Here is a 60,185-nt window from a genome sequence, read left to right as displayed (position 1 = left end):
TAGAGAAGAGGAAGAGTTGTTGTAGTAGAGTGTTGTTGTCATGCCGTCATTTTACGCCGGACTGCTTCACAAACGAGGGTCAATTCAACACAAAAGATGAACATGACGGCACATGCTAGTGGATGAGTTGAATCAACTCCACAGCAACTACATACATTTATCCACTAACCATTCAGAAATGTCTAAAAGTTGTAACTTCTTCCTGAGTCTCTCCATCAGTGTCGACTCCGGTTTGAACAATGTAAGGCTGAACACCGTTACTGACAATCCTCATTTTGGCTGCGTGAGATTCTCCAGCTTTGTTGTTGTTGAGCTGTTAAAGCTCCGCCCTCTTCTGGAAGTGGGCGGGAGCAGCAGCTCATTTGCATTTAAAGGGACACACACAAAAGCGGCATGCTTTTGTTCACACCCAAATAGTGGCAATTTGACAAGCTTTAATAAATGATCTGTGGGGGATTTTGAGCTGAAACTTCACAGACACATTCTGGAGACACCAGATGCTTATATTACATCTTGAAAAAGGGGCATAATAGGTGACACATGCAAAGGGCCTGTTTTCTGTCAAATATCTTAAGATGAGGTCACCAGGTGGTCCGAAAACAGAAACAAGCAATAAAAAGAAAAAAGAAATGGCAGCAGGTTACGCTGACCTGCCAACGCATCTCTGAATTATTAATTTGATCTCATGACGTACACTTCCAATGCATTTCAGAGCTCAATTACAGTTTCCATGCGAAGTACTGATTCATTTCGTTTAGAGACAGATGGAGAGAGTGGGAGAAAGAGTGTGAAAGGATATGTATGAAAGGTTATTGAGGGTGTAAAGAAGAAAGACTGTAGGAAGAAGAAAGCATGTGTGGGCAACAGGCGGAGAGATGAAAGAGTTTCTCACTGATTCTCAGGCCTCATAAGAAGTGTGTTACATGAGAGGACGACAGCCAGAAAATACTAATCAGACAGAACGAGCGAGAGCGAGAGGGGGGGGGGGGGGGGGGTCCAGTGCCACCGTACGCTATGATACCGACCATGATTTACATACTTGGTCATAATCCAATTATATGTCATGTAAACATGTTAATTTGATTGTCACAACCCAATTAAATCTACAGTATGTTTCTAGGGTAAACAGCAGATATATGCCTGTATTAATCTGAATTTTCGCTCATGCAAACTAGTTTAGGTTATGCTTTTTTTAATGGCTAATAATGATGCCACTATCTAGACAGCGGGCAGCCAGTGACCTATATAGTGCTTAATGACGACAAATAAGACATACTCAAATTCTCTGAATATAAATGAAGAGATATTTTTTACCATTTTATACTAAATGTTGTACTGACACAAAGCACTTCTGTAAATCAGGGAAAGTTTTCAGCCGATAATCGCAAAACAGCAAAATATCTGCTTGGCATATCAAGATATCAGTATGTCAAAAGACAAAAAGTTTGTATGGTGCACAGGTGGTGAAAAGTCAAGAAACATATTTTTGGAGTAAAGAGACTTTTTCCTAACAAATAGAGTTCAAAAGATTGTAAAAATGTTTCTGAAAGAAGTCTCTAATGGTTATCTATTTTATTAAATATATTCTAAAATGTAATTTATTCCTGTGATCAACGCATACTCCAGTCTTCAGTGTCATGTGATCCTTCAGAAAACATTCTGATTATTATCAATGTTGAAAACAGTTTTTACTAGAAACCAATACTTTATTTCAGTATTATTTGATGAATAAAAAAAGTTAAAAAAAAAAAAAAAACATTCATTTGAAATATAAATCTTTTGTAACATTACAAATGTCTTCACTGAAATCAAAAACTCTTTTGAACAGTAGAGTGAATCAATATACAGACAAGTGAAAGCACCATAAGAGTCTTATGGCATACATTTAGCAATTCATTGCATGCTTGTCTGTTGTTGTTTTTTTAAAGCTGAAGTGTGTAATTTCTGCGTCAAAAGCACCACCAAAAGAAAACTGCAATGACTTTTCAAACAATCTCCCCAAACAACTCCTTCCGTCTTACAGTCAAACAAAACCTGAATGTGCCACAGTCACAATTTTAACACTTTTCAGGGAAATCTACCAAAAATGGTTTACTTCACCAAATTATTTTAGCAGTGGAAAAAATGTCACACTTAAGCTTTAAAGACATTAATGAAATTTAATGACTTGATTAAAATTACAGTACCAAATTACAAACAATGCAACAGCATACATCTCCAATATCACCAACAGATGACAGCGTGGAAAAAATACGCATGCCACAGTCACTCTAAAAATGCTGGGTTAAAAACAACCCAAGTTGGGTTGAAAATGGACGAACCCAGCGGTTGGGTTAAATGTTTGTCCAACGTGCTGGACAGTTTTATTTAACTCAACTATTGTTTAAAAATGACTATATGTCTGGCTTAAAATAAACCCAAAATAGGTTGGAAATTAAAAATCAGACACATAATTACTAGAGGCAACAAAAATAATCAAAGGTGAACATTTATTAATAAGCAATTTAATAAATGTCTATTGTTTAATTATTATTCATCAAACATATTAATAAATGTTATTTTTTTAACAGATTTTGGGTTCATTTTAAGCAAGCAATATGGTGATTTTTATACAATAGTTGAGTTAAATAAAACTACCCAGCAGGTTGGGTCAAACATTTAGCCCAGCCGCTGGGTTAAAATGACCCATTCGCTGAGATAAAACGACCCAATTGCTTGGTTAAAAAAGACCAAATCACTGGATTAAAACAACCCAATCACTGGGTTAAAACGACCCATTCGCTGGGATAAAAACGACCCATTCGCTGGGATAAAAACGACCCATTCGCTGGGATAAAAACGACCCATTCGCTGGGATAAAAACGACCCATTCGCTGGGATAAAAACGACCCATTCGCTGGGATAAAAACGACCCATTCGCTGGGATAAAAACGACCCATTCGCTGGGATAAAAACGACCCATTCGCTGGGATAAAAACGACCCATTCGCTGGGATAAAAACGACCCATTCGCTGGGATAAAAACGACCCATTCGCTGGGATAAAAACGACCCAATCGCTGGGATAAAAACGACCCATTCACTGGGATAAAATGACCCAATTGCTTGGTTAAAAAAGACCCAATTGCTGGGTTAAAACGACCCATTCGCTTGGTTAAAGCAACCAATTTGCTGGGCTAAAATGACCCAATTGCTTGGTTAAAAAAGATCCAAATCACTGGGTTAAAATGACTCATTTGCTGGGTTAAAAAAGACCCAATCGCTGGGTTAAAAATTACCCAATCACTGGGTTAAACCGACCCATTTGCTGGGCTAATACGACCCAATTGCTTGGTTAAAAAAGACCCAATCATGGGTTAAAATGACTCATTCACTGGGTTAAAAAAAGACCCAATTGCTGGGTTAAAAACGACCCAATTGCTTGGTTAAAATGACCCAATCACTAGGTTAAAAAGACCCATTCACTGGGTTAAAACAACTCAATCGCTTTGTACATTTTTAACCCAACATGGGTTGTTTTTAACCCAGCATTGAGTGTATGCAAAGCTCTTTTACAGTCCTAACTGACCTCAAAGAGCTCAAATATAAGAATGTCATGGTAAAAACAGAACAAATAGTGAGAGATTTTTTTAAACGGAAGATGACATCTCTTTCTTCAAGCTGTCTGAAACCCTCTCTGCAACATCATGCTGATGAAGACGAACATCACACCTGACCCTCAGACAGACAACTCAAGCCATGACTCATAATTTCATCCTTCTCAGTCTCTTATTTGCTTTCCCGCTCTTTCTCTCTCCATGCTAAAGGACGTGCCATTTGTATCCCGAACGGTCACGGCACCTGCAGCTTTTGTGTCTGACACTATAATTCATCATCTTTAAAGACTCAAACGTCTTTCTCAGGACAGCGTCTGCTCTCACCGCCAAAGCCAGACAGAGACGGAGCGAGACCCAACAGATTTAACAGCACTAATGATATATTGGCCAGGCTGATTAATCAGGCAATTTCTGAGGTTATCACATCAGCTGTTAACAGTGCCGGCTTGCCCGATTAAGTGTTAGTTACTCTTGTGCCAAACGCAAAATCTACCAGCAGACCTGTCAATGAATAATAAACACGTTCTGTTTGATGTTTTGTGTGAATTTTAGGTGAATATTGTGCACCAAAACATGTTGTATAAGTCATTCTCATTTCTCATTGAACACTTTGTTTGTTGCACCATAAATAATAAAAAGAAGATTGCTAGTATCTCGGCATGCAATCCCTTTTGGATACGCTGCAAATGAGTTTGGAAGGATTTCACTGTATCTTGGAAATCATCTTATATGTGGAATGAGAAGTGCGCAAGATCCTATTCTTTTTTGAAAAGAAGTCATTATGTTTTGCACATTGGCATTATATGCCAAAATTGATGGATGAAGGCTGATATAATGCCACTTGAAAACAACTTGATTATGAGAGCAAAAGTACTGTACACAGAATTAATTTACACCATTACAAATACTTGACAAGATTGTTGGTAAATCACAACTATACAAGTGGGAAAAAACATAATATTACATATTAATTTGGCAAACATTTGGTGCACGATAACAATTTTCACTCAGAAATTGCTAGTAAATTTCACAAACAATTGCAAAGAAATGGCAAGTAAAGACTGAGGTAGTATTTTCTTTTAAAACATACTCTGTAATCTTTGTTTTATGTGCAACTTCAAAAAATCTTTAATTTTCTTACAGTGCAGATATTGTCAGATAATCTCAAGAGAGATAAACATTGGCTAATTAATTGGTCTGGTTAATATATAAAAGTAAATTTGAGGGGAAAATGTGTTAAATAAGAGATTTCTTGATGTCAGCAGTTATGAATACATCTCAGTTTCTCATCATTAAGTTTGATTGTGTATATGTCTGCATTAAATCAATATCAGCCATTAAAACCCCATCAAACAGCACACAAAAACTCATATCATAAAAACTTATCAAGGGTTTTATATCCAAACAGGGACATTTATTAGACACCTCAACCTTTAAATGCAATAAAACAGCATTGAAGCACCTCAAATCATTCACAGAGTGATGACCTCAACGTCCTAGAATGATCAACTGGTTGATTCAAACACTTTCAGTGAAGAACTTACTAAATGATTATATTCTAGAAAGATAAACACCCCAAATCCTGAATATTCCAGCAAACGAAGCTTCATTTGACCATTTAAAAGCTCGCCTGCCCGGTGTCCTTTAGCACAAGCAATCTCAGGCCACATCTCAGAAATCAACACTGATCCAGCAGCATGTGTTTGAATGTGACATTTCCCCCAGACTGACTGCAATGTTTCTGCATGCAGCAATGCAACAGCATGTCAATGCATCAGGACATCAGCTCCACACAAAACCCAGCAGACACGCATGAAACAAGAGAAACTCTTACCGGAGGCTCAGGTGGCTGTGTGGATGGAGGAATGCGGGGCTGTTGGTGCTGCTGCTGCTGCTGCTGGTGTGTTACTGCAGTCCGCATGCACTCAGCAGCATCATCATCATCATCATCTTCATCATGAGGCTCTGCTTGGGTTGTACCGGGCTGTACCGCTGGCGGTGCTGAAGTGGACAGCTCCTCGACTCGGTCTTGCATTCGTGTTTTGGGGGGGAATGAAAAGGACAGCAGAGAACAGAGTGTGTCTAACTAATAGAGTCAGACATCAGCCCCGCCGGTAGGAGCACGAGGATTGTTCCAAATCACGCTCTACCATACTTCTCCTACTAGAAGTGCAGTAGGTCGGAAAGCGCTGCTGTTACCTGTTACACTGCAGTATATATTCCTCCAGGGGGCGCGTGTTGGCTCATATAGAGGAATCCTCGCGCTGCAGTCAAATTTCATTCAAAATTATTGGAGACATTGGTATGATAAACAGTGTAACCGTTTAAATATATTAATTTGAAAACATATTACCTGCGTGTATATTGAAATTCGTCTAGTTTTGTCTTTTAGTCGATGAAATATTTGTTTATATATATATAATACAAACAAAAACAGTAATATTGTGAAATATTATTCCAATTTAAAACAGCTGTTTTCTATGTCAATATACAGTAAAGTGTAATTTATTCCTGTGACCAAAGCTAAATTTTCAGCATTATTACTCCAGTCTTCAGTGTCACATGATCCTTCAGAAATCAATCTAATGTGATGATTTGCTGCTCAAGAAACATTTATGATTATTATCAATGTTGACAGTTATTTACATTTTTATTTCATGATGCTATGATGAATAGAAAGTTCAAAAGAACAGCATTTGTCTGAAATCTAAATCTTTTGTAACATTAAACACTACCGTTCAAAAGTTTGGGGTCAGTAAGAATTTTAATTTTATTTTTGGGGGATAGAAATAAAATTAATCAATACTTTCATTCATCAAGGATGAGTTAAACTGATCAAAAGTTACAGTAAAGACAATTATAATGTTAGAAAATATTCTATTTTAAATAAATGCTGTTCTTTTGAACTTTCTATTCATCGAAGAATTTTGAAAAAAATTGTACACAACTGTTTTCAACATTGATAATAATAATGAATGTTTCTTGAGCATCAGATCATCATATTAGATTGATTTCTGAAGGATCATGTGACACTGAAGACTGGAGTAATGATGCTGAAAATTCAGCTTTGATCACAGGAATAAATTACACTTTACTGTATATTGACATAGAAAACAGATATTTGATATATATATATATATATATATATATATATATATATATATATATATATATATATATATATATATATATATATATATATAAAGATAAAAAGATAAACAGGTAGGGAGATAAGAGAAAGAGAAGATAAGGATACTGAAGCAAATATTTCTCTTTTTTTTCTTTACAGATTTGGAAATTGCATCTACACAATTCTTTATCTGCTCAATATTCTTAATGAATAAAGACATGATTATTTCCCGTAGCCTAACTAATTATTATTAATCATTATAATTGAGACGCTGACCAATTAGACAGCGTATGATCCGCTAAGCCCCGCCCATTCTCACCACCTATTTCATGTGAAGCGCCATTCCATCTGCTCGCTCTATGAAGTATGCAGTGCGTTAGTGTTCCATCACAGACGCAGCGCGCATGCTCAGGGCTCGCGTGCTGAAATTACTGACAGGTGTGACGAGTTTTTCAGGTCGAGTCTCAAGAGACAAACAAACCCTAAACAACTGCTTTGATCCCAATTTAATAAGCGAGTCTATGCAAATCAAACGTTTCTGATCTATGGCCAGTTTTAAAGAGACACACAAGACCTAAAAGGCGCACAATTTGATTTCATGTCTGTGCATTCATCATTTCACACTTATACAAAAAGTAAGCACAAATTAATATGCTACTTTTTCATACTTTTTTTTTGTACCTAATTAAATTGTATGATTTATATAGATTTTTTGGAGCTCATAGAAATAAAAATGTAATTTCAACAGCAATTGCAATGATTTTTGTAAGTATAACTTTAATTAGATCTTACATAAATGTCAACACTTATTGTTTTTGGACTTTTTGGATGTTATTAGTTAACTGATAAAGCAAAAATAGATGCTACATTGACTGCTGTATAGCTGTGAAATGGACAAGACAATTATATTGTATTTTCATTAATACCTTCATTATTCTTATTTTAAAATAACCTTTTTCTCTTCTCTTCATCTTAACATGCTAAATAAAACAAGATAGATGCCTTTCAGATGATGCAAATTAAATCAGATTTCTATACACAGGGTGTTTCTCAATCCAGAACCGGTTTGAGTTTCAGGGATAGGCATGGATAATAAAGCTATATGACTAATAATTCTGTAATTCAGGTCATTAGGACACCAACCTCCCTCTATTCATGCAAAGAACCAGTTAATCCGAGTCATGTCTAGGCATGTGTAGTTTGAGAATCATTAAGCAAGATTTCCGTGTATGAATCAAGAGTAAACCACTTTTACCAAATCTTGTGCAGGATTTTCATCTCTATAAATACTTGTACAAGGTTAAAACAGATGCATTACAGAAACACAGCGTTTGCATATCAATGCAAAACCAAATCAAATTCCCCCTCCCACTCTGCAATTAATCACAGATCCGTCCATCTATCTGAAAGCTTGTGGTTAATTAGCATGAAGTTAAAGTTAGAAGGTTAAAACATCACACACTTACCAAGTGATCCATGACCAAATAATACTTCAACGCATCATTTTGCATAAGACTTTATATTTTCTCAGCAATTTGCATAAAACATTTATGCACTTATTTACAACCACACAGAATTAAAGCAAAACACATTAAAGCACAGTGCATGTGCACAAATCATAAACCAGTGTGATGAACAATTGTCCAAGAAACTGCGTCATGATACTCCTTGAAGTACTCATAATAAAGCAATACATATAAAAGGTCATAAAAGACCCCAAACATACAAAAGAAGCACAATGTGATAGGCCACACTTTAAAAACATGTTTCAATTCTGAAAATTGGGTCTTGATTAAATATCATCAATGCAACATACAGAGCAATACCAGCAAATAGTCTATTTCTGTGCACTTATTTGCAGATAAAATATACAATAAGATGTGTCTTATTCAAACAAACACTGAGAACCCGTGAAGTAAATCGGAACCAATATTAGTTTTCCAGCTTCAATCCTTTTCACATTGACACAAGTGTGAATTTACTCAAAAACTGAGGTTTCAAAGTGCATATGAATCGATATGCATATAATTCACTTGTAAATAAGAATCTATATTGTTTAGTTCCTTATCATAATGATGCTATTCATTTCTATTATTAGATTAAATAGGGATAAAATCAACACAGAGCTCTGAATCTACCAGTATGCTTCTGTAAAACATGACTGAGGAAGATCTGCCTTCCTGTTTACAGATTTGTCTAATGAAGCTGAGAGAAAACCTGATGGCCAAGAACTGAAAAAAGTGCAAATATTACAGTATTTCATAAGTGCAAAATGATAAAACATTTGGTGCATGAAAAACAGAGAAAGCTGCTTTAATAAATAAGATATTTCATAAGGGGCCAGATTTAATCGAGCCCCCAATCTGAAAACCTGCAGTTTTAAACCAAAGAAATTGTAGTGCTTTTTTTTTTAAGGCTAAATTACACTAAAACAATCAAGCACTTGAGATGTGGGTTTGTTGATGTGTCTTCTGTGACATTGCATTGGTGTAAAAATGTGTTCAAAATACAGCCTTCCAGAGAAAGATCATGGATGAGAGATGACCTGTGAAACCAAACATTTCACACATTAGAAGCAAAAAGACTAACCAGAGGCACTACATTATGATAAAAGATTACAAAAACAAAATTTGCATTAATTGTACACAATAAACATGTATTAAAGGGGCAGTTCACACAAAAAAAATTTTAAATTATCCCATGATTTATTCACCCTCAAGCCATCCTAGGTGTATATGACTATCTTCTTTCAAGAAAAAAACAACCCTATAGATTGTTTTTCAACCACCTTATTATGACCTATATTTACACTTTAAAGGTGCCCTAGAACTTTTTTTAAAAAGATGTAATATAAGTCTAAGGTGTCCCCTGAATGTGTCTGTGAAGTTTTAGCTCAAAATACCCTAGATTTGTTTGTATTCATTTTTTTAACTGCCTATTTTGGGGCATCATTATAAATGAGCCGATTCCGGGTGTGTGGCCCTTTAATTCTCGTGCTCCACGCCCACGGAGCTCACGCTTGCCTTGAATAGCATAAACAAAGTTCACACAGCTAATATAACCCTCAAAATGGATCTTTACAAAGTGTTTGTCATGCAGCATGTCTAATCGCGTAAGTACAGTGTTTATTTTAATGTTTACATTTGATTCTGAATGAGTTTGATAGTAGCCTATGTGTGGCTAAAGCTAACATTACACACTGTTGGAGAGATTTATAAAGAATGAAGTTGTGTTTATAAATTATACAGACTGCAAGTGTTTAAAAATGAAAATGCGACGGCTCTTGTCTCCGTGAATACAGTGCACATGCATTCCCTGGGATCAAACCCACGATCGCATGATCACATGATTGCATATTGTTATATATTGCAATGCTCTGCCATTTGAGCTACGTGAAACACGAAATATGACGCAGATAAAAGAACAATGCATTAAAATGAAAGTGTCCTGTTGTCGAAAGGAGCACAACTTTAGCAAACGCTCCTATGGGTCGTATTTCAGGGATGTGACAAATGACCTATATAGGTGTATTGGTTGGAGATCATGTTGCTTTTTTCAGACAAACACAATCAGAGTTATATTAAAAAAATATCCTGGCTCTTCCAAGCTTTATAATGGGAGTGAATGGGGCTCGAGATTTTGAAGCCCAAAAAAGCACATCCATCCATTATAAAAGTAATCCACACGGCTCCAGGGGGTTAATAAAGGCCTTCTGAAGTGAAGCGATGGGTTTTTCTAAAAAATATCCATATTTAAAACTTTATAAACTATAATCACTGGCTTCCGGTCACAGCTAGTTCTGGTGGAACAGTGACCTCTGACCCAACGCATGACGTATTGATGAATGCAGAAGCGCAGAGTATAGAGCAAAACAAAACACAGGCCATGCATTAGTGGTCTTAAGAATTAGAAGTCTAAAACAAAAGTTTTTAAAAGAGAAATGTCAAAAAATTTCAATACAAGAGAAGAGGAGCTTGAGTTTGTTGTACAGTCCTACTTGTTTGAACCGCGAGAGGTGTCTAAGCTTAAGCTACGCCTACATCCCGCGTTGTGTGTAGGGTCAGAGGTCACTCTTCTGTCGGAACTAGACTTACATACAGAATATGTTGCTGGAAGCCATGATTATAGTTTCTAAAGATTTAAATATGGATATTTTTCTTACAAAACCCACTGCTTCACTTCAGAAGGCCTTTATTAACCTCCTGAAGCTGTGTGAAGTACGTTTATAATGGATGGATGCGCTATTTTGGGCTTCAGCCCCATTCACTACCATTATAAAGCTTGAAAGAGCCCGGATATTTTTTAATATAACTCGATTGTGTTTTTCTGAGAGAAGAAAGTCATATACACCTAGGATGGCTTGAGGGTAGACTTTTGCCGATATTCGGTAATGCGATAAATCGCGTTAATGAATATGCACGATATTGTAATCGTGGGCACTTCAGAATACCGTAAATAATAATTTATTACCAATTATTAATTTTTTATAAGGCAATTAAGAATATTTTACCCATCAATCGTGTAGAATGCACAACACCGCTGTATTCTGCGTCAAAAGGACACGCGCTCAGATGTAAACAATCCCAACGTGCACGAGAAGCACATGGCGGAACCAGTGAAGGAGACGAGCTGAATGAAAGTGCGCGTTCACTCTCTGACAGCAGAGGGCGCTGATGGAACAGCAGCGTGCAGCAGTTACCACGGAAACCGTGCAAACAAAGTAACTGCGCTAGTGAAGTTTTAAAAAAGCTTCAAACAGCCATTCATTTTTTTGTAATCTCAGTGTTGTTCATCACAGCACCAAATACTGAATACTTAAAAAAGACTTAAAAGGATATTTATTTTCAAACCTAAACATTTTTATATTTTAATCTGGACTACAACATGCCCTAATGATTAGAAATGTTCTGATTATTTGTTATTGTTCAGTAAAACTTTGAAAACATACAGCTTCATTAGTTAACGTGTTAATTCATTATCACTAAACTGACAAAAATACTTATAAAGTATTAATTATTATTAATTAATGTTAATTTCTTAGTTACTGTTTAATAACATTACTAAAATCAAAATAACTTATTTAATGGACCTGAGATAAAACTAACAATGATCAGTTGTGTTTCTAAACTAACATTGACAAAAAATAACACTTTCTGTAACAAATGTAGCTATTGCTCAATCTTAGTTAATGCATTAAATAGAGTAAAGTGTTATCTGTTGTTCTTTATAGCCTAATTCTTTTGCATTTTAATCTGTTTGAAAATTTCAGTCAGAGTTGTTTTTGTTTTATTGCAAAAAGAGTTCTTAAACCTGTTTAAGTGACAAAAATCGTTTTGCAACTTATTTTAATATCGTGATAATACGGTATACCACGATAAAAGCTTCATCAATTAATCGCAACATGAAAATTTGATACCGTCACATGCCTACTTGAGGGTGAGTAAATGATGGGATAATTTCATTTTTGGGTGAACTATCCCTTTAAGAAAGCAAATGGGGTTAGTTTTGATTTCATATCTTTTTGCCAGTTCTGATCTGGTAACTCACCTCTTCAGGACTCCACAATGTCCTAGATGTTCCTGTAGTGCTAAATCTGCAGATTAATAAACGGAGCGAATCCCACGACGTCCTGCAGCAGCACTAGCGCCCTCTGCAGGGGAGGCTCCACATCGATCTCCACATTACGCCGGCGCAGGACACCCAGACTGGACTCGGTTACGTTGTGACAGTGGTTCACTTTGAGAGACTGCAGCTTGGGGCAGTACTCCGCTAACGTCCTGAACACACAAACAAACAGTTATTAATAGGCTCCGTTTTCATTATGTACTGCGCTGCCTATGTAGACACCATAATGAGGCATCGCATTTGCTAAATAACTTTCCCAAACAATCTCTCGTCTAAACGTTGTTACTGAATTTACACAGGCCAAGACTACAGATATCACATAGGGCTGTTATCAAATCAAAAAATGCTGCGATGTAATGAAATAAATATATGCACTGCATGTTTCAGAGTGAAGCGCAGTGCTGTGTTCATTTACACGCAAGCAGCTCATGGTCTGGTGTTTCGGTTTGTAGCGAGCGTCTCGGTTCACAGTAAATGCTGCTCAATACGAACTTCATTTGCTTTGAATTTGAGTCACTTATGCATTTGGGAACAATATGTGCAATCATCTTCTCAAACTTGTAATGAGAAGCACTTATAAATCAACTGCTGTCAACAACAGAGAAGCTTTAAGAGTCCTTGTTTCCACTAAAATACAAATTATAAATTGAATAAAATTAAGAAATTAAGACAATCATACAGTTTTACTGTAAAATAAAATTATTATTTTATTATAATATTTTATTACATTATAAAATTATATTTTCTTAAATACGTAGGTTTTTTGTTGTACAGTGAAATACTGCAATAGTAATATTTCTTATTTTGTTTAATCATTTTAGCAATAATATTTAAATAATAAAAAAATAATTATATATAATACATATATATATTTTTTTCTTAAACATTAGTTTTGTTATTTTATGGCGGAATACTACAAAAGTAATATTTTTCTTTATATTATATTATATTTAATCATTTTAGCAATAATATATTAATAATATATATAATATATATATATATAATTTATATAAGTAGTTATATATATTAATTATATAAAATATAAATAAATAAACATATATTATATATTATATTATTAATAATATTATAATAATATATTATTATTATTATTATTATTATATAACCATATTTATATACAATGAAAATTATTTGGCCAAAACAAGCAGGATCTAGAGATTTTATTTTATTATATCTTTCTTAAGTACTTGAATTTATTATTTTACAGTGAAATACCACAATAGTAATAATGTTTAATATTTTTATTTAGTTTATTTAGTAATAATATAATACACAAATAGTAATAATTTTAACAGTAGTAATAATCAATTAGTTATAATATTAATTAGGCCTGTCAATAGATTAACATTTTTAATCGCAATTAAATTTGTGTGATTAATCGCACACTTATCGTGAAATTAAGCATACGCCATTTATCCGGTTTAACACGTTTTGTCATCATTTGCTATATCCAGCAAAGCAAACCATCAGATTGAGGTGTGATTCTTCTTTGAAATTTAGGTGTCTTTCAAAAAAAGGACACTTGGAGACTCCAAAAGGACACCAAATAACCAAATGATATAATGAAAAATTAATAAATAAATAATTAATTTACAACTGGATCTTTTCCCCCAAATCATGCAGCCCTATTTAGATATGAGCTTCTAAACAAACTCCTGCAACTAACCACAAACACAAACACACCTGATAGCTTCGTTTCGTACTCGCAGGCACCCAGTGAGGTCCAGCTTCTCCAGCTCTCTGCACTTCTTCGCCACTTCCTCCACCGCTATGTCCGTGATGTTGGCATTAACAGCCACCGAGAGCGACCGCAACGCCGGGCACTTCCCCGCCACATAGCACACGACCTCGTCCTTCAGCTGTCTGCAGGCGGTCACGTCCAGCGAGCGCAGGTCCGAGCAGTGATCCGCCAGGCTGCGCAGCGCCAGGCTGTCCACCCACTCGCAGTGCGCCAGGCTCAGGTGCTGCAGGCGCGGGCAGCTCAGAGACACCGCCACCAGCGCGTGACGGCTCAGATGCACACAGCTACGCATGTCCACGCGCAGCAGGTGCTGGTTCTGACCAATCACGGGCAGCAGCTCTTTGTCAGTGATCCAATCGGAGCAGTTGGTGACGCAGAGATGGTGGAGAACTTGATTGTGGCGAAGCATGGAGCAGAAGGCTTCTTTAGGAATGTGAGGCCCCGTCTGAGGAGAAGCACAGGAAGGATAGTGTGCAAGTTTGATGAAATACAGTGCAACAGATATATTCCAGCGACTGTACATATACAGTACGTTACAGGTCAAAAGTTTGGAAACATTACTATATTTAATGTTTTTAAAATCTCTTTTGTTCATCAAGCCTGCATTTATTTGATCGAAAATACAAAATGTGGCTGATACTGTGCATGCATATCAAAGGTTTTTCCCCTCACCTGCGCAGGGTCAAACTTACGGCAGTTGGCCAGATACACCTGAACGAGAGAACGAAAGCTCTTGCTGACGCGCTGCAGGCTGACCATGTGACGCAGCGGCAGGTAGCAGAACACGTGTGTAACTAACACATCCTCCCAGGGCAGGTCCAGCAGCTGACACCTGTCACAACATAAAACACACAAAAACCCAGTCATGCCATAAGACATACGGTAAGAGAATACTTTTACAGAAATCGACTAAGATATTCTTCCCGGGTTGTGACATCACAAACCCTAAAATTGACATAAACCCCGCCCCCATGTTGGGCTGCTTTAGAGAAGAGGAAGAGTTGTTGTAGTAGAGTGTTGTTGACAGCTTTGTTGTTGTTGAGCTGTTAAAGCTCCGCCCTCTTCTGGAAAGGGGGCGGGAGCAGCAGCTCATTTGCATTTAAAGGGACACACACAAGAACTGCGTGTTTTTGCTCACACACAAATAGGGGCAAATTTGACAAGCTATAATACATGATCTGTGGGGGATTTTGAGCTGAAACTTCACAGATACATTCTGGAGACACCAGAGACTTACATTACATCTTGTAAAAGGGGCATCATAGGTCACCTTTACATGCATGCAGCAGGCATACAAAACAACTGAGAAACTGACATACTGCTATCAACATTGACTAAGACAGTATTTGTACAAAAGCCCTGTTTTAAGTACGAGCAACAAGCATGCGTTTTAAAGACAATGTCATGAACATGTTAACTACAAGAGTACTACAGTGATGACACAAACCAAATCCTTCCTGTTTTTAATGTGCGTGCATGCAAACTAGTGCAGCCACTGCCTCATAGAAAATCAGTGTTTATATGGATAGCACAGATAGAAAAATAGCAATGTTCTGATGCTGTTTGCATGCATTGACTGGCTGCATCTCTGAATGCAAACGTGTGTTTGTGTACATGCAAGCCAAAGGAACGCGCACGTTTCTCTACATCCATGCACACCTGGATCTCTCTTTATGAAATATACCTGTGGTTTTGCACGCGTTCATCGGGGTTTTGATCCATGCTGATATTGCCCTCTGATCCGCGCACTTTATTTATCATGATTGATAAACAGCTGACCGGCTCATCCGGGTTCTATTGCTGCAGAGGATGATAGGGATTCAACAGGACGCCGCTGACTCACTGCTGCCATCTAACGACCCGGAAGAGCAGTGGCGCTGTCATGAATCAGAATAGACAAACATCTGTTTGTTTGAATGTATGCACGTCTAGATAGATAGACAGACAGAAAATAACAGACAGACCGATTGTTATGTATGTATAATAAATAGATCCAACAAAACAAACAGGTCTTCAAACATCCACATAAGTTAATTTAGGCTACAAAAATACTAATTTATTTATAATATAATACCAACAACTTCCAGTAAATGCATGCATTTTTAATGTTTTATTTATATGGCAGTCATATATAATTATAGAAGACAAAGAAAACCCAACCTGATTCATCAGCCGTGAGCAGGAGGGCTTCTGTTGGTGAAATACACTATTACAAGCACCTGGCCATTGAAATGAGAACACTCACATGACCATCAGGGTCAGCATACCTTTGCAAACCTGGGACAAAAAATGAACGGCTCAAAACAATAGAGTCATCCATGCAGAACCTCTGCTGAGCCAAGAGAGACAGAACGCTGAATGAAACGCAGCCGAGAGCCACAGGATAGAGCGTAAAGTCACTCTGATACACTAGTGTAGAAGAATATAGAATTTACAGCAAATATGGCTGCAAATTCAGTTTATGACTTCACTATGGAGACCCTGGAGGGAAAGGCCGTCCCACTCAGCATCTTCAGAGGAAAAGTTCTTCTCATTGTGAACGTGGCAACCTTCTGAGGGTCCACCATTGAAGAGGTAACTTTGCCTAAAGTTTTTGTTTCATTAAGTAGTACAGTTTATTAAATCATTCATTGTATTTGTAGGTTACAGTAGATGTATAGAATTTTTTTTTAACCATTTAAAACAAATGTTTTAAATTTAAAGGCACAATATGTAAGATTTTTAGATTAAAATATCCAAAAACCACGAGAACAATGTTATATATTTTGTTGACTTGTGTGCTTATCCCAGATGTTTCCAAGAATGTTTAAATCCAGAGAAATAAGCAACCCTTACCATTACCCTTGATATTTTGATATTTTGTAGAAACCAAAAAGAGCAACATTCACATGGATACATTCACCGAAAGAGAACTAATCATGTTATATTAGTCATGTTTTCTTGATTTACCGTGAATACTTACCATGCCTAATATCAATCTATCTCACTGCAGTGTGCAACAAGTGTCTCATACACTGTAAAAAAAAAAAAAAAAAAAAATCCCAGTAAAATTTACGGTAAAAAAAACTTTACCGTAAAAAATACAGTAGCAACGTAAAAAAAAATAATAAAATCTTTTAAATTTACGGTAAAATAGCATATTTCATTAACTGATATAATATTAATTTATCAACCTAATGAAGTACTGATATCTGTTTTGTACCTTTATAATACACTGACAGTCACCAAACAGTGGTGATGAGAGTCACATGATGAATTAAAGTTCATCACAAGCAACTTTTCCACAAGCTGAGGAGGACAATACTAACATATAGAAGGTGCACACAGTGTCATTCACACACACACTAAACACCATCATGGTAACATGCATGACATTTTAAAAATGCAATAAACATTAATTTACCAACATTAGATGAAACATAAAACCCTATTGTACATAACTGATTAGAAAAAAAAAAATAGAAAAACTAAGAAGAAACAGAGTTATTTCAATGAAAATATATCAAATGTGAAGTGTCACGCAGGGAATTGTTAATTATTATTTCCCTTCCAAAAACTGTGAATTTAACGGTATTTTACCGTAAAATTACATTAAATGTACCGTTAGATCTATTACAGTTATTAACCGTATATAGTACGGAAACTTTCTGTAAACCAATTGACAGTTTTTCACCGCAGCATTTTTACAGTTTTTTACTGTTAAAATCACGGTCATTTTTTACAGTGTAGCAGCCGCAGAGTGAACGCAGAGCAGCATTATAACAACTTTCAACACACTCAAATGTATCTAATATGATAAACAGTGCTGCTTTACCCCACATACTCATGACCGGAAGAAGCAGAAGCGCTCGTCTGTGGCATAATAAAAGCTCCGCTGCTCTCGAGCCGTGTGTCGCGCTCGTCTCTCATTAGCAATAGCTCCAGCGGCCTCGTTCTCTCTCTGCTTCATACTACAGTAATGTTAATAAATCTTTAATGCATTAGCTCATCCATGAATATTATTTCTGCCCAAGTCCCGTCGGATTCTTTTCCACCGGATGTAGACGTGAAGACAACAGATCCCGTGAAATCAAGCTACGCCTTTGTTTTGAATAAGCGACATCTAGTGGCAAAAATTACATATTGTGCCTTTAATGTGATGCAACTGTCAATTAAGAAACGTTTAACTTATTTGTGTTTGTAAAATAATAAATAAATATTGATTTTTGAATAATCAGAACTGAAATGAATGCTCTGTACAGTATCACAGGATGAATGCACTCATGAACATGTATGGAGGACTGAACTTCACTGTGCTTGGATTCCCCTGCAATCAGTTCGGCCTACAGACACCTGGTGAGACCTGTCAACTTACTTACTGGTTCTGGAGAATCTAGTGTTGTGTGCTTGCTTATTAATTAAAAGGGAGACTGGGGCAAGTTGTCACAACTGTATGCTGGTTTTGAACATTCTTCAAAAGATAATTCAACACCATTTTAAAGTTTGGGGTCAGTAGTATTTTTCTGACCACAGTAATATAATTCCACCCACTCTTCCACAGAAGAGAACCATGAAACCCTGAATGTTCTGCAGTATGTGAGACCTGGAGGAGGATTTCTCCCAAAGTTCCCCATCTTCAGCAGGATTGAGGTGAACGGCGCTGATGAGAACCCTCTATACGCCTTCCTGAAGGTACTGCGTTTAGCTCAATCAATCAAATATAACTCTGTAGAGCAGCATATATTGGAAATTATAATTTGCATAAACAAAATAAAGTCTATTTATTTTATAAGGGACATGATTTTCATCACCATTTCTTCCCCACAATTTCTCATTTTAAATGTTTTTTCTAACAAAACTTTCACATAAATGAGTTCAATTCCCAGTAAATGCATAAACTGATGTAATGTTTACCTTGAATGCAATGAAATTCGCTTCATATAAAAGCATCTGCCAAATGCATAAATGTAGAACTCTGCTGTAAACATAAAGTGGAACAGATAATGTTTCAGTTTAACTGTCAAAAAAAATGAAAATTTTGAACATAAATTGTTAAAGCCCTTGAATACTTTGGAGCACAGACTTAAGTTGGTCTCTTTTTAAAGGAGATTCTTGTAGAAGTGAACTGGGGGGAAAAAAAGTCAGAAAAGCAACATTTTATATTTTACAAAACAAGTTCGACTCTAAAACAAGGAAATTAAAACTGTTAATCTGTTATGTTTCAAATTTTAGGTTAGATAAAAGAGTTTGTTTGGGCGCAATACCAAACTTCTCCACTAGATGACATCCAGACTCTATTGGTGACCATATAAAGACATATTTCCATATATGGTTTGATATGGTTATTTCTATAATGTTGCTATTATATCATATTCAGAACTAGTATAGGCAGAATTGCAGTATTTGATTTGAACAAAACACATTGAAAACATGCGGAAAGAACCCGTATGTGCGTCACAGTTCGCTACCGCATCACAAATAACTTATCTAGTCTATATTTAAAACATTTCAACCTTTTTTCTCATGCATTTTATGTTTCACGCTTCAGAAATGTGACATCATTCCTGGTAAGGGAGCATAGTGAGCATCAACGGTCTTTGTGGTGCATTGTGGGATTTTTGGCCAACTCCCTGGTCAGTGCCCTGAGCTCATTGAGACGCACCCCATGACTTTGTTCTTCCAGGAAACTCTGCCGTTTGTCAACCCTGTCATTGGAGACATCAGGAAGCTCTATTGGTCTCCCATTAAGGCGAACGACATCCGATGGAACTTCGAAAAGTTTCTCATCACTGCAGATGGACTTCCTTACAAACGGTACCAAGATATGCTCACAAATTCACCGCCCAAAATAAAAGTGTGGATTAAGCGAGACATGAAGTTAGCAAAACTACATGGCCTATTATACAGTTTAGTGTTCACTATGACCAATCAGAATCAAGTATTCCACAGAACCATACAATAAACAAACAATTACAGTATCATGTGAGTCTGCTGAATTGTCTATTGCAGGTATGATCTTCACTGTCCATTTGAAGATGTGGAGCGGGACATTGCTGCGCTTCTGCAGGGAAGACATTCATCATAACACATTCATAACCAGCTCTCTGATTATGATTCAGCTCAGCAGCAACTGTCTGTCTGGAGCCATTCATAGATGTGAGATCTGTGCTCAGAAGTTATTGATTCTGTCATTGTAATGTTTTAAAGTCTGTATGAGTGAATCTCGTGGAAATGTCTCAGACATATTTCACTTCAAAATCAATTGAAAAAATAAGGATATATATCATTTTTATTTTATTATTTTGTTCATTCTGACATTGGTTTAATGACGAATTAAGAATATTTCCCCCAAATTCTCATTATTGTAATTACAAAATAATTATATTATTTTAAACTGTAAAGAAGGTTTACATTGTGGTATTATTTGTTATGGTCTTTAATTTATGCCAATTTATTAATAATAATAATAACTTGTATAACAATATTTTGAGTTTCTGTTGATTAAACCAATTGTCTTCATTGTATTAACTCAAAATTTAACTTTTTAAGTTAAACCAACAAATCTATTTTACAGTGTAAATAATAGTATATATATATATATATATATATATATATATATAGTATATATAGTATATATAGGCTACTATATATACTATATATATATATATATATATATATATATATATATATATATATATATATATATATATATATATATATATATATCCCACGTATATATTCATTTTCTTTTTTAAATTATACATATTTTGTTTTTTGGGGTGAAAAATGAGCTGGGATGGAATTGTATTGTTTCATGAGATTCATCTCTTCACAGACACTTGAATCAAAATTCTGCACAAAATTCTAAATTCCGAAGCTTCCAGAACACTGGCGTGAGAAACTCTGGTTCACCTGCTGTTATGGCTCTACAGGACGGGTTCAGGTTGTGCATCTCTTCCTCAGTGAGGCGGCACAGTGACGATCCCTCAGGAAATGCCGTCCGGCAGCTGAGCTGGATCTGATGGGGGAAGAGTAGATCTGATCTTCAGTGCATTCACTCAGATCTCCTCCCGACCCGAGAACCGCCCGCTGACACCAGAGACCCGCAGAACGCCTCACTGATGCCACTGTTACCATGACAACTGCAAGAACATTAAAGATGTTTTGAACTCTACAGGTGTTCCATTGATTTATTTGGATGCTGAAAGAGAGAAAAACTCATTCATATCCTGTTCCATGAGATTCATCTCTCCAAAGTCAGACTCATTAAAGGGTTGGTTAATTATGATTTCACTTTTTTAACTTTAGTTAGTGTGTAATGTTGCTGTTTGAGCATAAACAACATCTGCAAAGTTATAACACTCAAGGTTTAATGCAAAGGACTACAACAAATGGCTGGTAGGGACTACAACGAGCTTCTTCCTGGGTTGATGACATCACAAACCACAAAATGTACATAAACCCCGCCCCCAAGAACACACAACAAAGGGGCGGGGCCATGTTGGGCTGCTTTAGAGAAGAGGAAGAGTTGTTGTAGTAGAGCGTTGTTGTCATGCCGTCATTTTACGCCGGACTGCTTCACAAACGAGTGTCAATTCAACACAAAAGATGAACATGACGACACATGCTAGTGGATGAGTTGATCAACTCCACAGCAACTACATCAATTTATCCACTAACCATTCAGAAACGTCTAAAAGTTGTAACTTCTTCCTGAGTCTCTCCATCAGTGTCGACTCCGGTTTGAACAATGTAAGGCTGAACACCGTTACTGACAATCCTCATTTTGGCTGCATGAGATTCTCCAGCTTTGTTGTTGTTGAGCTGTTAAAGCTCCGCCCTTTTCTGTTAAGGGGGCGGGAGCAGCAGCTCATTTGCATTTAAAAAACTGCGTATTTTTGCTCACACCCAAATAGGGGCAAATTTGGCAAGCTATAATACATGATCTGTGGGGGATTTTGAGCTGAAACTTCACAGACACATTCAGAGGACACCAGAGACTTATATTACATCTTGTAAATGATGCATAAATGGATCATCTTTAAATTAGATGAATACATGATAACATTTTCAGGTTTTTAATAAAATCCAACTCTGTGTTTTTCCAGTTTTGGCATTAATTCTCCACTAGATGTCAGTATTATACAGTCAGAGAACAGCACTGATTTAAAGAGATTAACAAAGAGGTTAAATTATTTAAGCAAATGCAAATAAAAATTTTTTGAGAGTTGTGCTTTTCAAATCATAACAGAAAATCTAATAACATTTATCATAATAGCTAGAAGTAAACCTTTAACTTTTGTAGCAGTAGGTCTATAGAATACACCCCCATTATATTAATTATGAGCTGTAAAATATGTTTGATTACAGACTGTAGAATTCATACTATACGTTTCAACCATGAAATCTCTTTTGTGCCCTTTGCACGGGCCTACCGCTCTCCGCAGAGACAGACGCCCGATTTCCTGCTTTCTTAATTGCATCTGACTGTCGATTTGAGCAGCTTATAATGACCTGCTCACTAAAGCACATGTTTTAGATGTTTCTGCTGTCACTACAGGAGCATTTGCATGTTTCTGGCTGGGAAATGTGTGGAACTGCATTTAATGTAATTGTTCTCTTTGGTGAAATATCTCAATTGTAGTGAAAAGGCTGTAATTGCTTCATATGCCATCGTGCAGGTCAGACAGCTCTGAGTATTGGGCCTAAACTTGTATGCTGTCATTATTTCTGCCTTTATAATTATGGCTTTTGAAACCTGTCAGTGCTTCATTAGGGCTGAACTACTGCTGTGCGTTTAGTGAGAAGAGAATACAGTATTATAATGGCAAACAATAATTGGAGCATATCACATAATTTAAATTGATATGCATATGCTAATTTATGAGCAATCTGAGTAGGTTAAAGCTTAATTGTTTTCATTTTTATACATTTAAAACAATCATTTTGATCAAAAAACAATTGATGTAGCCTAATGGAAGTCTAAGGGCAAGATATTTTGAAGAAGCATAAATGTGCAGCTTGTAATTAAAAGCACTTATTTGAAATGTCAAGGTACTTATATTCGTTATTCTGAACAAAATATGTGCTATTTGAGTTGTAAATGTTATCATGTTACACAAAATTATGTGGTAGTGTGTATTTTAATACACACTAGTGTGTTAAACTTACTTTGACATCCAAGTGTATACCATTAACAAAGTTTTGGCTTGTTTGGCAAACTGAACGAATTAAAAATTATTTTATGTGCTGTTTGTCAGATGCTGCCTATGGAGCAAATATTATTTTTAAATTAATAAAATAATAATAATAATAATAATAATAATGAGTCAATAAATCACTAGTCCTTCCAAAACTTTCCTTTTTGTCTTACCCTGATTCACTATGGTAAGCTTATTACACGTGTTTATATTTTAGACCTGACGGGATGGTTTTCCCGGGAAACGTATGTTAAAATGATAAAAGGAAATTTATCCTTCACAAGAATTTATTCAAAAAATATTCAAATTTGAAACAGAGAATTGTTATTTTTGTAAATCATTGTCGGAATCAACAGAACATCTTTTTTTTGAGTGTGAGATTGTACATAATTTGTGGAAGGAAATACATAATTGGCTGATTTCTAAGTCTATTCAAATAGATTTTTTTTCCTGGAATGGGATCAAATATGGACTTTTAATGAAGGATAAAAAAGTGGAATATTTGATAAATAATATAATACTATTCTATATATATTCTATATACTATTCTATATCCACAAATGTCGTTTCACAAAATCTCTTCCAAATGTGAATGCAGTAAAAAATTACTTTTCTTTATTTTGTAAAGCCTTAAAGAAAATTGATACTTTTTCTCACTTATATTAGAATATCAGTTGATACAAACCCGTATGTTAGGGAACTTGTGTTGTTCTTAAGTTTATTTAATTTTTAATTCCTTGGTTAAGTTGTTATTGTTTTATGTACTTATTAATTTAAATGCATTATGGCTGATAAAGTATAACTATTTTGTTTAAATAACTGGTGCTTTATACATTTTGGTTTGGGAGATTTTTTCCTTCGTATTGTAAGAAGGTGTAATGTGAGATAGTCGTTTGTTATGTGGTATGTCTTTTTGTTTTGTATGGTTTGAAGTTTAAATGTATTGGGGAAAAAAAAAAAAAAAACTGAGTACGTATACGTCACTCGCCAGTGAGTGTCTCGTCATATCCGTAAACAGAAAAAAAAAAAAGTTGCTCCGGCTACTTTGACTTGTTTGGTATGGGAGCGGAATAGGTTAACGTTAGTTGTTACAACGAGCGAGAAAAGTTGACATGAAGCAGCTAAATCTCCACCTTCAATCTGGGGAATCACCCGTTTTTAACAAACGCCGTATAATATGCTGGCAGAAAGAGAAAGCGACATAGCTCGAACAGCTTGGCTTTTCGGAGATTGCGAGAACTGATGGATTTAAAATGTTGTAGGCTAAAAGTGTGGCGGAGATTAAGTTTTTATTACTCAACAGGTGAGTAAGGTATTTTATTGAACAGATGAATCGCCATATGTAGCTCTCTGAGTTCATTGTGAATAGTCATATTCATCCGCGTTCCGCAGTCAAGCAGAGCCGAAGCACAACCAAAACAATGTCCTTCCGCAAGATGCATTTAGTTTGTTTTTTTAACTGCTAGAGCATCAAAAGTTACATAATGTAGGCTGACTTTAAAATAACCATAATTTCTTACTAAATTGGCATTGCAAATTGCTATTTAATGGTTTTCTATAGGTCTACTTTGTTTATCATCTCAAGTAGTAAATAAAACATGCCAAGAAGACTTTTATCAAGCCATCAGAGCAGCTGTAGTGACCACAATAGCAGGTTAGATTGATCTCAAAGCGTTGTGAGACAGATTTATCTCCTCATGTTCTGACATCAGCCCTGCACCTCACTGTATCATCCGTTTCATAACCTCAACACAACCTACGAAGAGTTATAACCGTATCTAACACAGAGCGAATGATGTATCCTTGTGCCTGAGATGTGATTTATGAATCCAGTGCTGCTCAATAGTGATGTACGACGTTGGAAAATTGACATATTTACTGTTTATTGAAATATTATTGCAAATTTGTTAAAGATTTTGCGTAGTTGTGCTTGGAGTCAATTGCTTTATTTGTGATGATGCAATAAACATGCCAAATTGTGTGGACATAATTTTTGGCCAGGCTGTCATACAAAGAAATTATGAACACATGCAAAAAACTTTTTGCATAGTAAAATAAAACCTGTAGCTGTAGTTTTCCCCTTTTTTGCCAATTATTTAATCAGATAAATACCGCAAGTTTAGTGTTTTGTTCTTCCATCATTTTTAATTTGATGGTTTAATTGGACTTTTAGGGTCATTAAAAATAAATATCCCCTCCGGACATCACTTTTGGCCACTACTGTGTGTATATTATCACAGAAAAAGATTTAACATTTGAGTATTAAGCACATAACATAAATGCTTTGATATGATGACATTCAGACCTTCATTGTGCAAATGCTGTTTTGCAATGCTATGAAAGTTTGCCTTTGAAGACTCATTTATAGATGTGCATGTAATGCATTTCACATATTATAAAAGCCTCACAGCAGTTGAGCATATCTGTGCATGCAGAAACCGAAGGGCCCTGTAAAACTGAATCTCTGCAAGAGCTAAAAACCCAGTGAAGTTCATCCATCATCCGCAGTCCTCTCTACATTACCATTGATCTACACTGAGGATAAAAATAACATGCTGTTATTGTTATATCCCAGCAAGCAATTTCTCCAGGGTGATGGAGTGCACGGCTGCATCTGCCCTGGCGTGGACACACAGTCGCAGTCTGTCTTCCTGTCAATAACATGGCACTTGTGCAAATCACGGATCAATCACGGCTGGAAGCGTAATGCAGTCGACCCCTAAAGAAGATATTTGGAACAGGGCTGTTATTATAAATGAAACTAAAACTAAAACCATTTCCGTTACCTGAAATAAAATAATTTATTTTCAATATTTTATTTTCTTACCCATTTTCAATTAGTTTAAAGGTGCCCTCGAATGAAAAATTGAATTTACCTCGGCATAGTTGAATAACAAGAGTTCAGTACATGGAAATGACATACAGTGAGTCTCAAACTCCATTGTTTCCTCCTTCTTATATAAATCTCATTTGTTTAAAAGACCTCAGAAGAACAGGCGAATTTCAACATAACACCGGCTGTTACGTAACCGACTGTCAGGGTGTACACCTCCAATATTTGCATATGCCAGCCCATGTTCCCAACATTATGAAAGGCAATAGACAAGGGCAGCCAGTATTAACGTCTGGATCTGTGCACAGCTGAATCATCAGACTAGGTAAGCAAGCAAGAACAACAGCGAAAAATGGCAGATGGAGCAATAATAACTGACATGATCCATGATATCATGATATTTTTAGTGATATTTGTAAATTGTCTTTCTAAATGTTGCTAATGTACTGTTAAATGTGGTTGAAGTTACCATCGTTTCTTACTGTATTCACAGAGACAAGAGCCGTCGCTATTTTCATTTTTAAACACTTGCAGTCTGTATAATTCATAAACACAACTTCATTCTTTATAAATCTCTCCAAGAGTGTAGCATTAGCCGTTAGCCACGGAGCACAGCCTCAAATTCATTCAGAATCAATGTAAACAATATAACAGTATACAATACTCACATAATCAGACGCATGCATGCCGCATACATGGCGAACACTTTGTAAAGATCCATTTGAGGGTTATATTAGCTGTGTAAACTTTGTTTATGCACTGTTTAAGGCAAGCGTGAGCTCCGTGGGCAGGGAGTGTCAGCATTTAAAGGGGCCGCAGCCTGAATTGGCTCATATTTAATGATGCCCCAAAATAGGCAGTTAAAAAAAATTATGGGGTATTTTGAGCTGTAACTTCACAGACACATTCAGAGGACACAAGTCTTATATTACATCTTGTAAAAAAAAACATTCGATGGCACCTTTAACTTGATGTAGGCTACTAAATTAAAAATTAATAAAAACTATATAGACATTTATACAAATTACAAAAAAAAAAAAAAAAAGACAAAAACACACAAAATTACTTTAACTGAATTTAAAATGAAAACAGAAAATATAAACCATCAAATATAAAGTCTAATTCAGAATATTAAAAATAATATGTATTTCGATGATACTAAAATAACACTGATTTGGCTCATCTTACTTTTTATTATCAAAAAAATGACAGTATTCATTAATTTCTTGCTCATATATGAGTGTTTCTTCAACTAAGGGCACTTTTGGGTTGATATTTATGAAAACTAACATATTTGGACCTTTCCTATGCAATATTACATGAAGGTCACATTGTAAATGTCTTGGAAATGCATTAAAATGCCTTTTAATATAGTTTTTGTCCTAGACTCAAATCTTTGTACTACGATTTTAATCTCAAACTATGAAAATCTATAATAAAAATATTAATTATTGCATTTCATCTCAACAAGAGCATTATTCAGTCAATATTTGAGTAAAAAAAAAAAAAAAAATGTATATATTTATTTATTTATTTGTTTGTTTGTTTGTATTTATACATAAGTCAAATCTGTCTATAAGTTATGGCATAATTTCAACAACACCAAACAGTAAAATAATAAATAAATAAATAAATAATAAAAAAAATCAGATCAGATGTGTGGACAAAAAAAAAAGAAGAGAGAAATCAAGATAAATATCACTTGTGAACAGAATATTTATTGCATACGATTCCCACTCAAGCTGTTATTTTGCCAAATTATGCAAAAAGTGAAAATAATATTATATTCTTTTTAAAACATATAATGCAATGCAATACAATGATGATTGAGAGATGAACAAACAAACCTGATGATCATATTTGAAACTCTATGATGTATGGATAATCAAGTAAACTGAAGTTGCTTCAGACCAGTAAGTGTTCATCTTGAAATATTACTAGCAATACCAAAGTTATTCTTATGTTTACTTTATAAAAATCAGTAAAGTTAAAAAGTCTTAACTATCAATCAAACGACAGAAGGCATAACAGATTTTTCAGCAAAGTTTTAATCATGTTGATCATTTAGAGGCCTTAGAAATTTGCATATCAAATATAGGGTTTTCTTCTGAAACTTTAGAGGAAACTTTACCATCTAGAAGAAACTGTTGAGATATTAAAGAGATTGTGACTTTTCCTCCATGTGTACAATTCCTTATGCATTTCAGAAATCCCTTTTCACTCCCAATAAGAGTAAATCCAGCTGATTCTGTGAAAGTTTAAGCCTCACATAAATTATAAAAGCATTATCATCACTACAGTATGTAAGCAATGCTTAACAGTAAATGAATCCAAACAAATTACAGTCTGCACACACACAGATTAATTTGCACCAAATAAATAATTATTATATTATGAAACACACTCAGTCGAGAGCTGACGGCCCACATGCACGCCAGATGTTTCTTCTCGTCTGACAGGAATCGCTCCGTGCTTCTCTTCCCAACAGTCATACACTTGAGTGAAACTCGAAAAAAATCCCAAAATTAATCCATTACATATGACATGGAATAATCACATATATGGGTGTTTCTTTTAGAAAATGAACTGTCATTTCTGCCGCCGTGGTTTTAGATATTATTTTAAACTTCATCCTGCTAAGGCTAATTTCATTGGAAGCACTGTTGTACACTGTAAAAAAATATTTTCATGAATCATCACATTGTTTCTTTTGACAAAACTACTTAGATAATTCATGTGGTTCAGATAGCATAATATTTTTAGTTTCTGTTGATAAAATCAATCGCTTTCATTGTATTAACTCAAATTCTTAACTTAATTCAACTCAAAATTTTAAGGCAACCATGCTTTTTTTTTTAAGTTAAACCAACAATTCTTTTATTTTTTGGCTGTATTAATATCAGCATCTGCACCAAATTGCATATCTCTGAATAAAATTAAGCCGTTTTTTTTACCTCAAGTATAATGCATCAGTGATGCAAAGCATAAAACACAAACTGCACACTTTGAAAAAAATTGTTTTTGTTCAATAAACCGTTCCATTTATTTTCAATGTCTCAAACTTTTCTCAGATTGGCCAAAATTCTGCTTCTAAAGTCTGAGATCTCAATATGAACTCAAACATTTAAATGAAAATCTAATTCATCCACATTGGTTTTTGTTAAAATAATTAAATAAAATATTTAATATAATTATGGGGTCCAGAGTACCTTCCTTTACCATCTCTCTTACTCTCATGTCAATGTGGTCATTTGTCTTCTGTCAGTTCAAATCTCTCTGCATACAACATTGGCGTCTGAAATGAGAAAGACCCGTCTGGTTTACCATAAACACATAACCATAAACGGATAGATCTAAAATGTCAAAGAGTTCTTCAAACAGCTTTGCTTCAAGTTGTGTTGAACATTTCTGGTCAGAGTGAATCTCACGTCACACTGATCAATGTCACAGGTGCTTGGTCCATTTTCATATTTCTAATTAACTGCCTCTAACCGTCTTCAGTCGACGGGCAGCTTATATGATGTGTTTTTATCTTCAGACAGCACTCGCTCAAACCCTCTGTGGTCCGGGGGGAGGAGCGGCCAGCTCTCCGATTCAGCTTTTGACCACCAGAGAAGCAGAACTAATGACAACATTAGTCCGCCTTTGTGTACGAGGCCACCGGATATGGATTAACCAAGCAAGAAATAATCTAGGATTCTACAGTATGCATGAATAATCACATGGGGTTTTTAAATGTTTAGTTTTCGCCCCAAAATGTGTTTTCCTTTTCTCTTTTTGGACGAGATCCTGCGCTTTGTGGCTCTGAAGATGAAGAGGAACTCAAGCAAGTGTGCTACTCATTAAATCGTTGATTTGTTTAATCTGCAGACCTCACACCAGACAGCTTTTCCTCATGTGACCTTGTTCTGTGTCTCTTTGTCTTTCTCGTATAAAGGGGTTTTGAGCGAGTATTTGACACTGGAACACAAAGCCTCCAGCCTGTGCTGTCTAACTAAAATGACATTGGTTTCTCTGTCTGATGTGTCTAATGATGTGTTCATTGCAGGTCAGTTTACAGACTTTCACAGGCGTTAAAACACACTTTCCTAAACAACACACTAAAAAATGCTGGTTTAAAAACAAACCAAATTGGGTTGAAAATGGACAAACCCAGCGATTGGGTTAAATGTTTGCCCAACCTGCTGGGTAGTTTTATTCAACTCAACTATTGTGTAAAAATGACTGTATTGCTTGATTAAAATGAACCCAAAATATGTAGGAAATGAACATTTATTAATATGCTTAATGAATAATGATTAAACAATAAACATTTATTAAATTGCTTATTAATAAATATCCACCTTTTGATTAGTATTGTTGCCTCTAGTAACTATGTGTCTGATTTTTAATTTCCAACCTTTTTTGGATTTTGGGCTCATTTTAAGATAGCCATATAGTCATTTTTAAACAATAGTTGAGTTAAATAAAACTTGTTTTATTTATTTTTAACCCAACTTGGGTTGTTTTTAACCATATATATATATATATATATATATATATATATATATATATATATATATATATATATATATATATATATATATATATATATATATATATATAAATTATTTGCTTGCAAAGTGCAACAAATGCTGCTATAATATATACATTTATATATTTCAACATTATATCTTCTTTATTATATTGTAATTTATTACATTTTTCTATCACAGTAATGTGATTTCTTTTTTTTCTTTTTTTTGCATTATGTTAATGAGAATTGAGGGTAAAAATGCTTAATAGTCATGAAAATAATGTAACAATGCAATAAAAAATGTTTAATTTCCTTAAAACAAAATATATTTTTTTCTTTCTTTCTTTCTTTTGAATTCAGGGTGAAATGTGGCATGTACACGTTTTGTGAGATTCATTTATTACAGTAGTGTTTGTTTAATCTTTAATGACAAAGTACATTGTGACATTTGCAAAATTATACCACTATAGTCACATGCATACCTTTATGAGTTTTCTCTTTATTTGATGCAAACATTTGATTTGTAATCAGAATTCAGATTGCATTTCAGCCCTTTGTGTTCTTGCTATGTTAGTTTAATCAAAATCAATATCTTATTTTACAAAAACACATCTGACCTAAATCCTACAAGACTTTATAATTTAATTAAATATTACTGCAATCAGAGTAACTTGACCGAAATATGCAACGAGCAGTAATGAGAATGCACACTTATTTATGAGTGAAACTGTTTGTGAACTAATTAATCTTTTTGATTAAATTATTTTCTCTAAGGCAGGCTAGTTAATTATTTTCAACCAGGGTCCTAATGATCAAATCAGACTAAGAAAATTAATATAACAGCAAAATAGAAATAACAATGCTTAGATAGATAGATAGAGGTCTTAATAAACTGTTCTAAAGTTCTGTAAATTCATCAAAGTTTTTTTTTTTTTTTTCAGTGTTTCTGTGAAGTGGATTAGTGTTGTTCACATGACAGCTGTCTCTCTTTCTCTCATGGCTGCTGAGTAAATGGCACTTGAGAACAGTTCAGCAACACAAAACATTTTGACATTTAGAAGTGTGTGAACAAGAGCCCCGAGGCATCAGACACACTTAAAACAGGCCTGTTTTCATAGTGGGAATCAATGACAGCATTCACATGTGATTCCATATCACACCCTCTGGAAAACATCACATTCACTATAGGGAAAATGAACTGTAACTGAATCACTGAATGATAAATAAATCAATGAATGAGAAGTAAAGACAAGTGAATATGAGAATGCAAACACCCTCAAATGAAACAGATCTCAGTCATTTCTCCTAGTTTTCAACCCAATGGCTGGGTAAATATAGGACAGAACATGTTGGATTTTACCCAGCATAATGGATTGATTCATTTTTACTATAATACTGGCTTTATTTCTTTTTTTGCTTCATACATTAATTAATGTTTACGGATTAACTTAAATCCTCTAAACGTTTTTTAAATGCTCCACAACCTCTAGTTTGCATTATAATTCCTTTATTTTCAATCATACTGCATACATTTAAGCTCATTTAACAAATATTAGAAGTAAAAATGAAACATTTAGAAGTAATTCAAGTGTAATGGACCAGTCTCTGTTGTCGTGTTTCCACCGTAACGGCGCTGGATCTCGTACCGGAGATGACTCTGCGTTTCACTTGTAGCCTGAAAATGCTGTGACCGACTCCATAACCTGTCCATAAATAATCTGAGAACATATTTTAACATCCTAAGTATTTATATTCTGTATCTTTTTTAATAAAATCATAAAATTTTATGCAATGCATCAGGCGTTTTCACTACGTTTAGGTGTCTCATATCGCGCTGTATGTTAAATTAAATGACATACAGAACCATAACAAATTTTTTGACAAAATAAAACATACACAAACCTGTATTTTACCGAAGACAAGCACCAATTTGACGGAGCTGCACTCGGGATAAATAACTCAACCCCTGGGTTATATCTGACCCAGGATCTGGGTAACACAAAAACTACCCAAACACTAGAAAAATAACCCCCAAAAATGACCCAAAAGGCTCAACCCAGGAGATTCGACCACAAGTGATCATTCTGTTCTGATGTGAACTTGTGTCCTCCAACAAGCAAAGGTCAAAGTTCAGCAGCAGGCGCCACTGCGATTTCTCTCTTTTATATGTAAACATGTTTTTCTTTCTTTCTAAAATCAAGGGATATAAGAGACTTTGGCTAGTTGTCACACATTTTACTCCAGTAAAATTGATTTGAAACATATCTTAAAGTTTTGTCTTGTACGTTATTGTCAAGGAAAACGAAAAATCCAGTTCCTTAAACACATAGGAATATTGTCACACTATAAGGAATACGTCTGTTACTAACAACAATAGGACTTTAGCTTGCTAATATATAAAGCAACCAATGTTTTGCATGTGTGTTTGTGTGCATGTGTGACTATTAAGGGCCAGCACACACTAGCTAATGATTCTGATCTTTGGGTTAATGACAGATTAATGCTGGTTTAATTAGGGCCAGCAGTTTAACCAACACACCTACATACTAAATCTGGCCCACTTCATCTCGTCTAAAGCAAATACACACAAAATGTCAATGCAATAATCTGAGCTGTATAGTTTTATATAAATAAGTATGTATATAGTGAGTTGTGCACATATATGACTGACGTTTAGTGTTTCGCACACACACACACACACAGTCTCTGTGGCGGCAGTTTCTCTCATTAATTCATACACAGTGATGCGTGTACAGCGTGATAGTCCAGTAATCACACAGACACGACTGAATTCTGTCAACAACTGCCAAAGCATCTGTCTCCAGCAGTGTGTGTGTGTGTTCTCACAGCAATACAGTGATACTGAACATTTCTTGTTATTTAAGGTTCACTGAATTTTACTTGTAGGTTCTCAGTTGATGATGTTATTTCTGGAATTATATTTCTGAATTTATCTGGTTGGAAAACATGGTGAAGAAATCTGTGTTCTGTGAAACTTTCTTTCTTAAGCCAAAGTTGTTTGTTGTCATATGTACAAGTACCATATACAAAGTACAACTAAACTACAATTACTTCAATGCTTCTCCACAGACCATAGACAAGACAGAATACAGGAGACAGTATTGCTTTGTACAAAATTATTCATATTGTATATGTAGAGATAAATAATTAATTACAAATAATGCAGTACTTATCTGACAAAACAATATGTATCTCAACAGCAAAGCAAAAACATTTATTTTACATATAAATAAAATAAGATTTTTCTTAATGAAATACAACTAATAAAAATATAAATAAATACAAACTAATTTATATGACTGAGTCAAGAAGATTATGAAGAACTTCAGCATTTGACTAGATGCTGCAAAAAAGATATAAAAGACTTTTATCAGTGAATATATATATATATATATATATATATATATATATATATATATATATATATATATATATATATATATAATATCAATAATTGCTAACCTTTATGTGATGATGCAGATAGCAGGTCTTTATGTGATGATGCAGATAGCAGGTCATGTCCAGCAAAAAAATAGACATAAATGAATTTATAAAAATCATATAAATATGGTTATATAGTTGTTGTTTTCAGTGTATATCTTGGATGTAACCAACCACTAACCTTAAATGCTGAGGCTGACGTGTCGCCCTCGATGTGTGAGTTATTAAGTTCTCTCAGAGGTGAGTTTTGAGGTCGACTGAGGTGTCCGTGTGGAAAGTCACATGACTGTGTCCATGTTTCGGGGGGGAAGCTGCACACGCTTCATTAGCCTGCAGAACTGATAAAGACTCATTCCAGTGAATCAGTTTGTTTAAACAATTTGTGGTAACACTTTACAATAAGGTTAAAGCTGCAGTCCGCAACTTTTTTTTGGTTAAAAATGATCCAAAAATCAATTTTTGAGCAAGTACATAACCAGCCAGTGTTCAAAACTATTTAATTATCTTGTCTCGATTCACAACGGCAAGCTTTTAATAATGTTTTATACTAGAGCCCTTAATTGCCTACGTCACTGTGACGTCACCGTTCTAGCTGGAGGAAAAACATAAGGAAGAACTAATAGCAGGCGCGCTAAAAGTTTGAGGTTTTGACTTTAAAATGTCGTCTTCTTGTGTTTTTGGCAGCCAGAAGGGAAGGAACAGCACTTTTGGTTCAAAACTAAAGTTTTACCAGATCCCGGCAGACATTCCTTCATAGAAATCAAGAAGACAATTGTTGTTGAATGCAATACGGCGTACAGACTGGACGGAGACGATCATAAATAATGCTGTGTTTGCAGTGCACACTTCATACCAGGTAAAATAATCAATGCATATGTAATGGTGTGTTGGTTTTATCAGTACAAATCAGCAAGTTTCTGTTTTATAGGTGAAAAGTCGCCAACCTTCAGCGCACTAGCTAGCTTAAATGTTAAACAAACATACAGCGATAGATTATAGCACATTGCTAGCTATAATCATAGTTAGCCCAGCGTTAGGTTACATTAGACAATAAGCCTTGAAAAAATTCCCCGAACCACCCGAAAGTAATTCATATGTTGTCTTGGAAATATCCAAAACTTAATTTAATTTATAAAAATAGCTGTCACGGTCCCGCAGAGTCAGTGACAGTACATATTCGGACAGTTCTGAACCTACTTCATCCATGTTTAATAAATCCCTCCTAAAACATGCTAGCTTACGCTTGTCAACATTGCGTCCAGCGCCTCTTTCTGCCTCCAGCTAAGCCCCGCCCACAAGGAAACGTTGCAATGTTTACAAACTTTTAAGGGGTCTATAAGAGCGACATAGTGGATTTCCGCGGGAAATTTGAGCATGCAGCAGTTCCTCTGTGCGTCATTACGTCATGTCCGTAAACAGAAGGAAGGAGTCCCGTCCAGGCTAGTCAGTTTGATCACGTGAGGATGCTGCCTGTAGCGGATCATTTATAGCCTTTTTATAAACAGAGGCTGAAATAATTAAACTCATCTTCTTGATGGCGGATTGTAATCCAGAAAGATCCAAATGGCAATCAGTGACAACTGGAGATTCACCTGTAGTCAAAAAGCAAAAGACTTTGGACTGTGGAGTGGCTACAGAGATTGAAATCTACAGATAACACTAATATACACTATACACAGTCACGCAATGCTGATGTTGTTAACATTAACAATTTGAGAACAATATAACAGTAATAATAATTTGCACGGTTTGGCATGATCCGAGCTAAGCGATTGTTAGATTTAATCACTATTGGCAGTGTTATTTATTGTAGGCCTAATGCTTTTCCCCTCAGTTGGTTGGAACAAAAGTGTCAGACACTTACCTGTTCAGATGATATTTTCCAGTGAAAATTCTTATATTGGTCATACTTTCAAGACGTAGAATGTGATTCAGTAGTATCCACACCGGTGCGGTGACTGACAGCAAGCATTAGATTCATCCGCGCTGACGAGCCGAGCCGTGCCGAAGCACAACGCACGTAGATAACTGTTCCGCATATGACTGCAATTGCAGGTTTCAAACAAGAGATGGCGACAAAGAGGAAAAAAACTGCAACTTTAACATTAGTTATTAACTAAAAATGGAAAATACTTCTAAAGCATATATTATTTTTAATAATAATAATAATATGTTTTATTTAGCGCCTTTCAAGAACCCAAGGACGCTTTACATGAAGTTGCTAAATAACATGAATACATCTACAAGTATACAGTCAGTATACAACACGGTCTTAGTTAATGTTATGTCAACATTTACTAAAAACTATTTAAATCAAAAGTTGTATTTGTTATTATTATTTACTTGAATTTGTTGATATGAACTATAGCAACAGTTCTATCTGTATAACGTTAACAAAGATGATGAAATGTTGTAACAAATTAACTAATTTTGCTTAAAGGGGACCTATGATGCATCTTTCACAAGTCTCTGGTGTCTCCAGAAAGTGTCTGTGAAGTTTCAGCTCAAAATCCCCCACATATCATTTATTATAGCTTGTCAAATTTGCCCCATTTGGGTGTGAGCAAAAACACGCCATTTTTGTGTGTGTCCCTTTAAATGCAAATGAGCTGCTGCTCCCGCCCCCTTTCCAGAAGAGGGCGGAGCTTTAACAGATCAAGAACAACAAAGCTGGAGAATCTCACGCAGCCAAAATGAGGATTGTCAGTAACGGTGTTCAGACTTACATTGTTCAAACCGGAGTCGACACTGATGGAGAGACTCAGGAAGAAGTTACAACTTTTAGACGTTTCTGAATGGTTAGTGGATAAATGTATTTATTTATCCATTCTTTTTACATATTTAACTATAATAATAGTTATAATTGTATATGCAAGTAAATACAGTAAATATGCAAGTAAATAAGCCACTGATTTGTTCAATTCATGATCAACATGCTTAGTTTAATTTGTGAATAACTTAATTAAAAATCTTTTTCACTATATGCTGCACAGGTGCATGTTTAAGTAAAAGTAAGTCCCTCATAATTTCTGCCTTATTTTGTCTGAAAAAAGATCTACCTAGCTCTTAAACGAGGTTGACAGGGACCTCACCGGATGATCGTTGTGTTGGTTAAAACAGAAGACGGGGCCCGACATCATTCATTGACTCCTGCTGTGTGAGGAATCCCAGATATGAGCCTTTTTAAAAGCACACATTTATCTCTCGCTGTGGTCTTTTGCTCCTGTTGGCAATTAGGTTTAGTCATGAATGGGTTTTGTGACTCAAGCTTTAAATATTTTGTTGTCTTGAACAAACAAAGCGAATCCACTTACTCCAGCGGATTAGGAATGAAACTTCCTGCTGAAAATCCCAACGACAAAGTCTACAAGCTGAGAGGAGTCGAGCAAACAGGTTTACTCACAAACAGAGTCAGAGGAGTAAGCCAGAGGTCCTTCTGTGAGGAGATTTAACCCTGTTTATGTCACTCAGCACTCATTAAAAACACTAAACGGTTCTCAGGAAGTGGCCCTTCAGAAAAGAGGCTCCATTCATCCTTTATATAAAAAGGGGAGGAGGGTCCGACTGCACAACACACTCTCAACACACACGCTCACACAGAGCGACACCAGCTGATTTGATCTGTCGGGGGACGCTGCCATATGGCTCGATTCGGCTCCAGCTGAGGCCTTTGGGTTCCTCTGTAAAACGTCCCAGTGATCTGAGACACTTCAAACTTCCTTTATTGCTTTTAACTGTTTTGTGTGCACGTTTATCCCATATAAAACAAGAGCCACACTGAAATGAGTATGAGGAGCATGCAGTACCTTCAGTGGCCAGTTGAGGACATGCTTTCCTCAGGATGAGTGCAGATATGAAAACCACCCAACAAAACACAAGCAATGACATTTCACATGTCCCCTGCTTAGGTTTCATTCAACCACATTTATTGTTACAGATCCTGTTTTAAATGTATTTGCATAACAGATGTTTTTATCCAAAATGACTTTCATAGAGGAATATAAGCAATTCATCACACAGCCAACAATGTCCTTAAAAATTTGTACTATTATCTAATGAACATATTGCAATTTGATTGTCGCTCATTAAGCATTAAAATAAAAATATTTTTTAGAATACATGTCGAATTATGATACATATGTTCTTTAAGGACTTATGGTGACCAGATTTCTCATGGTGGAATATGGGATGGGATGGACAGGAACCCCCCTACCCAACCCAATCTCACGGCAATTCGTACGTATTTTACAAGGTGGCTATTTTGTACTTTTTTTGCTAAATTGTACATATTTTATGAGTTGCCAAATTCACATGAATTCGTAGGAATGGCCTACCTCTAACCCTACCCCTAAACCTACCTGTCACTGGAGTTTAGAAAAATTGTATGAATTCGTACAAATTAGCCACCGCGTAAAATACACAGCCTACGATTTGGTCGTGAGATGGCATTGCCCCACCCCAATATTTGATGATGTGTGAAATTTTATTTCATTATAACGATATATATCATATAGTTATTTTATTTTTGTTATATAAAAAATAACAAAGAAGCAAAATACAAACAATAGGCCTATGACAAATACGATAAAAGTTACGAATTAAACAAACTATGTTTTGTAGGTTTATTTAGCATGTTTACATAAATTTAACATCTCTTGTTGTTTGAGTAACATTAAAGGGAAAATGAAATTTCTGCCATTATTTAATCACCCTCATGTTCTTCCACACCCGTAACACCTTCATTCATCTTCAGAACACAAATTAAGATATTTTTTATAAAATCCAATGGTTCAGTGAGGCCTGCATTGCCAGCAAGATAATTAACTCTTTCAATGCCCTGAAAGCTACTAAAGACATATTTAAAACAGTTCATGTGACTACAGTGGTTCAACATGTTATGAAGTGAATACTTTTGGTGCACCAAAAAACAACACAAAACAAAAAACGACATTATTAAAAAATATCTAGTGACGTGCGATATCAAAACACTGCTTCATGAAGCTTCGAAGCTTTATGAGTCTTTTGTTTCGAATCAGTGGTTTGGAGAGTGAATCAAACTATCAAAGTCACGCCCCCCAGTGGTGAACCATTGAAATTTCAAAACACTTATGAAGCCTCGTTTACTGAAATCACGTGCATTTATGTTTGATATGAGCTCAACCACGATGATGAATGAAGGTCGTAGGGGTGTGGAACAACATGAGGGTGAGTAATTAATGACTGAATTTCATTTTAGGGTGAACTAACCCTTTAATGACACAAACTGGTATTTTAGACTGATGTCACATAACCGATTGTATTTACGTGAGACACACATAACGGCCATTTTGTGTCTGTATCTCAGTTTTAGTTTTTCACAATAAAAACTTGATAAACTCTTTTTTTGTAGATCCTCATTAAATGTACACACCATAGAATGTAATAAAAGGTAGGCTACACACACTTCTTTGACATCTTGAAGTCTAACTTGATCTCCTCCGCGCTCTCTAATTTACCCGCCTTCACTAACGGCAAGTTAACCCAAAGACTATCATAGAAAAACACAAGACGTGTCACTCCTATTGTTTTGAATGGGAGAAAGTGTAACGCGCAATATGGCGGAATATGTCCCGCCTTCTAAATAAGAGCCAATCGCTGACTGGTAAAGTCATCGCGTCACTTCAGCAGCCGTTAGAATCACCGGTTTCTATAGAAACAGTCAGACGCGCGCCTCCTAAGAGACGCGCATTTAGGTCTGCATATACGCATTAGCTTGAGCCAGCCTGAAATTTTTTTATTTTTTTATTTTTTTTAATCATGATTCGAGCGTTTAGAAACTAAATTTATGAGCCGGTTGTTGTTAGATTTCATTGGTGGTTTCAAATATGAAATTTAATCGTAAGGTTGGTGAACAGTTTTGGAGAATTTGATGTTTCCCAATTCAAAGAGATTGCATGATACCCAGAGAGGCGTTTCAAAGATGGCCGCCGAGTGAAATTACTTGTCTTAAAGGGACTTTGGTTAACCATAACGAATTATGATTGGATGGTAATTTTGTTCTCAAATATACTATGACAAGATTGGCTACCGTTGATTACGCTATTCTAGCTTGACAAAAGACTGCTGCTACTAGCTTTTAAATGATCACATAGTAGAGACAGTTTAGGAAAGAAGAAATACTGTTTTTGTTTTTTTCATAATAAGTAAGGACACTAAAAATAGAGCTGAAATAGAGCGTCTGGTCATCCTATCTTTAAAGACTACATCTTTTATGAATATTAACAGAGAGAGAAAGAAATAGGAAGAGATAGAGAGATGGAGGGAGATAAGAGCTCCTCGCAGGTAATGGAGAACCCTTCACATTGAGCTTTATAGACTCGAAAGTCTACACAAAAGAAGTTGAGATCTTAGACCACCCAGAAACAGGTAGAGATACACACACACTCAGGGCTTTGTAGCTCGTGTCTCTGTGGGGAGTTGCTGAATGTCTGGCATTGGAAAGTCATAGGTGGATCAGTGTTGCACACACATACACAAACACATACACAGAAAATTAGAAATTTAGCAAAATGAAAACAGACTGTGACCAAGGGCTGTCAAGCTTTGAAAAGTAAATAAATAAAACATTCAGTCATAATAAATATATATATATATATATATATATACTTATATACTTACTTACTATATAATTCAGACCTTTTTGAAGAATTGCTTCTGTTTTTAAAGCTTTGTTAGAATGTCCTTTCCTAACATTTTCAACTTTTTCTACTACAACAAAAGCAGCGCAGTGGTGCATAAAGCAGTGGCGTGTGTGTGTGTGTGTGTGTCATGTGGGGAGGCTGGTGTTATTCTTTTCTCTGCGCCAGATCTTTATGAGTCATATAAACACAGCCTGGTCAGAAAACTTTGATAATTGGAGAGTTACATAAATGGCTAAATCCTCTGAAAGGGATTTTTTTGTTGGTTTTGAAAGGGAGGCCCCACAGAGATCCTCCAGCATTAGCGGCTCGCTAAAGAAAACTCGCTAATTACTTCCCGCTGTGGAGTTTCAGAGGAAGGTGTTTTTACAAATTAAATCCCAGCCATCTACTGTAAGAGCCAGAGAGAGTGTGTGTGTGTGTGGTTCAGGTATACCCTACATTATGGGGACTACATTTTTTGGTCCCCATGAGGAAAACAGCTTATTAAATCATACAGAATGATGTTTTTTGAAAATGTAAAAATGCAGAGTTATCTGTGATGGGTAGATTTAGGGTTAGATGATATAATATACAGTTTGTACTGTATAAAAATCAAGTGGATTTAAGTTGTTTGGCTCAACCAATCAAGTTAATTTGGGGTGGGGCTATCTGTTTATCTGACCAATGATGAAAGGAGGAGGGGCTGCCTTTGGGAAACCTGTTTGAGAAAGTCATTATTTTCATTATTCCGTGTGGTGCCGCTACTGGTCACTTAATCGTTTCTAAATCCTCTCTTTTCTCCAAGTCTTTTCTTCATTGGTGTGTGTGTTTTAGAAGGCCTGCAGCACTGGTTTCCCTCATGCATAAGATCCATGATCTCTTCAGACACAGATATAGGTCAATCGCCAACACCGCCTTCGTCATGAGTTTAATTTTATAGTTCATTTTTATCTGTAAATGAACAGTTATAATATTACATTTCCTTACATGTATTCATTGCACACTGTACAGTGCCACCAATAAGTATTTGTATACTTAAAATATCTTCAAGTAGATGCATTAGAAAACATAATATCAAATTTCCCACAACATATTTCACAAAAAGGAGCTAATTAGGTTTAAAATGATAAAACAATAAATCTAGGGGCTCATACATCCAGTATAAAACACGAGTTGATTCAAATACAGTGAGCAAAAGTACAAAAAAGAAAATTTAATTCTGAGAAAATATCCCAATGCAATGACATTTTACCTTCTTAAATGTCCAGATACATTTTCAGGCCAGTATATAATCTTATTCAACGTGGATTAAAGATGAACATGGTATTTTAAACATGCAAAATCTAAAAAAAACCAATAATACAAAGCCATGCATATTTAAAACTAAATATGCATGACTTTGAGTTTGTCCTGTCAAACTGGATCAGAAATGTGACAAATGTTCAAAAATATTGAAATGTGACCTTTGTCTGTAGTTAATCAGTCTTGTGTGTCTTCCCTCTTTCTCTGTCTTTCCATCCTCTTTTCTCAAACTCGCCTACTGAGTGTGTGTGTGTGTTTGCCTCAGGCATTATGGTGTGTGTGTTTCTCTCCAGAGACGCAGTGGGATACCAGTCAAACGTTCTCATGGTGTGTTGTGAGATTGTATTTGGTTTTACTCAATTGTTTTAACGGATTTTAGGAGACTAGATCCTATTACTTCAGAGGCCGGCCTGCGGCACTGACTCTCCACAAGACCCCTAATCTGCCATGCAAATTAAATCTTTCCCTCGTGTGTGTTAACATTTCCCTATTACACGTTTTGACTTATTTATGTCCGTTAGTGCAGGACACGTGGCCCCTGGCATATACAAAACGTGTGTGGCAGGTTAAGTGTACACACAGAAGGGCCATGATTTAACATCATATTTATATAGTAACATCTTAAATAATTTATTTTATGATCAAAAGAGACTGTATTTTTTACATCTGCACTGATCTGCTAGATGTAGTATATCTTTAAAATAACTTATTTTGAAGTTTTGCTTTTAAGTGCACAAAATCTTGGAAAAAAATAAAAAATAATGCAGTATTTAATATTGTCATATTTATCATATATATAAATAACTAACTTTCTGTTATTTACTCATCCTAATGATGTTCCAAATCCATATGACTTTTATGCTTCTTTGAAACACAAATGGGAAAATGTGGCAAAAAAAAAAAAAGAAATTAAAATAAATCTTGGGAATATTGTTCTAATTTTTTATTATTTTTGAGGTTTTTGTGTGTTCTCAATGTAACTTACATCCTGTTTGTGTGTGTGTGTGTGTGTGTGTGTGTGTATGTGTGTGTGTAATATTCTTTTAAAGTTCCTCCGTGACATCATGCACCAGGATGTGACAATTTTCGAGGGAACACAACAGCACAAACTTAGTAAACAAACAAAGTATTGTTTTTCTGACTCTTTAAATGATCCAATTTTGATTGATAAAATCAGCATTTCAATGCATGTTTATAAATATGAAAGTAAACATGAAAAGTTGATTTCAGTCCCTCACTGAGAAATGGCTAACTTTACTTTTTATATGTTTTTATTCATTCACATCCGGTCAGACATCCTTCTTGTCATGTTCCTGGTAGATATGAAGATATAAACTAATCAATAAATTGTGAACTGTGCATGTGATGGAAAGAGAGAAGTGGTTTGCGTTTGTGTTGTGCATATGTTTATGTCTGTGTTTGATCAGGCTCCAGCAGCGTGTTTAGTGTTGAGATGCGTGTGAATATGTGGTTACGTGTGCGGTTGTGCTGGTTAGGCTTAATTAGAAGATGTGAGTCTCTCTAAGGTCATCATTTACTAGTGTTATTCTTGGTATTCTGTGTATATGCTATTATATTATTTATCACTATTTTTGAATGAGCTTTTATTGTTATATTTTCAGTTTTTACTTTTAATTTAAGTTTTAAGTTTTAGTAATTTTATGCCTTTTTGTTTTATTTCTATACTTTTTAATTAATTTTAATTTTATTTTTTTGTAATTTTCATACTTCAGCTTAAACTTTTATATTTCAATTGACAATAATAACATCATTTAAATCCTTATATCATTCCAACTTGCATTTCTTCTGTGAAACGGAGTATCCAAGCTGTTTTATAAGGTTTTTCGTACATGTAAATGAAAATGGTGATTTATACGGCCAAACTCTAAAAAGTTTAAAATGCATCTTACAAGCACCATAATATTAATCAATATGATTTGTGCATTATATTTCAAGTCATTTGAAGCCATATTCAGTAGCTGTCAGGAAAAGCACAAAATATACATCTTTATTTGCTGAAAATCAGTGATACAGATACATTTCAGTTTGTTCCTCGAATGACTTGAATGAGTTGTATGAAACACTTTTATGCTGCTTTTTTTATAATATATCTACATACCCGATTCCAAAAAAGTTGGGACACTGTACAAATTGTGAATAAAAAAGGAATGCAATAATTTACAAATCTCATAAACTTATATTTTATTCACAATAGAATATAGATAACATGTCAAATGTTGAAAGTGAGACACTTTGAAATGTCATGCCAAATATTGGCTCATTTTGGATTTCATGAGAGCTACACATTCCAAAAAAGTTGGGACAGGTAGCAATAAGAGGCCGGAAAAGTTAAATGTACATATAAGGAACAGCTGGAGGACCAATTTGCAACTTATTAGGTCAATTGGCAACATGATTGGGTATAAAAAGAGCCTCTCAGAGTGGCAGTGTCTCTCAGAAGTCAAGATGGGCAGAGGATCACCAATTCCCCCAATGCTGCGGCCAAAAATAGTGGAGCAATATCAGAAAGGAGTTTCTCAGAGAAAAATTGCAAAGAGTTTGAAGTTATCATCATCTACAGTGCATAATATCATCCAAAGATTCAGAGAATCTGGAACAATCTCTGTGCGTAAGGGTCAAGGCCGGAAAACCATACTGGATTAACGTTATCTTCGGGCCCTTAGACGGCACTGCATCACATACAGGAATGCTACTGTAATGGAAATCACAACATGGGCTCAGGAATACTTCCAGAAAACATTGTCGGTGAACACAATCCACCGTGCCATTCTCCGTTGCCGGCTAAAACTCTATAGGTCAAAAAAGAAGCCATATCTAAAGATGATCCAGAAGTGCAGGCGTTTTCTCTGGGCCAAGGCTCATTTAAAATGGACTGTGGCAAAGTGGAAAACTGTTCTGTGGTCAGACGAATCAAAATTTGAAGTTCTTTTTGGAAAACTGGGACGCCATGTCATCCGGACTAAAGAGGACAAGGGCAACCCAAGTTGTTATCAGCGCTCAGTTCAGAAGCCTGCATCTCTGATGGTATGGGGTTGCATGAGTGCGTGTGGCATGGGCAGCTTACACATCTGGAAAGGCACCATCAATGCTGAAAGGTATAAGTTCTAGAACAACATATGCTCCCATACAGACGTCATCTCGTTCAGGGAAGACCTTGCATTTTCCAACATGACAATGCCAGACCACATACTGCATCAATTACAACATCATGGCTGCGTAGAAGAAGGATCCGGGTACTGAAATGGCCAGCCTGCAGTCCAGATCTTTCACCCATAGAAAACATTTGGTGCATCATAAAGAGGAAGATGCGACGAAGACCTAAGACAGTTGAGCAACTAGAAGCCCGTATTAGACAAGAATGGGACAACATTCCTATTCCTAAACTTGAGCAACTTGTCTCCTCAGTCCCCAGATGTTAACAGACTTATAAAAAGAAGAGGGGATGCCACACACTGGTAAACATGGCCTTGTCCCAACTTTTTTAAATTGTGTTGATGCCATGAAATTTAAAATCAACGTATTTTTTCCTTAAAATTATACATTTTCTCAGTTTAAACGTTTGATATGTCATCTATGTTGTATTCTGAATAAAATATTGAAATTTGAAACTTCCACATCATTGCATTCTGTGTTTATTCACAATTTGTACAGTGTCCCAACTTTTTTGGAATCCGGTTTGTAATAAGATACAAAATGGCATGAGGGTGAGTAATATTTTTAGTTTCATGTGAGCTATTCCTTTAACTCGAAGCTTCTGTAGATGGTTGTGAGCTTATTAGTAGGTTGATCTGTTTTTTGTTTTTGCATAATTACATTAATTGCCGCATGGGAATATCTGTAATGGCTCCGCACATTTCAGATTGTGTTCATCTGTATTGAATGAATGAATAGATATAAAACAAAACACAGTTAAAATTTCCAAACAAATCAATCAATCAATCTGTCCATCAAGGTTTCTTATGCAGGTAGACGTGTGTGTGAACCTCATTTCAAGGACAATTAAGTTGAAATGAACTGGTGAAGGATCAATAACCTCAGGTTGAGCCCCTTTAGCTGTGTAGAAATGGCACACATATGCTGATACTGCCAGCTGATCAGCAACACATCAGATTTACTGTCACTGCCTGAATGACAAACAGTGGGACGCCCCTCTGGGACTCACGCTCTTTTGTTCCAGCCACAGTTCATCTTCAGGTGGAGTGAACCATTTCATGCTCATCAAGGGGGCATTAGAATAGTATCTCTTTCCAAATAGACTGATGTCTTTTCATTTCTTTTTCTTTTTCTTTTTTTTTTCTGGCAGTGTATTTTATTGGTTTCACAATATACTGTTGCTAATAACTTGCCATAAACTGTGGAGCAAACCAATCAATCTATTTGTAGTTTTGATAATTTTAAAGTCTTAAATGGACATTATCAGATAGTTTGACTATACATTTTGATTGAATGAGCCACCTTTGAATTTATAAATCTAATATAATCCTGAGGGGGGAAAAAAAGTGTCATGGTTTCCACAACACAACAGTTTTCAACAGTGATAATAATCATAAATGTTTCCAGAGCAGCAAATCAGCATATTAGAATGATTTCTAGGGATCATGTGACACTGAAGACTGGAGTAATGATGCTGAAAATGTGGTTTTGCATCGCAGAAATAAATTAAATTTTAATATATTTTAAAATAAAAACAATTATTTTAAATTGTAAAAATATTTAACATTTTTTTTACTGTTTTTACTGTATTTTTCTGTCAAATAAATACAGCATTGGTAAGCAGAAGAGACCATCACACTCACCCCACACCTTTGAACAGTGTATGCCACTTGCTGGAAATGATATATATATATTTTTAATACATTAAGCTATTTTTGAACATAGGTGTCTTATCCTACTGCTTTTGACATTGTTTTATTAAATCAATAAGGCACCCAAGGCCGTGTATTACCCTGATTTTCATGCCAAAAGCACTTTTTGACCTACAGTAGGTAAAATCACAGTATTGCTTGCTTTAGTACACTTTACATAACATTATTTTTAGGGTCAAGGTTTTTCGTGGCCATTTTCCACTCTTACATCATGACAGGTTGTCCATCGGTTCACCTTATCCTGTTTTCCATGATGTGTCCCCTTTAAAAAGTTTCATAATGAAACTGACTTTACATATTATCACATTCGCAGTAACGCTAAACAGTGTGTGTGAACGTGTGCCTATATTCCCAGCCCGGTAGTTCCATTAACTGAATCTTCCTGTTACATTTCCACTGAGTTCAGAATTCATCCTCTCGGCTGAAATGAGAAGAGCTGTGTGAAAGAGACTCATGGGAAAATCTGCCCCGTTCCTCAACACACGCTGCATAATGTCTGTCTGAGAGGAAAATCTAGTGAATCCAGCGTCACCTCTGCGCTCTATCAGACGCAGCCTGATGCTCAGAAAAAAGCCTCCTGAGAGGACATTTCAGATCAGCATCAAGCTCTCTGATGCAGTGTGAGCGAGAACCAGTTTCTCTTAGATCATAGACCTATTGCTGACAGTGAGGCTCTAGAAGATGCAGTTTTAATGAGTTAAAGCCTGTTTTTGTGTGTGTGTGTGTGTGTGTGTGTGTGTGTGTGTGTGTGTGTGTGTGTGTGTGTGTGTGTGTGTGTGTGTGTGTGTGTGTGTGTGTTAGAATATTATAGAATTACATAAAATATTCAGAACTGTAAGAAATTCATTTAAGGCAAAACACTAAAGTATTTTTGAATAGGGGAAAATTTAATTTTAACTGATAGATACCATACTTCCCACTGTTTATTTATCACAGTAAGACAATTGTATTACAAGTTTTTTTATTTTTTTATATACGTTTAAATATGCACATGAGGCATTGCTTAATTAAATATGCACTAATTTGAACACATTTCCAGGACAAATATAACAATCGGAGAAAGTCATGTTCAAAATTCTTGTTTTATTTTGTTTACATAATAGATTTTTATTTTTTGACAGAGGGGATTTTGGTTCCATACATCAGAAAATACGTTTGCCAGCCAGAGAAAAAAAAAAAATCAACATGTTTTTAGGAATAAAATGTTATATAAATCAGGTAAATGATATTTGAACAAACCCCTCTGTAAAAAAAACCTTCAGAATATCCCCCTACTGGGCAAAGTTGGTACCACAAGGTGAAATATTTATTTTAAAGGTGCCGTAGAACGTCTTTTCAAAAGATGTAATATAAGTCTAAGGTGTCCCCTGAATGTGACTGAAGTTTCCACTCAAAATACCCCATTTATTTATTTTTTATTCATTTTTTTAACTGCCTATTAAATATGCGCCGATTCAGGCTGCACGGCCCCTTTAACTTCTCCTACTCCCCACCCCCGGAGCTCGCGCTTGCCTTGAACAGCATAAACAAAGTTCACACAGCTAATATAACCCTCCAAATAGATCTTTACAAAGTGTTCGTCATGCAGCATGTCTAATCGCGTAAGTATAGTGTTTATTTGGATGTTTACATTTGATTCTGAATGAGTTTGAGGCTGCTCCGTGGCTAAAGCTAACATTACACACTGTTGGAGAGATTTATAAAGAATGATGTTGTTTATGAATTATACAGACTGCACGTGTTCAAAAAATGAAAATAACGACAGTCTTGTCTCCGTGAATACAGTAAGAAACAATGGTAATTTTAACCACATTTAACAGCACATTAGCAACACGCTAACGAAACATTTAGAAAGACAATTTACAAATATCACTAAAAATATCATGATATCATGGATCATGTCAGTTATTATTGCTCCATCTGCCATTTTTTGCTGTTGTTCTTGCTTGCTTACCTAGTCTGATGATTCAGCTGTGCACAGATCCAGATGTTAATAATGGCTGCCCTTGTGTAATGCCTTGAACATGGGCTGGCATATGCAAATATTGGGGGCGTACATATTAATGATCCCGACTGTTACGTAACAGTCGGTGTTATGTTGAGATTCGCCTGTTCTTTGGAGGTCTTTTAAACAAATGAGATTTATATAAGAAGGAGGAAACAATGGTGTTTGAGACTCAGTGTATGTCATTTCCATGTACTGAACTCTTGTTATTCAACTATGCCAAGGTAAATTCGATTTTCAACTCTAGGGCACCTTTACGGCTGGATTGAAAATATATATTTTTACATAGATTTTCATTTTAATGAATTGAAATTGATCTTAAATCCCTAGAATCAATATTTTAGTCCATGCTGTTTTCAGTTTTTAGCGCAAACAAAACTTCTCTAACCATTATTTGTCGTGCCTACCATCTAAAAAATTGCAGTAAGCTTTGTGCTCTCTTATTTATGATATGAAAGAAAGTCTCACCTTTAGCATTCTGTAAGTTTTATTACGAAATTCAAACAATAAATGTCGTTTTGGATCGCTAGCTCCTCGTGAACTTATCGTCTCTTCCGCTTTACTACCAGCACAAAATAAACATGAATGAACATCAGAAGGTATGTTTAAAAAAATACAGCACAACTTACTGAAATGTATCATGTCTGATGTATCAATCAGTGTTTCAACCAAGGAAAGACATTGATAGCTTGTAAACAATACATTTACCTCAGAAAAGCCATTCAGTAAACATATAGCCTTAGCATTAGCTAGAAAAATTACCTCTAGAGAGCTACATATATGCACTGCGTTAGATATTAATTATATTTTTACTTAACCTGTTCTTCAAAATTGAATGTATATTTGAATAAATCTGTTATGAAAACAAACCTCTATTTAAATGCTTATATTTCAAAAACAAATTGGAGTGAAAATATAGTTATTCATTATAAACACTTACTTATGTGCAATTTAAATGTTTAAATGCATGTAACCTGAACTGTCTGGATTCAAGTCATCTAGTTTTTCATGCATTCACTGGATCCGCTCGTGTCAATAGCATGACCTGTTTTAGGAGTTGTTAAAATTGTTACATGTTTCTATTTAGACACAAGCTGTTGAAATGTTCTCTATATTGGGTGTAGGATTATTATTGTCCTATAATGTAAAATCAAGATAATGCAATCTATGGTATGTGATCATATAGCTGGAGAGATGCTCTCATTATCGCAGACTGCTGAAAACTTTACAGGAAATGGCAGCTGTTACTGTGGCTGAGTGATTTTACCCATCTGCCAGCGGCTACAGGAGGAAACGCACTGGTTTGATCCCTCCGTGGTAGTTGCTTTCTGTTTACATTCTTGCGCAGATACTTGGTTGTGTTTGCATCAAAATAAATGTCGAAATTTGACTGTTTTGCCTGGTGGTATATGATTAAACATGCATGCAATGTAAAAATCTTGCTATATTAATCTGTGCTAATCAGAATTCTTTACAGTAAGTGTCTGGCTTTGACTTTGAAATCTTATTAACAAACCCAAACAGCAAAGGATATGCCCTTATTCTGTGTGCTTGTGTGCATGGACATTAAATTTATCAAAAAACTGACAAAATTAGAGGCCATTGATGTAGTTAGGAGTTAACAGTAGCTGAATGTGATTTGAGTGTATGATTCAGTTCACTTAAATAGGTCTCCTGTGGTTCAGACAAAAAGGCAAATGTGGGTGTGGCCTACTGTACTTCTGATAGCTTGATTGACAGGTGAAAGGAAACAAACAGCAGGGTTCTCCTGTCAAAAAAAAAAATATTTAGAACGTGAAATGGCAACATTGAATCCTAAAATCAAATATGCAGTTAACTGATGGTTAAAAAAAACTATTGTTTGAATACTTTATCAAAAAAAGAGAGCATTTTGTCATTGTGTTCTTCTCTTAAGGAAGCAGAATGTTTAAAATGGCTCTTTCCATGCAACTTAAATTGGATAGAGATTCATACAGCAAAGCTCCAAATGACAAAAAAATATCCTAAAAGTAGTGCTTATAGAAAGGTGTTGACAATTCTCAGAAAAAATGGGCCATGTGCAAAGACACGCCATGTTTTCAAACTTTGTTAAATTGCCGCTTCCAACTCTTTGTAAGTTTAGCATATAAATGGTGATTGCCTAAAGGGTTAACATGAATGAAATGCAAACTGTTACGTGTTTAAATAGACGCCCACCTACAGAGCCCAGCCATCTCTCTGCTAGTTCTTATCAGAGTCAGCGGAAAATACCGAGCAACATACAGCCCACCCAACAGGGGGTAAATTAGACCTCCGAGATGAATTATCAAACAATTACACAGTCAAGACTGAGCCAAAAAAGACGGGGCAAAAACATTCTGCCATTTATTAGAATGGAGGCCTTGGCAATTCTTTCTTTGCATGTCTTTGAAAACCAGAATTACTCTAAAATTGAAACTTTTCAATTAAAGTTGAACTTCTGCCAGATTGGAGCTCAAATTCAAAAAGGTTCAATTGGCTTTTTGATACCATACGGAGTCGGCCCTTAAGTCATCAGTGCGCACAATGCTGGGAGCAGCCATTGACTTTATAATTCGCAGCTATTTGTTGCCATCTGCCTTCCTTCCACAGTCACTTACGTTCTCCTTCCTGGTCGTATTTATTTTCTTTTCAATTAAAGAGTCTGAATGTGCGACGCTAAAATTGCCAGCCCTTAATTAGCTCTTTTCGTGAAGAAGAGAGTCCATGAATGCAATTGTTACTTTCCCAATCTTGGCTGCCGTTTCATTTTGATAAAGCAGGGATCCCATTTCAGGGTGAAGGCTGAATGAGGACCGCCTCCATTTACACTTTTTCGCCTTGATAAATGTGCTTTCCCCCCCTCCTCACTTCCTTTCACCAATGATGGAATGATATTATCAGTATGTTTCAAGCCCTCACGTTTCATGTGCTCTACTGAATTGTGGGTTTGCCCTTGTGTAACGTTCATGTTCATCTGAGTATAACTTTTAATGTTGTAAACGAGTTACCCAGAGTCTATGGGAGTTAAGTTGTGTCTTTTGTGTTCTTGAGCAAAGAATTGAAGCTTTGGCTACTCGAGGAGGGCTGTCTTTCTATTAAGTTTTAAGTCATTTGCATAATTTTTTTAATATTTTGTTTAATTTAACCATGCTATGAGCTCTATTTTAGGGTGCTTGTGCACTAGTGACATCTTTAAGCAAGTGTTTAATGGCCTAAAATTAACACTCGCGAAGCGCCAAAAGTGAGTAATATTTATTGTAATATTTTTATGAATTCTAACAATGCAAATTTGTGAGAACATGAATGTGATGCTGGGGATGGTCGGTGCTGCATCGTCACAAAAGTTTAAGCCTTGACAATTTAAATATTAAAGCTCAAGTTGAGTTCCAAGAAATCTGAGTCTCATACGGCACGTGAATACTGAATTGAGCTCTCTTTTACATTGTCTTGTGCTTAGACATATTCAAACAAAATTGTCAAAATGCCTTCTTGGCAAGTATCCTTGTAAACATAGTCAGTCATGTCGTTCGACACCTGTAAGACCTTCGTTAATCACAAATTAAGATATTTTTGATGAAATCCGAGAGATATCTGACTCCTCCATAGACAGCAGTTTAACCACCACTTTCAAGGTCCAGAAAGGTACTAAAGACATCGTTAAAATAGTCCACATGACTACTGTGGTTCAACCTTCATTTTATGAAGTGACGAGAAAACAAAACAAAAATAACTACTTCATCCAACAATTTCTTCTCTTCTGTGTCATTCTCCTACACTGTTTCTTTTCAGCGCTTCCAGGTTCTAAATCAGAACATTGAATTATTGGCCGACGCTGTTCACGTGAGCAGCACCACACATGCTGATGTAGGAGATGGGTGAATTAACCCTATAAGCTGATGATACACGGGGCAACTTTTTGAACAATGTTGCCGAGCGATGTTGCTTTGGGCACTTTACCATTGAGAATGGGCAACAAATTTCGATCCAAATTTTCCAGATAGAAATTGGTCTCACCATGTATCATCACCTTAGTGTTTTTAGCTCATTGCTTTGCAGTCGCTAGGGTGTTCTGGGTAGGGTTGCGAAGGGCGGAAAATTTTTGGTAAATTTATGGAAACTTTCCATAGGAAGTTCAGATGGGGAAATTTTGGAAATATTCCAAGTTGGAAACTTCACAGGAAATTTGCGCTAAATATAAACATTTTGTTTGGTCATAAGCAGACATGCATGCAAAGTAATACATATTTTAAAAATTAATTTAATTTATTTGAGTAGAATTTTATTTTTTTTTATTGAAAAACAAAAAAGCATGAATGTTGAATAAAATAAACATATTCCCTATGCACCAAAAAAAATAAATAAATAAAAATAAAATAAAAATGTAAAATTTGTTCAAAAACAGATTCAGGGGGAGTGGCCTTAATAACACTGTGCTGTGATTGAGGAATGCACAGGGTAGAAATTCAGCTGAATTTGCATTAAATCTGGTTCTTTTAACCAAGTTCTTTCCTCAAGATGTTTCTTTCCAACTACATTTAAGTTCCCTGTCACAGGCGAACCTGCAATTTAGCAAATTTCCAGTTTATTCACACTAATTCCTATTAATTCTCAATGAAAGTTTCCAATTTTGTAAATTCCTGAAATTTTGTGACCCTAGTTCTGTGTGCTTGATAACGTGTGTGTGTGTGTGTGTGTGTGTGAGCATCAGGTTTTAGCACTTTTCGTCTTTTGAAGTGTGGCCTAGGCCTTCATCTTTTGGATGTCTAATCTCTATAATCGTTTATTAATGCCTTGTCTCTGCGTGGCGGCCGTATGTCAGGCCATGAGGAGAATAAGGGAAATTAGCTGCACCTGAATGAGAAAGCAGGGACTCCCACTGGGACATTGACTGGGGCACAAACACCCTTTTAATAGACTTACACCTCATTTTGCCCCTAAAGCCGGCTGAAGGGTCCCTGGGGAGAGAGAGACGGAGCATACGGATGGAGGGGAGGTGGAGGTCAGCTCTCTTTTACCTCCTGAAAACCAGCTGCAGAGAAAAGCAGGCATTTGATTAGCCAGGCCTTCCCGTCCAGAAGGGGACCGTCCGGAACAATGCGGCGTTTTCCCTTTCAGAAACAACAGGGGCATTATGTCGGAGCTGTCGCTGGTGTGGCAGGGGAAAAAATACACTCCACGCATTCAAAGAGAGGTTGCCTCCGCTGACCCGACCAAACACTCTACTTATCCCAGACTGAAATTATCGATCTGGTAATTAGAATGAAGGCAGATTAATAATGCATAGCTGAACATCACTTTCACAAGTTTATAATGATCTATCTGAGAGCATGGGACACTAGTAGGAACACAGAGGGTATTGATATGAGCATCAATCAGAATTAGGATGCATTTACTATCAGAAAGAAAAATGATAAATTACATCCTTTTAATGTCTCTACAGTTCCTCCTAGAAGGCAATGAGATGAAATATTCCAGGATTTTTCTCCATATAGTGGACTTCACTGGGGTTCAATGGGTTTACATGATCCCAGATGAGGAATAAGGGTCTTATCTAGAGAAAGGATCGGTCATTTTCAAAAAAAAAAAAAAAAAAAAAAAAAAATGTATATACTTTTTAACCACAAATGCTCATCTTGCACTGCTCTGCGATGTGCCACGCATTACGCAATCATGTTGGAAAGGTCATGCGTGATGTAGAAAGCAGAAGCAATTTTTTTCACTCTCAGGAGGTTGAGCTCAGGAGGCTCATGTTTATTTTATGTATCAACTTTGTCTCGTATTTCCCCCTAAAATTCAGTTTTTTTACATTTACATCGCGATTATTGAAGAGATCCCATTTTTGGTTTGTGATTTGAAGTTGTTCCTTCGCATTCTGGTTGCTGCAGTATTTGTTCAGACGTTGGAATCTTTTCTAATTCCGTGTTTTCCCTCTCTTCTCCAGTTCACTTGCCTGGAGTCGAGGCTTAATTATATCTAAAGAGCAAGTGCGCATCGCCTGTGTTTCTTGGATGACACGGGCCCTGGTGCTGCGGGTCCCCTTGGGTCCCCATCTTTGCATTTTAAGCAGAAATCTGCGCAGACAGACCCTGAACTCCCGGAGTTAAACTCCCGTTTAGGTTAAGTGGTCCCTCATGACACATATCTCTGCCCAGACGTGACAGCTGGGGACCCCACTGTTGCTATGGAAATCATTGACATTCGCCAACTCCATTCCCCCCAAAACAAACACACACAACACACACACTTCAGATTGATAATGCACCTTCCTACTCATGTAACAATAGCACACGAGGGTCCATATCATTTTTTACTGCTAACAGGTCTGCTTTTCACTGTGGGTCTAGAGGGTTTCATAAGGGTTTTACTGCTAAAAGGAGAGTGTTTGGACTCTTCAGCACTGCTATGCCAGTCTAGATTGAGAAGAGTCTTTCTCTACTTGACCTCTCTTGATAATCAACAAAAGGGTAAATTTTGTAAAAACGTGTCCTAGTCACATTTCACCTCCAAAAGTGTAAGCATGTATGTATGCGTGTATTTATGCATGCATGCATTTATTTATATATGAATTAATGCATGCATTATGCCTATTTTCAGGATCATGATTTTGGATTTTTAGATTTTGGATTTTTTTATTTTTTTTCATAATTTTCATGTATGCATTGATTTATGAATTAATGGATGCATGATGCCTATTTTCAGGATCATGATGCATTGATGCACTGATGATTTTTATTTTATTTTTCATAAAATGTTCTTTTTATTTATATATTTATTTATTTATGCATTTATGAATAAATGAATGTATAATGCCTATTATCAGGATCATGGCGCATTTTAGATTTTGGAATTTATTTTCAGAACATTTATTTATACATTTATTTATTTATTTATGAATTAATGCATGCCTATTTTCAGGATCATGATGCATTTTAAATTTTGGAATGTTTTTTTTTCATATTTTTTAAATTTATTTATGCATTTATTTATTTATGCATTTATGAATTAATGAATGTATGATGCCTATTTTCTGGATCAAGATGCATTTTAGATTTTGGAATTTTTTTATTTTATTTTTTTCATAAATTTTGTATTTATTTATGAATTAATGCATGCATGATGCCTATTTTCTGGATCATGATGCATTTTAGATTTTGGATTTTTTCTTTTTTTTCATAAATTTTGTATTTATTTATGAATTAATGCATGCATGATGCCTATTTTCTGGGTCATGGCGCATTTTAGATTTTGGAATTTATATTCCTAACATTTAAACATCCCTGCCTCCATCAGTATTTTTTTAATGAATGTATTTTATTTGCAGTGGTACAACAAACTCTACCATGATGCATACTTTTAAATACTTAAATTATATATATATATATATATATATATATATATATATATATATATATATATATATATATATATATATATATATATATATATATATACTTTTCCCAATATTATAGTGACAAAATTAAGATGTTTTTGTTGTTTATTTATTTATTTTTCCAAAAACGTAAAAAAATATACAAAAATATTAAGTACAATATTTTCTATTTTCCTATTTTGCATTTCAGTATTATCTGGACATATTCTTGACAGGTTTTTTGAGATTTGTGAGATGTTCTTTCTTCTGCCTACAAAGTTTTTCTTTTAATATTTGCTCTAAACATGCTAGATGGATGTTTTTTTTAACTAATACAATGAGTTTTGCTATTTTTTTCAGCATCAGGTTAAGACATTGTAATGTTTAAAGCATTGTAACATTTTTAAAAACATGTTTCAAGACCACCAGTTGTATGTTGTATGAACTACTTTTATTATACTTATATGAAGCTTTTTGTCCACAGCCTAATAAGTCTACATTTACCTTCATGGTATGGAAAAGAAGAGCATGCCAGCATCTCCTTCTGTGTGAAGACCGAAAAGTCATACGGGTTTGGAACAACATAAGGGTGAGTAAATGAGAGAATTTTCATTTTTGGGTTGAACTATTCCTTAAATCCCTGAAGCTGAATTCAGCACAAATATATTAACAAGCTATTATGTGTAGGCACATGTGTGCTAGTGTTCTCAAACCTCAAGGGCAAAGTAAAGCACAGAACAAGGGCAGCACAACACTTTTCTTGGCCAGGTTGATCAGACATGCGGCATAGACAGCAGGGGTTTGACTGGCGCATCAGGTATGCCGTGATTGGACAGAAACTTCCCCGAAAACAACACACCGTCACATAGTCAGAGATACTGGATTTGAAGATGAATGTGTGAGTGTGTGTATGTAGAGCAGCAATGACACAGAAGAGTCCACCTTCCTCCCTTGAGTCCCACCAGCAGGTTCACATTAGGGGAAATTTGTTCCACAATATTGCCGCCTCCTGTTTCTCTCCGAGGCTGGCGGGCCGCACAGAAGGTGGAGGCAGAGATTTGGGTGATGGCCAAACGTTTCACGGCCGTTTCTTGTTTTTCGCAGCGTGTGTCTGTGACGGGTTCCCCGCTGCTCCTCCTCTCTCCATGCAGACTCCCCGCGTATCGGAACAAATGCCGGACGGAAGAAAATAAACCTATCTCATTCAGATGACAACACGTTCCCCCAGGTTCTGATAACGCGCCAGTTTGAGAGTAGCAGCCGGGGTCAATTGCTCATTTCTCGCACAGGGAGGGTGTCTATCGCTGGTAACGACGCTTCCCTGTGTGCGGCTGAACGGAGTGGATCAAATCTCTGCTTTTTGCCAACTGTGGGAACCACGATCATCTATTCTGCAGCTCTGCCACTATGTGAGAGAGCAAAACAAACTATTACAAAGCGGGTGTATTAGATTTCCTCACTAATGGCAGTTTATTGACCATATAGGCAACAGGAAAAATATCCACAATATCTTCCCACTTCACACTTACAACTTCATCTCAATTCAGTGGAAAAACAAACACTCTTGTTAGTGCTAGAAAATCTATTGATTTACATTTACACACTAAAGATCACTAAATTGGGCTGTTTTAACCCAGCGGTTGGGTTAAATGTTTGCCCAACCTGCTGGGTAATTGTATTTAACTCAACTATTGTTTAAAAATGTATTGCTTAAATTGAACCCATATGTCAGAAATTAACATTTATTGATATGTTTAATATTTAAACAATTTGGTTTAATGAATAAACATTTATTAAATTGATTATTATTGTTGTCTCTAGTAATTAGGTGTCTGATTTTTAATTTCCAACCTATTTTGGGTTCATTTTAAGCCATAGTCATTTTTAAACAATAGTTGAGTTAAATAAAACTACCCAGCAGGTTGTTCAAACATTTAACCCAATTACTCGGTTTGTCCATTTTCAACCCAACTTGGGTTGTTTTTAACCCAGCATTTTTTAGTGTAGTTTACCTAATAATTCATAAATTAAAGGAATACATTGTACCGTTCAAAGATTTGTGGTCGGTACGGTTTTGAAAGAAGTCTCTTATGCTCATCAAGGCTGCATTTATCTTCAGTAAAAGCAGAAAATACTGTAAAATATTTTTACATTTCAAAATAACTCTCTTCAATTTTAATTTAATTTAAACTGTAATTTATTCCTGTGATCAAAGCTGAATTTTCAGCATCATTACTCCAGTCTTCAGTGTCACATGATCCTTCAGAAATCATTCTAATATGATGATTTGATGCTCAAGAAACCTTTCTTATTATTATCAATGTTGAAAAAAAGTTGTGCTGCTTCATATTTTTGTGGAACTGTGAACTGAGAAAGTTTAGATTTTGTCAAATTATTCTTTACTCCAGAATCAAGGCTGCTAAAAATGACAAAATGACAACTTTTTTGCTCACCAGCCACTTCGGCTAATGCTTTTCCAAAGTTACTGGCTACAATTTTGACATTGATACCATGGGGAAAACTGACATAGATATTTTTAATATTATCTCATTATTTGGCAGCAGGTTTATTAGGCTGCTGTCACTTTAAGACCTGATGCACGGATCCATTATAGTGTTACACATGCGTTTTCTTTCTCAACAGTTTACATTCACTTAAAACAACTGTCTGTGCTTACGTGAATATTCGCCAAGACCAGCATTTTGACATTATTTTGTGTGTATTTGACTGTTTAAGTGCAATAAACAGCGAAAAAGTTTAGTACTGAGAGGCAGCTTTATGCTGATATTTTGTCACATTATGTCGATATTTTTGACTCTACATTAGACTTAGTTTATGATTTCAGATGCCTTTTTAAAAGACTACAATTAAAAAATATATAAAATATATATAAAATTCAGCCCACCAAAATCCAACCACATTTGCCAGGTTGGTCAATGTTAATGTCAAGCCCTGCTTATACTGTATTTCCAAATTTTAGCATTTAAAATTCACTGTCATTAACAGATCCTTGTGGAGCATTACTCTTGTCTCCCGTTGCATCAGGGGTTCTGCAGATATGATATGTAATCAGAAATCTGATTATCATGGTAAAGACCTGCACTGACCATTATGTGAAGCGCAAATTTGACCCTAAATAGTCTGTAGACGAACCCATCGTCTCACATTATTCCCCTAATAGACCAATCTGATCACACAGTTCCTATTAACTAAAGATCTGCTTTCATCTCAGAGCAAAAGTGAGAGAAAAGACAAGTGCAAGTCAACTAAAAAAGTGAAAGGGAAACAAAAGGGACTTCATTAAATCTCAGTTAATTGTCCCATGGGCCTCAGCCGCCTCTTTCTTGGAGAAACTCACAGGTCTTTAATTGCATGATCACCTCTATCTACAGTCTCATCTCATTTGATTTAAAGAAATAGAGCTCCCAAAACGGAAACTTCTGTATTATCTACTCGCCCTCATGTTGTTCCAAACCTGGAAATCACAGGAAAACATCACTCCTCTCCAAATTCAGCCAATTTCTATTCTCTTCCTCCAGCCCTGAGCGGAGATGCAGGCCTGGAAAACTCTTCCAAATTGGCAAATATGTAAATTAATGAATCAAGAGTGTTTTGATTGCGCCCGAGGTGTGTTTGGAGAGCTCTGCTCCTCTGGATGTAATAGACAGAACATCATCCGCCTCCAGTGACCCACAACATCTGAGGGCCCTGGGATTCATCAGCAGAGTTTATTTCTGACCAATTAGCAGTTTCTGGACTTGAGAACCCCTTAGAACCTAATCAGGATTATAAGAGGTTTGTTAATTAAAGGCGTGTTTCTTCATTAAGGCATTAGATACAGCCGGTCGTGATTGTAGATTTGAAAT

At 35.7% G+C, this 60,185-nt stretch overlaps 2 protein-coding genes across 2 annotated transcripts; one reads left to right on the top strand and one right to left on the bottom strand.

Moving 5' to 3' along the window:
- Window positions 1-8,280: 8,280 nt before the first annotated feature.
- Window positions 8,281-15,900, bottom strand: fbxl15 (F-box and leucine-rich repeat protein 15). Its single transcript, XM_067369920.1, has 5 exons — window positions 15,793-15,900; window positions 14,781-14,940; window positions 14,051-14,553; window positions 12,272-12,501; window positions 8,281-9,269 (listed from the first exon to the last, which is right to left on the bottom strand). The coding sequence occupies exons 1-4, from the start codon at window positions 15,867-15,869 to the stop codon at window positions 12,312-12,314; spliced, it is 930 nt and encodes a 309-aa protein (XP_067226021.1). The 5' UTR covers window positions 15,870-15,900; the 3' UTR covers window positions 8,281-9,269; window positions 12,272-12,311.
- A 2,458-nt stretch (window positions 15,901-18,358) lies between these two features.
- On the top strand, window positions 18,359-20,943 carry gpx9 (glutathione peroxidase 9). The gene is made up of 5 exons (XM_067369545.1): window positions 18,359-18,443; window positions 18,649-18,779; window positions 19,771-19,901; window positions 20,097-20,243; window positions 20,923-20,943. The coding sequence occupies exons 1-4, from the start codon at window positions 18,359-18,361 to the stop codon at window positions 20,170-20,172; spliced, it is 423 nt and encodes a 140-aa protein (XP_067225646.1). The 3' UTR covers window positions 20,173-20,243; window positions 20,923-20,943.
- Window positions 20,944-60,185: the final 39,242 nt, after the last annotated feature.

This window comes from Chanodichthys erythropterus, chromosome 19 (genome assembly GCF_024489055.1).
Source record: "Chanodichthys erythropterus isolate Z2021 chromosome 19, ASM2448905v1, whole genome shotgun sequence".
NCBI classification, from domain to species: Eukaryota; Metazoa; Chordata; class Actinopteri; order Cypriniformes; family Xenocyprididae; genus Chanodichthys; species Chanodichthys erythropterus.
The sequence above is the reverse complement of the archived record's forward strand: the minus strand, read 5'-3'. Positions and strand labels throughout refer to the sequence as shown.

Bases quoted from the DNA above. Each gene is read 5' to 3' on its own strand.
- fbxl15 (XM_067369920.1), bottom strand. From the start codon at position 15,869: ATGATAAATAAAGTGCGCGGATCAGAGGGCAATATCAGCATGGATCAA. The intron at 14,941-15,792 runs GTATATTTCATA...ATGTTGTGACAG, and splicing joins GAACGCGTGCAAAACCACAG to GTGTCAGCTGCTGGACCTGC. The intron at 14,554-14,780 runs GTGAGGGGAAAA...GCTTCTCCTCAG, and splicing joins GTAAGTTTGACCCTGCGCAG to ACGGGGCCTCACATTCCTAA.
- gpx9 (XM_067369545.1), top strand. From the start codon at position 18,359: ATGAATGCACTCATGAACATGTATGGAGGACTGAACTTCACTGTGCTT. The intron at 18,444-18,648 runs GTGAGACCTGTC...ACTCTTCCACAG, and splicing joins GTTCGGCCTACAGACACCTG to AAGAGAACCATGAAACCCTG. The intron at 18,780-19,770 runs GTACTGCGTTTA...TTGTTCTTCCAG, and splicing joins CTCTATACGCCTTCCTGAAG to GAAACTCTGCCGTTTGTCAA.